Consider the following 57500-nt stretch of genomic DNA (forward strand, 5'->3'; position numbering starts at 1 on the left):
TGACAGAGTATCATATTATGTGTTCCCTAAAATAAAGTGTTTTACTGTTAAGGCTAATATATCTAAGTTACACCCACTCTTCACATCTGGGATAAAAAAAAAATCCAAGATCCCTTTTTGATTTCCTTGAGAGGCCATATTATCTCTTGGAAGCCTTTTCATGTTATGAAATGAAATATGAATATTATAATATGTTCTACCCTCCGTTTTGTTCTTCACATCCAGCAGATGTTTCATATATGTTTTACAGTAAATGAAAATGTAGCTGTGGGTGTGGTGAAACTTGAGTGCTTCTCAATTCAACATCTCCCTCCAGTGGTCAAACTTTAGAATAGCAGTTGGAGTGACACCCACCCCCCCTCCAAAAAAAAACAAAAAAACCCTCACAGAAAGATATGTCTGTGGAGGTTGCAGGAAAATCAGTTCCTGTCTCTGAGCTTTATTGACTACACAGGTAGTGTGGGGCTGCCTTGTGATCCAGTCTGCTTGCGGTTACAACAACAGGATGTACTTGGACAAGCTGAGAGGTAGACACTAACCTCGGACAGTCTGTTCATGCTGGTGGTCTAAATCCCAGAGCTGTGTGTACTCAATAATTGTGTGTGTGTGTGTGTGTGTGTGTGCACGCTTGCATAGGTGTTACGTGGAAGGGTTCTGCGTGAATTAATCCTGACCTCCCTGCTGATTAAAGAGTTCAAATGTCACCACATCAATCCAGTATAACCCAGGGTAACACTTTACTTGACAGTATCAACATAAGAGTGACATGACACTGTCATAAACACATGACACTGTCATGACACATGAATCCTAACCCTAATCCTAACCTTTAACCCTAACCCTAACTCTATCCCTAACACTAAACCTAACCCTAATCCTAACCCTAACTTGTTATGACAAAAACTGAATGTCACTTAATAACAGAAGCGTTATGTCATAAACATTTATGACTTGTTTATGACACGTTCATGACAGTGTCATGTCACTCTTACGTCGATACTGTCAAGTAAAGTGTAACCAAACAGATTACGGTAAACAGGAGTGGCAAAATACACAGATTTTCCATGTCTTAGTCGATACTCTCCTCTTAGTTCCTGTAACTCTCACGGGTCTTCCTGGTTGTGTAAAGAAAAGTTCTAGAAACTGAAAGATTTAATTCCTGGCTCCTCATCCGACTAAATAGTCTATACTCCTCCAAAACCAACAATTACATCCCGCTTGATTAATTTTTCAAAGCCCTGTTTTTTACTGTCTCCAACTCCAACAGAGACTCACAGACCTATGCTCTAGCTCATTTCCCTGGAGCAGTGAAAAACTCAAAGCACATGAATTACATTTTTGCCAGGGGAAAAATAAAAAGAATGTAACTGTAATCTTGCCTGAAGTCATTGAGATTTAATACGAGTCCAAACTGAAATATGAAGGCAAATGATCACTTGTTAGCTGGCGCTGAAGAGTTTTGGCGCTTATTTTTCCACCACTTTCTAAGGAGCTGTGTCTGGTCTTCAGGCTGTTTTTGCTACCGTCATCTCAAAGCATGTCTGGATCATTTGAAAGAGTTAGACATTTTGGACATAGGCCTACGGCAGCATTTTTCTACAACTGTCCCGTACTACACTGGTGCTGGTCCTAATCTGGTGCTAATCTGTAGATAGGGTCTTGCGGTTGTTTATCAGGAATATTTGTAACAGAAATCTCAGCCTCAAGACATTTGTAGGATGTGTTAGATTGAGACATTTTTGCAGCCTTTGCAGCCTTTGTGATTTTGATGAAGCTTTTAGAGTATTTTGCATAGTTGAGATATTCTGTGAGTGAGACATATTACATTGGGCAAGGCCAAGACAAATGTTATAAGATCTTGTTGCATTCCACTATGTTTATTTCATTCTCTCTCCCTCTCTCTCTCTCTCCCCTCTCTATTTATTTGTTGCCAATATTGTCGGTCAATGTAGAGCTGAAATTAACATTCATTCCATTCTCTCTAAAGCAATGCTCAGACACTATGTCCTTAGAGCCCTCATGGTCGTGATAGTCTTGTTTAATTATCAGGACACTGTAAAGAAAGTAACAGTTTTATACCTCAAGGGGAGAGAGAGAGAGAGAGAGAGAGAGAGAGATAGAGAGAGAGCTCTAGTCTAATGAGGCCCAGACAGGGTCAGGCCCTCTATTTAATGGACTGAGTGAGTTTGGGGAGTGGGGGAGGAGATGGGCAGCATTTCTAATTGAGAAGAATTCCTGCAAGCTGGCATTGTGCTGTTGGAAACCAGGGTTCCCACCGAATCATGAGCAGGAGCTCCACAGGCACACTCTGGCCTCGTCTAATTACAAACAGACGGACTTCATGATCTCACGCTTGGCCAACAACACATGCCTGGGATGTCTGCATGATGGACCATCCTCTCCGCTGTGGACGCCGGCATGTCCATCAAAACCAGATCATGGAAATTATTGTGGTGCCATCAAATCTGCAGACAGCACCCTCTTCATTTATTTGCATCCCTGATAAAATTGAGTAAAACGAGGTGTAAAAATCATCTTTTGGCTTATCTTATGACAACAATGAGGAAAAATCCAACCTTGAAAGGAAAATAATTTACTTTAAGGATAAAAAAAATCCCAATGGGTTAAAAAAAAACAATGGGGGTCGGGACTAACTGGTACAGCTCTCAGTATATTGCCCACTTATCACATAAGATTGGCCTTTCAGTATCACAAACGCTAAACACAACATTCCAGAGATGCAAACTTAGTGGACCTTGATTTCTTTATTGATGGGTGGAGATGATGCTCAAAATGTTCTTTCCCTCCCTGTATCCCAGGGTAGACATATATAACGATGGCGTGATAAGACTTCTTTTATTTCATGTCAATGCAATAAACATCACTTCATGAGCAGCTTATCTTATCACCTGGTTTACCAAATAACGATGCTATGTATGGTGAAGAGGAAATGAGGCGGACCCATGTGTGACAGACAGCCATGCCCAAAGGTTTGATGATAGCTAGTGTCGAATCTTCCGGGGGAGGCTTAACTGCTTTGACTATCCTTCATTTTTAGTGCTAACTGGGTACCCGGTACGACGATAATTGACAAAAAGGGGAGTTAATACATTGTGTCACTTTAAGACACGTGTCACTCATCACTGACATGGGCCTTTTTTCAGATGCAATGAAGATCTCAAGTGGCCAAACTCCACATTATAATCCTAGTGAAAACTGAGCAGGGTATTCATATTTCTGTCTTTTTATGTACTACACCAAAGGCAGGTTATAGCATTCAGTATTTAGATATTTTTTACAGACTTGTGTAACAGAAAGTCTAACATTAGGCAGGTTATCCTGCAATTTCTATTGCCCAGTTGAGCAGGTTCATGCAGTATGAAACATCATAATAACATTGTGAAATAGTAATGAAATTCAATCAGTAACAATTACAATCAAATAAGGGGTATAATAATGATATACTGAAGACACAGCATGACAAATAAATATTTACATTTAAATTCACTTGACATGTTAACAATGAATCAACCACCATCTTCTTCTGAAGCACTGTTTCATCTCTGAGAGGGTTATGAATATGAGAACGTTAGTTTAACTTGGAGAGTGTAAGCAGGTTTAATAAAGAAATAATTAGCAGATATGACAATGTTGTAATGTTGGGCCATGTCTGTCTTAATAACCTTTTTGCACAATGTGTCCATTTCACACTGTTTATGTTATGGTTATGGTTATTGTATTTATCTTCCCCTATCCCATGTAAGGTGACACAACATTTTAATCAGGATGAAAAAAAACTGTCCATATACTGTAAACAGAACTACTGTCAGTACAGTTTGTACTGTTGTTAGGGTACTTGTATTGTGTGTAATGACAGTAAAGTTGTGTCTAATCTGATCAGATCAAATCTAATCTAAATGGAGATTTCACCATAGATAATATAACTTTTTGTCTTTTTCCTCTACAATTTAATGTGTTTTTTACTTTACTTTAAGGTTTATTTATTTACTTTAAGGTTTTTTTACTTTAAGGTTTATTTTCTTCATTGTGCCTATATATTGTCAACACCCAACAATTTCATTTTTAACAAGGAACACTGTCTCCTCAAAGCTCATTAAGATTTTTCATAAACCTAAAAAGGGCTTTACAAACTCATTACAGTCATGAAAAGCTATAACTGCTTGATAGGACATACATAAAATAAAGTGTTTATAAGATGAGGACTAGATCTGAATGCAGCAAGACAAAACCACTGATTCTCTTCCATGGGCCAGTGGCTGAAAGGGTAGTATAGTCTCCCCTAGGAATGATAAGACACTAGGAGGAACCGACCGCCTCCCTTTTACGGGATGCCTAGTGTCGTCACCACTGTCTGTGTCCCCAGGAGCTGTTGATATCATTTGAACTTTGTCCCCTATACATCTCTGAGGGAAATATGCCCTCCACAGAACTGTACATCAGTTGTGAGAAAGTTTACACACCCATGCTAAAATTGACTAAAAAGAGGAATAAAAAATCATCTTTTGGAAATTGATCTTAATGCCTTAATTTAAAAAAATGAAGAAAACTCCAACCTTTAAGGACACCAATTTTTCTTTGTGAATGAATAATGTATTGTAAATAAATAAATGTTCTTCCTACAGGGGGCATAAGTGTATTTTCTGCATTTCACACTTTCACACTGTCAGGTGCGACTTATATATCAAAATATATATAATTTATTTAACATGTTTTTAAATGTTAGTCAGTATGAATTTGGATACACCAAGCGCTCTGACTGATGAACGGCCGGTGAGGCCTGATGTGTGGGAGCGCCTGTTGAATTCATACGGAGCTAATGAGGACAGGTGTCACTAATTGAGTAAACTTGCCTATTTAAAACTAGGAAGTAGCCATAGGGATGAAACACACTGACGAAGGCCATCAGGCCGAAACGTTGACATGAACCCTATATGAAACATTACCGCCTACCGGCGAGAGGGCGCTCTACGTTTGTGGAATGAGAGTCGGGAGCTTGGTGAATTTGCGACAGGTCAGAAATTTTTTCGTACTTAAGCCCAAAAGTTAGAGGGGGTCCGGGGGCTTCACTATGCCTAAAACACGCATGCATACGCGTACCGTAAATCCTCAAATTATGGCCCGGATTCTATTCATAGCTGGGCCTCAGATTCTGACAAATAAAGGCCGGCCCCCAAATAGCCTCCAGGGTAATAATTGCCTACATTGTTCCGATTTAGCTCAATGAAATAAAAGAGCTCTTCTTAATATTTTATATTGTTGGTTGGTTTAAAAATGTTGCCAATGAAAAGCTGTTGTCCAACACTGGGTATCCAACATTTAGCTCTCAATCTACCAGTCGCTTGCCGCCCCCTTCTGAGCTTGCCAGAGGCTGAAGCAGTACTAGCCTACATTCAAGCACAATTGTTGCCGCGAGGCATTCCAGTCTACGAATTTAATAAAAAAAAGTGAATCATGCATAATTAAAAAAATAACTCAAATTAGGCTACCGTAGGCCTACGCAATAAGCTTTACATTAAAGCACAGCGTACGTTCAATGAATGAATGAAAGCGGAAATCCCGACACTCTTTCAACCACATGAAAATGAATAGAAAATTAAATCCCAAATCTTCTGCTTTTGATAGCCTACCGGTATGCCGCTCCAAACGAAACGCATGTCTCACAATAAAACGCAGGTTTTAATAAAGGCCTGCCTTGAATACAAGCCTGCCCCAAATAAATGCCTGTGCTTTGTGCAGCCTACAGTATAAATAAAGGACCCCAGCCATAATTTGAGGATTTACAATAATCTGTCTCCTAAACATTCCTCACCCGTTATCCAGACATGAAAACATTTGAAAACAAAACTCAGCCATAGGTTATTTTGAGAATGATGACTTTCTCTTTAGCATTGTCCTAACCATTAAAACGAGGCAGATATGACAAGGCATTGCAACAATGTTTACAGAGATGCACTGTAAGGTGGGCTGCAAAGATTATGCAGACTGTTACGATTGACTGACACACGCACACACACACATTATCGAAATCATACGCTGGACACTTTAGGCTATAGCCTATTCTACATGGGGTTAATGATCAGGCTATAATAGGACTACACTTTAATAGTGGTTTCAGAGTTGGCATGTGTTTCTGATTTTTTTATAATTATGGAACTGTGTGTGTGTGTGTGTGCATGTGTGTGTGTGTGCATGTGTGTGTGTGTGTGCGTGTGCACACGTGCGTGTGTTTGTGTGTGTGTGTGTGTGTGTGTGTACCTGTGTGCGTGTGTGTGTGTGTGTGCACACATGCGTGTGTTTGTGTGTGTGTGTGTGTGTGTACCTGTGTGTGTCTCTGTGTGTGTGTGTGTGTGTGCACGTGCGTGTGTTTGTGTGTGTGTGTGTGTGCCTGGAAATGCAGTTACAATTCTGTTTGACAATAGTATTACCAGGTAGTCCATTAACAGCAGTAAAAGCTAATGGAGTAATTCAATCTCACAGCATGGGAGAGAAACAGTCTCTTTTATGCATTATGAAGTTCTTTTCTCTTATGGGCAACTCTTCCCTTTCCATTTTCTTGTTTTATTTTAATGTTCTCCTCCTCTCCTATATGCCTTTCAGGAGCAAAAGAAGTCCAGTAAGTGGACACATTTCAAATGTGTGAATGAAAACAACTGTATTGACACACAATTACAATTTCTATTACATTTGTGAGAATATTTCTGAAAGATGTTTCAGTATGGATTTTGTGTAGTCCGGTCATAGTTGAACTTTTTTGAGTGAAAATGTTATGCCTTTACATAACATTTTAATATTTAGATGTTGATTTTACGGTCACAAACCGTCTTTACTGTAATGCATCAAAAGGTCCTTCTACATATCCATCTACATATAAATTCAGTTAAATAACAATAATATAATGAAGATTACACACGGAAATAATGTTGATATAATATATTTTTTTAAGTGAAATCAAATGGGATTTGATGTGGAAAAAAAACTGCATCTGGATGTAATTTTTACAGGAAGGAACTCATTGTTGAACATAATGGCCATGTCAATTTTGCTGAAATCCAATGTTAAATATACTGGTGTGTAGCGTACACTGTAAAAAAAAAATACGGAAAAAAACTGGCAGCTGTAGTTACCATAATAATTCCATAAGATTGGCATGGCTTTATTTCAGTTATCCTAATAGCTGGTTTGATTTGCATTGAGAGATGATCTTATGGAAAGTACCCCATACCAATCTATGGTGAAGGGTATGTGATGATGTGGGGCTATTTTAATTCCAAAGGCCAAGGGAACTTTATCAGGATGCATAGTATCCTGGATCGATGAAATAACTGGCCTTTAAAAATAAAAATCTGCCTTCTCTTGGGAATTTACCATAGGTGTGTGTATACTTATGCCCCCTGTATTTTGAGGAAATACATACTTACTTATTTACGATACATTATTCATTCATAAAGAAAATTGGTGTCCTTAAAGGTTGGAATTTTCCTGATGTTTTAGAATTACGACGTTAAAGGGATATTCCACCATTTGGGGAATTACTCTCATTTTTCACCTACCCTTGAGTTAAACAATTGATGTTTACCTTTCTCAAGTTCATCCATCCAACTATACTCTCATTCAGGTGTAATAATCCAGTCACTAACCAATTTGTATGCTGCAGCTCGACCTTGCTGCTGGGGGGACTTTTTTCAGGTGCTGCATGATATCATTGTGCTGCTGCACCCAAGGTGTTCCTTGATTATTACGCTGGAATGATAGTATAGTTTCATGTCAAATCAGCCTAGAAAATCGCCACGTTTCATTTTCCGTTGATCTTATTACACTTTCTAACTTCAGAGGAGATCTTAGTCACTTTTAAACGTGATGCTAGCAGGCGAGATGCTAATGGTCTAATCGGATTCAATGATCTATGCTAGGCTGGAGCTAAAAGTGGTATCGCCAGACTCAGAGAACGGCTGGATGAACTGGAGAAAGGTAAAAATCAATTGTTTAACTCAAGGGGAGGTGGAAAATTAGTCTAAATCCCCAAATGGTGGAATATCCCTTTAAGATCAATTTCCAAAAGATGATTTTTTTAATCGTCTTTTTAGTCCACTTTAGCATGGATGTGTAAACTTATTCTCACAACTGTAGAATAAGGAGTTTGCAAACCAATAAACATTTAGTTGTGTTTGATTCATACAGCATACATTTTACAATATGGATTGCAGCTTGAGGTGCATGTCAAGTATACCTGAAATTTTTTTTTAATGTTTGAAAGAAAATCAAGGTTTTGTTCAATTTAAAAAACTATGACCCAATAAGTAGTTCTTGTGAGCCCTGAAAAAAATGGTGACTCAGAAGGACATGTGTTTGACACACACACACACACACTCCTGCCAGGCAGCTCACCTTAACAAGAGTCAATCATCTATGTAATGATTAATGAGATGGGCTGATAAGACGAATAACCAAAGTTGAACTTTGACCTCATCTAGTAAAATCGGCCATAGACTCACTTTAAAATGAACAGTGCTGAGCCTGGCTCTGTCATTACAGTAACTTACTGAAGCCGGGGAAATCTTTTCAATTTTACCCCAAACAGGATTTAAGCCTGAAATCAAAAATGATTAGTCGGAACTTCAAAAATGTCCTTGTTGTGTCCTTTGGATTTTTATCCCTCTTCACCGCGTATGGAGGACTGCAAAGTTTACAGGTAATAACAGTTATTTCACATTTGTGTGTAAAGGTGTTGAAACAACAAAGTACATTTGCATTTATTCATTTAGCTAACATAGAATACACAAATGTGAAATATGGCATGTGTAGTTACTGTGGGTCTATATATTAAATTCTATTATATGTTATAATATAGGCTACAGCTACAGTATATTAATTAATTCATTTTTGGTAAAAAGCTTTAGGCAGACAATATTATTTAATTTCATGATCTCAGTTATGGATATTTGCAAAGATGGCTCTGTCAAGTATTTCAAATGTAATATGGCATTCCTATGTGAGCATTACGGGAGTTACTTAAGAAGTTATCTTTGTTGTGATGAAAAAAGAATGAGATTTAATGTATAAATTTATCTACCAAGTTTTAGCTAACAAAAATGAAAGGGTTTTATGATAAATTACTATCTGTTTCCAGAGGTGGACACACAATTCCTTTACTAAGCATAGACAATATACTGACATTGTCAAAAATTACTCCAATAGGCTACAAGTGAAAGTTGCCAATGACCTGAAGTACTAAATTTAAAAAAATCTTAAGTATTCTTTTCAACTTATATTATTTTCAATGTAAATTTAGTTAATAATAGGGCGTACATCCGTTAGTTGGTCAATAGGACTTGAATAAACCTATTGTTCCTTACATCCAGCATCAACATTTTACCTATTTCCATAGCTGTTAAAATGGGTGCAAGAATGCACTTATAAATTGTTATTCATTCCCTTTAGAAGGGGGTCACTTGTGCTTCAGCCTGGTTGGTGCTCACGGAACAGGACGCAGAAGTCAAGAAGGGAGATCCAAGGTCTAACAGGAGCCAAGGAGCAGGACCGGAGCACACAATGCTTAAAGTGATTTTTATTCGTGCAGACTGACTAATGTTTTGACGCCCATGCGTCTTCTTCAGAGTCAAAACGAATTTGTTTGCACAGATAAAAATCACGTTAAGCATTGAGTGCTCTGGTCCTGCTCCTTGGCTCTTGTTAGACCTTGGATCTCCCTTCTTGTTATTCATTCCCTGTTCACAAATCTAAAACATTTTCACTGCCGAACACAAAATAGGATTACTCAATTATGAGTATTTACTGTTTAATGACGTAAAGATCTAGCTATGTAATGAATGCCAGGTGATTCCAACTGCATGATTATGGAAGATGCTCTGAGGAAGAATCTGCCTGTCACTATCATTAACATAGCCAAGTTCAAATTGAAATACTGAAAACATTTTGTCTATTGCATTGCTGTATTTAAAGAATCACTTCAAAGGTGCTTAAAAGTAACGAGTAGGCTACTTATATTTTAAATGTTGTAAAGGTCAAAAGTTTTGTATTTGTCTTTAATAAAAGTCACATGTTTCCAAAAACTATTAATACTCAAGTAAAGTACAAATACTTAAAAATCATACTAAAGAAAATGAACTTAATTACTTAGTTGCTGTCCACCCCTGTCTGTTTCTGAAAGATGACTTAAGAGAGGCCATCATTTTACCATCAAATAGAACAACTATGGACATTAAAACTATAACTTCTTGAGGCACAGATTCAAACATTTACAACATTTGTGCAATTATGTTTCTTCAATTGTGTAAGTATGCTGTGTTGCCTCATTTCAAGCGGAGAGAGGTACTACTATATAAATCAGAGAAGGTGATTAGGATCTGTTTCTTCTTGGCACTTATTGTTGTTTTGTGTGTCCCAACACAGAGCAGCCTGAATGCTGAGGAGGGCATGGGAGTGATTTCTCTGAGCGTGGTCTACGGCTCCATCATTGTGTCCTCCATGTTCCTGCCTCACATCCTCATCAAAAACCTGGGCTGTAAATGGACGATTGTGGCCTCCATGTGTTGCTATATCACCTACTCAATCGGGAACTTCTACCCTGGCTGGTAAATAAGACATCTTTAATTTGTACCAAATCAATAGAGTACTTTCAGTGACTGCATTATTACATACTGCATGTTTATGGCCGATGCTAATGGTTAATGGTTATGAGGATGACATATCATACTATAATGAGTCATTTAGACAAAGAGCACTAGGAAGCGTAGTGGATTAGGAGCTGGGCTAGTAGCCTGAAAAGTTGTAGGTTCAATACCTGTCTTCCACCGTTGTGCCCTTGAGCAATTAGTTAATAATAGGGTATCCCCAACCCCCAAAGTTGCAATGGCCCTTGTAATGTAATTGACAAGTTGCTTTAGATAAAAGTGTCAGCTAAATTAATAAATGCACAGTAAAGTACATCCATTTAAAAAATAAACAAGTTAGACTTCAAGAGGCAGCAGAACACTAGCAACTAGACCAGCTAACAGCTAACAGATCCTGGTGTATTGATATTCTTGCCAAACATTAAAGGTGCTCTAAGCGATGCCACATGTTTTTCAGGCTAAAACATTTTACTGCAAACCTCACCTAACCAAACGCTAGCTGTCTGTGTCCTGTAAAAAAAACACCATCTGTGTGGACAGCCCAGGTTCCAAAAACTACAACAAAAACAACCTGGGCAAACCTAGCCTATAAATACAAACTATTCCAGCAAATCACTAGCCTGGGTGCCATTCCGAACTTAGTCCCGCCACAACATTTGAGGTTGGGAAGTTCGGTCTGGCATTGCTCCATTGTGGAACAAGTATGTTGCCCTAGATCGGGCGGACCAATCAAATCGTGCTTTACGATGATGGACAGATGAGCAACAGCGCCTGGTCTATCACGTCATCTGAGCACGCTTAGATTAGGATTAGGCTTATGTTTGAAACAAAAACGCTGTGGCTAGAAGGATACATGGCTTTTAAAACCCCATATGGAAAATGCATATTATTTAATGAGATTTTATCCCTGAAAACGATTATTTCTGAAAACTTTGGCCAAAGTTGAGATGTGGGAAAACTCGTGGTTTCACTTTCATCAAGGGAAAACAGCGCTGTTGCATTGCAACATGTTCCCTCGTTCGTTTGAAATCTCTGATTGACCACCTGTTCGAGGGATTTGCGACAGCCTTTCCCAGCTGTTTACAGTAACATGTTTGTAGCATATCAGTGTTCAACAGAATTATTTTTAAAAACGGAGGGGATAGGCTATCAGTTTTTTCCTAATAGCCTACCCTTCTATGTATCTCTTAGATTTCGCTAATGAGTGTTGTAAAGGCTAGGAGTTATTGACGCCACTAACTTTTACAAAAGACCAGAAAACAATGTCAAGGCATTTGTGGAGAAGAAGGATGGTTTGTGTGTTTTTTCTTCCTACACCTCACGGTAAGCTATTTCGTTGCTCTGATTGGTTAGGTCTATCCAATTGAATTGAGTGCAGAGGCATTCCCCCCCTGTATCGGTTGAAACACGCCCCATAATTATGTCCCAATGGAGCAGTATCAGACTCATATTCTGACTAGAATTGAGTATGACTACGTCAGGCTAGCAAATCACAGAAGAGATGCACGTTTAGGAGAGTTTCAATTGCACGGCAGCAGCACAGGAGGGAGGGGGAGGAAGTAGCGAGCTAGCTCTCTGTTTTGTTTGAAAGTCAACAGAAGTGACGTTACCCAGCATCGCTTAGAGCGCCTTTAAGCTCGGCTTTCCACTTGTTCACAAATGTTCAACACACCATCACATACAACACAGTAAAAAATGATTTGCCCTTGGTGTTACTGTATCTTAACTTCTATTCTTTTGTCAAGTTGACTGTAATCACCACTGTTATTCTAACAACTTAGAAATCTGTGTCATTGCCTGTAAACTAGTGGCACAGTTGATACAAAATAGAATGTGGTGTTATTTCTACTATGTAAAAAAGGTTTTGACCAATAAGTCATAGTAAAGTCTTTTCTTAAGTTACTTCAACTTATAAAAATAAGGGTAACACTTTACTTGACAGTATCGACATAAGAGTGACATGACACTGTCATGTCACATCAAACTCTAACCCTTATCCTAACTTGTTATGACAAAAACCGAATGACACTTAATAACAGAAGCGTTATGTCATAAACGTTTATGACTTGTTTAGAAGATTCAATACTTTAATTGCCATACAACAGAAGTTGTTAGGAATTTGCTGCAGTGTGCTCTACAGTACAGCAGACAAGACGACACCAAACAGAGATAAGAAGCCAAAGACATAGACATAGACATCAGACATAGTACATTCATTCATGGCTCGTCTCAGAGGCAAGAGTGGCAGTTGACATTTTAGTGGAAGTTTACCCAAAGTTCAGGATTTAAGTTCACTTCCAAAAGTGCAAATGTCACAGGGTGATGATGACAATAAATAAAATAAATATACTGTATAGTATAGTACTGTGGCATATAGCATGAATACAATTTAAAACATATTGCTAAAAAAAAAGAGCAAAAACACACTATCCAAGACCCATGCTGGCTTGATCTGCTTCCATAAGGTATTGGTGCAAGGGTGGAGAGTTATTTAAAAATCTGATTATACTACTATGTGCTATTTAAAAAGTGGGAGGTCTTCACTCTTTCTCCTCACATGTGTAAACACTCTTTACTTTACTGAACACCATCCAATCATTGCCTTAGTATAGGTCTATGAATAGATGTAGTCTTTATATAGGTATGGACCCTTTCAATCTGCTCCTAGAGGATTTCCGGTTGAAATATTCAGAACCAATGCAGACACTTTGAAAATGACAGTAATCGGACTTTAGCTTACAGTAATGTTCTACAAAAAGTTGACTTTATGTAAAATTTGTCTTTTTACTTTATTTTTGGTTGTCCCCATGTTACAGTACCATTAGCTCAATACATGTTTCTGTGCCTCCAGAAATGCCTTAGGAACGCTTACTGTAGAATTGTTTGTTTCTGCAGTAGAAAGGGTCTATAGGCCTATGAATACATACTGTACACGACACCCCCCCCCCCCCCCCCCCACACACACACACACACAAACACAAACACACACACACACACACACACACACACACACACACACACACACTTGTCTTTGGAAAAAACAAAATCAGTGTTTTCAAAACTCCATGTACATCTGGTGGTCACTGTATTCTTCTTTGCTTTTTTTCTTGCTGTAAAATACTGTATTCGCAACAGCAAATTATTTGGGAAAAATCACTATTTTTGGTTTCAATATTGCTTGCATTTTTACTGTGTATTTCAACTTCTCTTTGTTGATACCATAACTTTCACTCTTGTATGGAAATACATATAGAAAGCCTAAGACAGAAGAGCTTTAGGTTTTGAGCAACAATGTGTACATGATGTATCCAAAATGTCATATTATGAAAAAAGTGTTTGTAATGTGAGGCGAATGTTTGCTTTAAAAATGTGTTTTTGACATTTTGAATGTTGTGTGTCATTTTGCTGCAGATTTGAGGCATTTTGCATTTTGTGTGAGCAATTGTGGGTTTTGTGTGTGGAGTTTTGAAAAATAGACACAGAGTTTTAAAAACGTGTGTAAACAATTGTAAAAAACTGTAATAGCCCTCAGCCTTCTACCTGATGGGAGGATCTTAAGGAGGTGGTTGGCAGGATGAGTTGCATCCAGCAGGATTTTCATGCCCTTGCGTTGCATGTGGGCCTTGTAGATTTCTGCTAAGGGGGTGAGTTTGCAACCTATGATCTTCTCGGCCGTGTGAACTATTCTGTCTAGCTGTAGCCAGTTCTGAACAGTGGCATTTCCATACCAGACAGTAATAGAGAAGGAGAGAATACTCTCAATAGTGGCACGATAGAATTGCAGCATCTCCTTGCAGGCCACCCCAAATTTTCTCAGCTGCCGGAGAAAAAAGAGCCTCTGGTGGGCTTTATGACACGTTCGTGACAGTGTCATGTCACTCTTATGTCAATACTGTCAAGTAAAGTGTAATCAAAATAAGTAATGTAGTTTCAACTAAGTTTCATGACCTTTTTCATGACCATCAACTTTGATTTTGAAGTCAACTCAATAATATGTGGGCTGAACTTAAAATTATTAACTTTAAGTTATGGTCCTAACTACAGCTTTTTTCAGAGTAATGTCAGGAGTATCATTAAAAAGAGGACCATTATTGAAATATATAGGACATTTTAGAGAGTAGACATACTTATTTTCTGGGTTTCATTGCAAAATTGACTACTTTCTCAATTAGCATTGACCTGCCCACTTGGAGGTGTCACGAAGTTGGACACTAAAGGCTTACTTGCATTATGTGTCTTGTACTTCCTTCTGGGATGGATTTGATCTTTACCTTATAAGGTGAAAGTTCTTTGGCCGTATAATTTGACTATGAATGGATATAAAAGCTGTAGCAACTGGACTAGTAGTTGTACAAAGGGAGTTCATATTCACAATGACAATACTGCACAAATATGTTTGTGTACATCTGTTCCTGCCTCCAGCACAAGCAATAAGCCCTATGCACAAGTTAATGTGTTGTGGATGGTCATCTACTTGATGGTTTGTGGCACCAACAAATAATTGCACGACAACTTGACAACAACAGTAAAGCCTTTAGTGTCACTGTCACTTAGTCATGTATTTTATTTCAATATTAAATTTCAGTAAGGAATTGATATGTGATCTCTTTAGGAATATGTTGACTAGGGCTGTGGCATTCTGGGGAAAAAGCTCCAAGTTAAATTCATCTTAAGTCATATTTACTAAAAATTATGTTGTGTTGACAAAGAAGACTTTGTTGTTGATTGAACTTGTCTGATTTAGAATATTAGTCAGATCAACATGCTATCTTTATTTAATGCAACTCGATTGCCTCATTATGATAACTTCTTATATGATGTTCAGTCAACTTACAATTTGAAGGCAACCAGGTTACTCATTTTTTCAAGTTAAAACAACAAGTAACGTTTTACAGTGAGCTCTTACTCACTCATTTGTGTACACAAGCAAAAGCTAACTGTAGGCTTTCACAGGGCTACTCTCATCCCCACCTCGGCCATCCTCGGTCTGGGAGGCTCTCCTTTGTGGTCGGCCAAATGCACATACCTGACCATCAGTGGCAACCTGCAAGCTGACAAAGAGAACAAGAAGAATGAGGACCTCATCAACATGTACTTTGGCATCTTCTTCTTCATATTCCAGTCCTCTGCTGTGTGGGGTAACCTCATGTCCTCCCTCATTTTTGGCCAAGATACTGAGAAAGGTAGGGGAAACTCAACCGCACAAATCAACCACAAAATTAGGAGTACCCAACATCCAAGGATTACATAAATCACACAAGTTGTATGATAATAACTGTTAATAACTGACTGTATTACTCGCATAACCATTAATATTGCATACATTATATTAGATTCATGTATACATAGAATAGGATATGATGCATTTTTGTTGTTGTGTACAATGGTATGCCTGTTTGTTTGTAGCTGATATTCCAGAGGAGCAGCTCAAGTACTGTGGTGCAGCACTTTGTGAGGAAAATTTTATCCAGGGAGCAAATGCAACACGACCTGCACAACACCTCGTCAACACACTGCTTGGATGCTACATTGGTAAAATAGGGTATTGTTTTTAAAAATGAAATTATATGGCCCCAGTAGACAATCCTGAAAGAAGTTTAACCTAATTTACTTCTTTCCTGCTTCATAGCTCTGGATATTTGCATGGCATGAAAGCATTTGTAACCATGAAGAGTGAATCATTAGTTGTTTTTTTTTAAACGAAGGCCCTTTGATATTAGTCCCAATCTGTGATTATTACGTTTTTCAAGTTGACATGAGCGTGTGGCTGTGTGTAAATGTTTGTTTCATTACAGGTGTAGGGGTGTTGGCTGTGATTCTGGTGGCTGTGCTCCTTGATAACATTGACAGGGACAGTGCAAGGGAATTCAGAGGCAACAGGACACCATTTTGCGGAACCTTCTTGGCCACATTCAAGCTTCTGAGGGACAAGAGACTGGTCATGCTTATACCCTTGACTATGTACAGTGGCTTTGAGCAAAGCTTCCTGTCTGGTGAATACACCAAGGTAAGGAGTCAATTCAATGTATAATAATGTCAAGCCTCAGTAATAATAACTTCAAGTCTTTCACTAGAAGTCCACCTGTCAGTGCGCAGTTGGCTATAGGTATAGGTTGCCAGCTAAAAGTTGGATCCATAGCAACCGAAGAGCCACTGTAATTGTATGAACCGTGAAATAGCATGTGCATTCACAGATCATTTATTAAGTAATCTGTTTTATCATCTGATGTTGTAGTATTTGTAGATAGAGATTGATGCTCATAACACCTAGGCCATGGGTCTGATGTACAAGGGTTACACTGATAAAATGTAAATGGTCTTTGCATTTTGTATTTTGTTTTGTAAGCTTAAACAGAAGTTTTTTGATTAACTCTATAACTCTGTATTGTTCATTGCATTCTTTCTTTTCTCCCTACAGAACTATGTAACCTGTGCACTGGGAATACATTTTGTTGGATATTCGATGATTTGCTTTGGTGCTGCAAATTCACTAAGTTCTTTTTTGTTTGGGAGGCTAGCAAGATATACAGGAAGAATTGCACTGTTTTGTTTGGGTAAGTCAACAGTTTAGCACTGATGTTTGCATATTTATATATGAGATGCTTGCTCAGTAGGGTATGTAGGGATATTCAGACTGCTGGACTTTTCAGTCAGTTGCTCTGTTGATCTCACAGCTGCTGCCATAAATCTGGGCTGCATAATCGCTCTCCTGCTCTGGAAGCCACATCCAGACCAGCTCCCTGTGTTCTTTGTATTTCCTGCTCTGTGGGGGGTGGCGGACGCCGTATGGCAAACCCAAACGAATGGTAAGTAAATCTGACCTTTCTGTCAGCTAATAGACCTCTGAAGTTTGCCTACAAACAGTACCCAAAGCTGCCATCTTTGCCCATATATGGAGATCCAGGTGTTAAAGGGAAACTTGGCAGGATTTCCCCCTCTGCTGGAGAAATTGTGCATTATGCTATTTCAAACTGTGGGAAAAGGTAACGATAAAGCACATGGATTTGTTTACAAGCTAGCGAACGGTTAGCATAAGTTTGGCAGAACTATGTGGATGTTACAAGGTAAGAAACACGATTTAAAACTAGTTTCTTGTTTCTCACTTCTCTTTCCGGGACGGTAGTCTCAATGTTGCAAGGTTTGTTTTCCGCCTGGGCACGCTAGGCGCAGCGGGGAAAGTCACCATTTTCACCAGAACAGGTCATTTAACCATCCAAATGATTTCTAAACGGGTTTATTACGTTGAAATAGTTGCCAAGTTCCCCATTAATGGAAGCTAATGGCAATTTAATTCTGAGTAGCAAATATCAAAGTTCGCTGTCTTAATGTACGGAAGATCACAGAACCCACTAGGAGGCAGGTGAAAAAAGTGTGTATGACAAAACATCTGCATGTCAGACTTCTTCGTCCCCACGAGAGTGTAACAGGTGTGATTTTTCAAGATACCGGATCTCCTTATATGGGCAAAGATGGCAACTTTTTTGTAGGCGAACTCCAGAGGTCTATGGTCAGTTCTGTTATAAATAGCAACTTTTTATCTATTTTTTTGGAGGACTACGTTAATCAGTGACAGCCCCAGTTGTCTCAGTATCTTCGGTGGAGGGTAGTAACAGCTAATTATTCAAATTGCAGCACTATACGGAGTTCTGTTCCCTGACCACAAGGAGGCAGCGTTTGCCAACTATCGCATGTGGGAGTCGCTGGGCTTTGTCATAGCTTTCGCATACAGTACCTTCATCTGCCTCTCAATCAAGCTCTACATTCTCCTGGCCATGCTCATACTCACCATGATCACCTACCTAATGGTGGAGTACCACCACCATAAGAATCCAATGTCATCGATAAGCGTCAACTTAGACATCAAGACCACCAAGTCTGAATCTGGAACCAGTGAGAAAGAGAAGGACGGTTACAAAGAAGCTTACATTGTGAAACAGACTGAAATGTAAACATGTTAAAAGAAAATCCTAAAGGTGATGGCATGAGATTATGTCTATTGCTTTTTACAAAATACAGCCAAAAACCTAAAGCACAATTAATGTGGCTGACCCTTCCATGGCCTTCTCAATCAGAAAGACACATGCATTGGTCGCTAACGTTAATTTTAAATATTCTGTTTATCTTAAAATGATGTCTTCTGCATTTGCATGTCTATTACATCTCGTGACATTTGATGTTTAAGATTTTTTGAAAATGTAAGGTTTCATTGCAAGATATTCTTTCTTATACTGCTCAAAAAAATTAAGGAAATACTTCAATCATACACTGGATCGGTACTCTGACACTGTTTGGTTCTGAGCACAAGTAAAACTTTTGAGGCGAGTGTTTTATTTTGCAAGAACTGTCAGATATTCTGTGAATGTAGTTTGAGAATGGAGAAAAGGGTGGAAGGTTTCAAAAAATGTGTTTTAACAATTGTGGAAATTGAGCAGTGTATATCAAGAGAATGTGCTCTTGTTTTGCTGCAGAGTGTGCTCATTTTATTAAATTGTGCGCTCAGTTTAATAAATTTTTGTAAAATGAGCATGGAATTCAGTAAAATGAGTGCACAATTTACTAAAATGGGTGCACTACTTACTAAAACAAGCACACAATGTAGTAAAACGAGCGCACCGTATACTAAATTGTGTGCACAATCTAGTAGAATGATGTAGTAAAACGAGCACACTGTATACTAAATTGTAGTAGAATGATGTAGTAAAACGAGCGCACCGTATACTAAATTGTGTGCACAATCTAGTAGAATGATGTAGTAAAACGGGCACACATTCTCTTGATCTTGAAAAATCTCCTTTGAATGTACTGTATGCCTTTATAAAATGGGGTGTACAGTATACTGTTTATACACACATATGCACTTTATTATCTTTTCATCCTCGCACTGCTTTTATGCCATTGTTTTTTAGAAATAGGTAAAAATTGCTTAGAGTTGTAGGCCCTTCTTGATGTAGGTGGTCTGTATACTGTAAAGTGATTCGTTTTGCTACTTGTACATGCCCTTACTGGTACATGTCACATGTACACAACTAATTACTGAAGTTTAAATAGAATCATTTTTTCGAACCATGTGTAAATAACAGATTAACGTCCATCTTGACTCATCTTCACTGACCCTGACTAGATCGGCACGTAACTTGGGCGTTGTAATTGATGACCTACTAAACCTCTCTGAGCATGTAGCTTCAATTGCAAAATCATGTTATTGTCAAAATCATTCCACACAACTTTTTGTTCAGGCTATGGTCATCTCCAAGCTGGACTATTCACCTTATTCACCCGGCGGCCAGAACGAGGCTAAAGGGTACACTTGCCATTACACCTCAGTCCAGCAGATGGTGGTGGTAATGCACTCCGTTTACAAACTGCCAAAAAAAGCTCACCGAAAAAGAAGGGTTCACTCATAGACATAATATACATAGACGCCGCATTGGCTGCTGGAAACAAGAAATGCGGCCGCCATCTTGGACCTGTCATACTCCTCATTGCGTTGCAGCAGAAAACACAAGATGACAGCACTGTTCAGCATGTTCCTGCTCAAATCGGCGGACCATACTCGGGGGATTTACTTTTCACAAGTAAGATTTAACATTACCGTACTATTGGTTGTATTTTGTATTTTCGAACAATGTGGCCTGTATCATAGCTACATGTATGACCTTTGCAGCAAAAAAAAACGCGTGAAAATCTGTTCGGTATTTAGTGAGATATGATTAATTAAGTGCGCTGACAGCTCATCCCACCGGCCAAACAGATTACACTGAGTGGAGTGGATGACCGGTCCAAGATGGCGGCTCCACGTCTCGTCAGCGCTAGTAGGGAGTAGCGGTCGATGCAGCGTCTATAGTATATTATGTCCATAGATATATACACTAGATGTCGCCTTCTGCTTCTCAGCATGCGTCAACACCGCCGCCATCTTTGTACAGGGATCTGAATCGCTAAACTAGTTCTCCTGTATTGTCAGCGTTACCTATTTAGCGACGTTTGGCCATCCCCAGCGATAGAAAACCTTTTTAGCGATTAGCGACAAATTTGGGAACTTCTCACAATGATGGCAGATCGGCTTCTTTGTTGTTGAAACGTAAGAAAATCACCTTTCTCATGGCTTTGTCATTTATGAATTCAGCTACATCTCGTTTGCCCATGGCACTGACCCATGATTATAAAAGTAACGACTGGCGTAGCCTATGTAGTAGCAGAGGTAAATGTTCTACAGATCTACAGCAACTTCTGGTGAGATTACAACTTACATGAGTAAACGAGACGAGGGGTATGTGGCCTCAACCAGAGCCTGTCTACGAAGAGCCTGTTTACTTTCATTGTATCGAACCTGGTTGCAGTTTACTCATTGTTCCTCTAGGGGCCGCCGCTAGCTAGTGCAGAATGAATGGGAGTCTATGGGGCTAGACGGGTAAAATGTATCTTTATTATCGTCTTAAGCTTAGTTTTCTGTAGACTCAACCATAAATACATGCCTGTCAGTTGGAACAACCCAAAAAATTAGATAATTGCTTGAGATTTTGACGATTTATGGTGATTTTATTTTCGCTAGATCTTTGCCCAGATTGACGCTAATGCATTATAGAGGAGTGGATCACTGAAGCAAGATGGCGTCTCGATTGACGCATTCATTCCAATGAACAGCAGTAGTCAAGGCGACATCTAGTGTATATATCTATGTATTATGTCTATGGGTTCACTGACCTGTTCTTCTTCTTCAGTGAGTTTTTTTTGGCAGTTTGCAAACGGAGTGCATTACCACCACCATCTGCTGGACTGAGGTGTAATGGCAAGTGTACCCTTTAGCCTCATTCTGGCCGTGAATAAGGCGAATTGTAATTAACTTTTAGCTGGCTAAAGTTTTTAGCTTTTAGTTTTTGGTCTTTCAAGAGGTCTAAAGGCATATCTGTTCAACATGCACTTAGTTCATTAAGCGTTGTTATGTGTTATGATTTGTATTGTATTGTTTATTTTCATTAGGCTGTTGATTAATTTGACATTGTTGTTAATTATTGATATTCTCCTTAATGTAGTCTTACCATGCTATTGTTATTATATTATTGATTGAAAGGACATTATTGTTTATTATTGCTATTTTCCTTCATTTTCATTGTTTATTTCATTAGGCTAATGCAAATGTTTTGCATTTGTATTTCGCTTTAGAAAAAGCATCTGTCAAATCCCATAATCATAATCATAACTAAAAGGTTATTTGTGATTATTAACATGCCAAAGTGAATACTTTATACTTTTCTAATGAAGAGAATAATGTTATAGGAAGGCTGCACAGGGCACATAACTGAAGCATTCCATTCCCGGAGCACAAAAATAGTTCTTAGAAGACTGGCCTAATTGTTTCATTGATTATAGTGGAAGCTAATTTTTGCAGCAGACACTACGATAGCAGAACCCTTTAGTTATGTGCTCAGTGTAGCCTCCTTCATGACATTGTGTGGCATAAGCACATTTTTGTGTATGATTTTAATGTCTGTGAGATAATAAATCAGATGTTGTGATATGGAAAATGGGTCACACTATCTACAGCTTTGTGTCTCAGTGCTGAATGGCCAGTCCTTATCTGATGATGTCACACATTTCATTAAGTGTGTTGCATAAATGGGCACTATTGCCTGTTGGGGTTTGACATTATGTTCTTAGAGATATTAAAGGCTAGAGTAGAGTGTGAGCCTTTTCTAGCTGATGTTGTTAGCATGCTAGTTGCTCCCCTTACAGATTGCCTTATGTATGTACTTTTTTGTGCAGGCTTAACATTGGAGGGAGGGTATCTTGTGTGTCCAAAATCGACACCCTGTGATAAACTTTTAAGTGACATTGCTGTTCTCCCATGGGTTTTAATCTAACAGTGCACTCGAAGGGCATCCTGAATTTGCTGTTCCCATTGCAGGACTTTACGCAGTTCTCTTTAAGGACCACAAGGAGGCAGCATTCAGCAATTTCCGCCTGTGGGAGGCACTGGCCTTCTCCTTGTCTTTCGGTTTGAGCAGCTTCATCAGTGTGAGGACCAAACTGTACCTGGTCCTTGGAGACCTCCTGCTCTCAGTTGCAGGCATTGTCGGTGTTGAAATTATAGAAAGAAAAAGGAAGACTAAAGTGGAGGTCAGCAGCCAGCCCACAGGAGAAGAAGTCTTGTAGATGAAAGGATGATGAAACACTGTGTGATGCTGTAAGTAAGCAAACTCTCTCTGAAGTGCTCATCCAAATACATCAACTGTCAAAGAGGTGATGTCAGATGCAATCATACAAATGATTTGTAGCAGAGGTACTGGCATTCTTGGAGGTTGTTATGAAAAATAGTATCTATAAAATCAATAAAATACTGTCTGAGTCACTGACTGCACACAGTATTGAAAAACAATGAATGATGAATTTTAATTTAATGAATTAAAACCTGATTTTATTTTTTAAAGCTTTTAAGAACATATTAGTTGTTTAACTTTTACCAAATAATAACAAAAAATACATTTTCCTTTCCACTAAAATTAGGTAGTCTTTATAGAAACGTTCCACATAAAAACTGGCTTATAGATAAAGAGTTTTCGGGGATCTGTACTGAGCATAAGCACAGACCAAATAGCAAGTAGAACTGATTCACTATAAACTCAACTAGTCTTTTTGCATAACCATAGTGGAATATGTTTGGAAAAATATGATCTATAAAATCAATAAAATACTGTCTGAGTCACTGACTGCACACACTATTAAAAAACAATGAATGATGATATTTTATGGAGTTTCAGTAGCCAATATATTGAGAGAAGAAGGTGCAAATTTCACAAACTTTTGTTGTGCATTATCTACGACACATCGTTGCGACATTGTCTGGATGCATTCTGCAAGTATTCAGTAAGTTTGTAGCACCACCTATGAATCTTATGGAGTTTCAATAGCCAATATATTGAGACAAGAAGGTGCAAATTTCACAAACTTTTGTTGTGCATTATCTATGACACATCGCTACGACATTGTCTGGATGCATTCCCAAATTTGGTTAAATTCTCTCCATAAAGGGCACTGCAATTCTGCAACACATTTCTCAAGAACGGTGTAGTTTTATTATTTATACAATCAGCTACTTGTGTATGAGCAAGAATTTGAGTTTCAGTAATCATTGAGTGACTAAGGGGAGAGCATGCGGTTTACAAGAAGTTGTAGGAGTAGGGGATGGTCAGGAGTTGGGAAGAGAGTTGCTTTATTTTTTTTCCTGGATAGTATGCCAAAACTATGTGGCTGTCATGTTATGTACCCCTATGACGTAGTTATTAGTTTGGTTAAGCTAAATGTTTGCAATTTTTATGCACAGTACTTTCTGTGTTGTCCTGTACCCTACGATCCACAGATGCCCAGGTGTTGTTCACTGTTACTTGTCAGTCTTCTGCATATTGTTATATTTCATATCTTTTATATCTGTCGGCAAGATAAGGTTCCCTTTGGGATAATAAAGTTTACTAAACTGAACTGAATGAAAATGAACACGCTCTTGTATTCCGAATACAGCTCTTCTATTTCTTGCACACCTAAGGAGTGAGGATGCACTTGTACTCAGTATGTGAATACCCTCTTGTATTCCTCAGTATGTGAATACCCGCTTGTATTCCTGGGTGCTTAAGCAACGAGCTCTATGAGAGGAGAAGATTTAAAGGCGTGCCTGGGAGGCAATAAGACACACGACACCAACAAACATTGTACAAGAACAACAGTGTTCTCAAAAGCTTCAAAGTTTATTACAGTAATCAACCAGTATTTTGCAGAATCGTTGGCCTTTGCATGTATCAATATCACGCTTGACATTTGGCTGTGTCAACATGAAGAAGAACATCGGATGAAGAGAACAATCAGGCAGTTGTACATATCAGAATCATTTTATAAGTAACACATAAATGAAAGTAACACATTTTGTTTAGTAAATCTTGATTAGTGAAAGAGTTCCCACCCAGACAGTGGCTTTTTCACAGGCACTGAGTAACACACAATGCACTACCCCACATGCACCATATAATAACACAAAGATCAAATCAAATTCAAAGATAAGGATTTCTGTAACCTTTGTGTGTAAGCAGAGCAGATCACCACAGAGGGGCCAGCCAGGGAGAGACAGAGTGTGTGAGACAGAGAGAGATGGAGAGACTGTGCATGTGTGTGTGTGTAAGCAGAGCAGATCACCACAGAGAGAAGAATAGAGGGTCAGACAGGGAAAGACAGAGTGTGTGTGTGTGAGAGAGAGAGCGAGATGGAGAGACTGTGCATGTGTGTGTGTGAGATGTGCATGTGTATGTGTGAGACAGACTGTGCATGTGTATGTGTGAGACAGAGAGAGAGAGAGAGATGGAGAGACCGTGCATGTGTGTGTGTGTGTGAGACGGAGAGAGAGAGAGAGACTGTGTGTGTGTGTGTCTGTGTGTGTGTGTGAGAGAGAGAGAGATAGAAACCGTGTGTGTGCGTGTGTGTGTGTCTGTGTGTGAGAGAGAGAGAGAGACTGTGTGTGTGTGTGTGTGTGAGACAGAGAGAGAGAGAGAGACTGTGTGTGTGTGTGAGAGAGAGAGAGAGATAGAGACCGTGTGTGTGCGTGTGAGAGAGAGAGAGAGAGAGAGACCGTGTGTGTGCGTGTGTGTGTGTGTGAGAGAGAGAGAGAGAGAGATAGAGACCGTGTGTGTGCGTGTGTGTGTGTGTGAGAGAGAGAGAGAGAGAGAGATAGAGACTGTGTGTGTGCGTGTGTGTGTGTGAGAGAGAGAGAGACTGGGAAAACAGGCTGTAAGAGCCATAAAGCAGAAGTGATACATAATACACAATATGCTCCATTTATGTTAATAATTTATATTTTGTGTAATGCATAGTTTAATTGATTGATTGATTGTTGATGTGTATAATTCATAATATGCACAAAATGAATGTTGATGTACAGTCTACAGTGTATTAGTTGACACTCCCTTAGATGTAGGCCTACAGAGCATGTGCAGAGTCAGTGGAGTGAGAGCTGCGCTAGACACGGGAGCATAAAGTTCTCTTACCGTGTGAGGATTGTAATTTGTGAAAATACCAAGTAAAGACTGAACAACTGAATTACATTTCATGCGCGTCAAGAGTTACTGTGTCTACAGCTCATATGTGGTACATTTGGTAACAAGACAGAGTGCCATAACACAGGCCTCAAACACAGAGAAACAGTGCATTTCCCACTTCACTGACCTGGAGTGAACAGCTATATATTGCCACATTTCTTGCCAAGCCCAATGTGTTGTATTTATTATATCAGAGACAATTCATTCGGAATGGGTCATGCAGGAAGCCATATTATATATATTTCATATTATAAAAATATTTCATATTTTTAAATTAGTCATGATTACACTGTCATTGTGTCACTGCAAATGAGATGTGCATATGAGGATGTAAGTCAGGATGTTTGCTATTTGATTAGTTAAAATAAATATTGAAAAACCAAACAACTCGAAAACCTTTTTTTGATCGCAGAGGAGTGTCATGCACTCATGTAGAGTGTTCATTTCTGATGAGCAGTTGACAACCAAACATGATGTGAGTTAACAGATGGCTACAAGGAGGCTATGGACAAGTTTGCCAATAGTTGCGTATCCTGTTACTCATGTCATTAAATACCAACAGTGAAGTAACTTAATTTCCCTGCCTAGATTACAGACACAGACTTGAGAGATGCAAATCAGCAGATCAGCTGTTATTACAGTATTTGTTGACATCAAGTCATGGATTTTATTGTACTTTCAATCATATACACTGTGAGATGAAACATTGTTTCACCATGGATCCAGTGGTGTACATTTAAAATATATAAAAAGGCATTTGAGACTGGCTACATTTGGTGCACACACATTAAAGATACACATGAAGTGCAGTTACTGCTTAAAGAGATGGTTCGGAGTAATTTCACTCAAGGGTCCTTTGCACTATGACCCCGAGCCAAACACCCTCCCAGAACCTGTTTTCCCTTGGTCGAACCCTGGTCAAGTAGCGCTGTCAGAAACTAATGACTTTCTGCAGGCGCTAATGGAACCAACTTAGTATCTCGTAAATTACCCCACTAATAATTCCCAGGATGGTACGAAACTTCTACAGTAGTACAACTATGTTCTTTACTCATAAAAGGAGGCATTGGAAAGTTTGTAAGTACACCAGGAGTTTATTTAAATAACACCCGCCACCACCAGTGTGCATTATAGCCTGAGGGCCCCAGCTCTCCACCCTAAGTGCAACCCTACCCCACCATCCAGCCTGCCTTCCCCCTGGTGTGTATCCAACTGACTAGCGCACCCCAGCACCACCGCTGCCCCCTGGTGTGTACCCAACTTACTAGCGCACCCCAGGTGTGTACCCAACTGACTAGCGCACCCCAGCACCACCGCTGCCCCCTGGTGTGTACCCAACTGACTAGCGCACCCCAGCACCACCTCTGCCCCCTGGTGTATATCCAACTGACTAGCGCACCCCAGCACCACCGCTGCCCCCTGGTGTGTACCCAACTGACTAGCGCACCCCAGGTGTGTACCCAACTGACTAGCGCACCCCAGGTGTGTACCCAACTGACTAGCGCACCCCAGCACCACCGCTGCCCCCTGGTGTGTACCCAACTGACTAGCGCACCCCAGCACCACCGCTGCCCCCTGGTGTGTACCCAACTGACTAGCGCACCCCAGCGCCACCGCTGCCCCCTGGTGTGTACCCAACTGACTAGCGCACCCCAGGTGTGTACCCAACTGACTAGCGCACCCCAGGTGTGTACCCAACTGACTAGCGCACCCCAGCGCCACCGCTGCCGCCTGCCTGCCACTGTCTCGAGTCAACCGCCTGCCGACTGTCGGTGTGAAGATTGTAGTGAGTCCCCACTTGAACTTTGGTGTTTTTGTGTACTTCTCAAAGCGTGTCCCATGTTTGCAGTGTAATCCCCCAGGCCTCGTTGACGGGGCTGTGACAGACTGAGCGGCCTGCTGAAGCGCCTGGGAGCGAGCTGGGAACCCCTTACTGTATCACCAGGAATAACCTGTGTAGTGTGTGTGTGTTAGTGAATCATTGCACCTCAACCAAAGTAACCTTCTGTTTCACCTTCCCAGTTCTGCGGGGGGGACTTGTTCCAGTCGGGTAGTGGCGCCCTCTGAGTGGGGGAGTGTGGGGGAATCTCCAAGCAAAGCCAGGCCCAGAGGCACACCTTGGCGAAGGACGACTGCCCTGCTTTTAGACTCTTAATTGTTCAACTTTAATAAATTCCTTGTTTTAAACTATTCCGTGGGCCTCTGAATCTTATTGGTGGGTCTGGTCTGCTCCTCAGGGTAGTAGGTTGTGGCGGTCGCTCAATAGCGCCCCCGCCTAGGTCACACTATCGCTACCTACGTTACACAGTAGAAGAAGCAGTCAGTAGCATTGGTATCAATGGCAGTAAAAACAGAGCCCGTCTAGAGCCTTACCTCAAATAGCAGCTGGTGTTATCGCTGCCGATGCCACGAGAAAGGAAGCCATGATGCGGAAGTGCCGAACTGACTCAAAGCAGCACCTCTGGCAGTATGAAAATATGTGACGTCATCACATTTTTTGAACGGATTTTTAGAACCGATAAGTGAACTTGTGAAGCCGAGTGTATTATCTTAGCCCCTCCTTTTGAATGCAACTTACATGAATGCAACAAATTACTTGACCAAAAATGACATCCTGAGAAAAGTGGATTCTGGAGGTGAAACCCCATAGACTCCCATTCATTCTGCACTCGCCTGCGAGCGCCCCTGTGTGGACAGAGACCTGTTACTGCAGCCAGTCCAGAAACGGAAGTAACCAGAGAGTGCCAATACTCCTCCTATTAGACATTCTCTGGTGGTGCGCTACCGTGCGCTACCTGGCCAAAATCCTGGCGCGCCAGAGAGATCTACGTCATTTTGACGTCACATTGTTGTGCTACAGGTCAGGAATAAGACTAATTAGTGATTTACATTTACATACATTACACCCACTACTAACGACTACATCACATCACAGTATACTGTATCTACTACAGCTAACTAGACTACATCACTGCCTGCATGGAGACATAGGCTATTTCACGTTAACAATGCATATGTTAGGAAAACTAGCTTTAGGTTAACAGAGATGCAGATCATCTCCCTAATTAATTTATTTGCGCAACAGCCCACTTTCTGCCTATTCACACCAGTGAGACGAGCTAAATAAATGTTTTTTAAAGCTGTCATTGCCATAGGCTGGTTGCTATGATATTTACCGCGTTAGACCTGCAAATAGTCGGATTTTAATTTTTTTAGACTAATTCTTTTTGTGGACAGTTACGGGAATCTTCATTCGTTGTTGCTTCTGGCCTACCCACGAGTAGTTCAGTGTGTCAGTTTCACTTGAAGATGCGCACAATCAATGGGACTTATATACTACAGCCTACCCCCTAATTTTAAGCCTCTATATTTGATGACACCAAATTAAAAAGTATATCTTGATCGGGGTAAGTTTTTTTTTTTTCGGTCTGCAGTTGATACCATTCAATCCGCAAATGAACAGATAGAAGCACGGCAGGGCTAGCCTGACAAGCCAGACCCACATCAAGATGAAGGGTCTGGGGACTCACCATTCGCAGTGCTCAGTCAGAGGGGCGGGATAATCAGTTGTCTTTCAAATTCCCTCTGCACGCAACAGGATAGCACTACAACTCAGGCCTTGAGTGGGTAATCGGGAGAATCGGGAGAATTCCCGGTGGGCCGCTTCACTTTTGGGCCGGTCGAGGGATTGGAGAAAAATATTGCCATTTGTCATGTTAATCTTCTCTTAAAGTTGGCTACACACGTTCGCATTCTATGCCTAACACTGCACCCCTAACACCATGTAGCCTGCATGGGTTGTTCTCCCCTCCCAAGAAGAGTTAATTGGTTGGGTCCATATAGCCCGTCTTTCCTAAAAAGTTTTCTCAGATACCAGCCGGGCCGGCCCTACCGTAGTGATAAGCCTCAGGGAGGATGGATGGTAGAAAGATGATATGAGGGACTGAAAAGGCCAGGTAAAAAAGACGAAAAGTATTGGAGGGAAATGCTGCCAAATGTGCCATGCTGCGTTGCCTTATTTATCCAATTTCTACCACCACTAAAAATGTGGGCCGGTCTTGGGCCTGAAACTCCTGCTACAACTCATGAGTCCTATGCGTTTTCCCACCAGCGGAGCTAGTTGGCTAGTTCAAACTTTTGCCACCTTAAAAAAAGCTTAAAAAAAGCTTGTTTGCCAACAGCAACATCCATCTTCTTTGCTTTCAAGTAGCAGGGAATTCATGCTGAACAACTCTGCCATCAATCATTATGTTAAGCCCGCCTACCGACTCTATACACGATGTGATTGGCCTTATCAAAGTTAACTTTTTCCAGCTCGCAAGTCAACGGAGAGTTGCTAGACTACCCTGGCAGCAAACTACATTTGCTGCCGCTAGGGTGCGACTACGGCAGGGCACGTCCCTAGTGAAAATGAATGATCTTTCGCGGCAGTCACAGACAGTAGATTGCGTTGGGGAAAACACTGTACTGTTCACCAATGTCATGATGATAAGCGTGCAGTGCAGCAGCAGCTTGTGATGTTTACTTAGGTGATGTCTGAAAACTAGTATTGCCAGGCAATAGGCCTACTACAATGAAACGTAGTATTGCCGTGGCAATACTGGTGAAATGGACTATTGGAATCATCGAAGGACTATGCCTTTAATCTTGACAATCGGGACAAAGGTTCACCACTGCAATAAATCACAGCAAGCACAGCGACTTTGCTCACAATAGTTACGGCGGACCAGAGAACCAGGCTGATAATCTGTTAAAATGGGGCGGCACATGAAAAATGTTGTGGTGGTTTCATTTGGATTTATGCTTTTATTCACTGCTACTGGAAGTCTGCTCTATCTGCAGGTAAGACTGTGTTTAACACATTGAGCCTTTTATTTCAATATCCTGTAGGGTCGGCCTGTGACAGGTAAAATAAGGAGACCGAAATAAGGAGACTGAAGGAATGACAGAATTATTGTTGCATCCCTAGAACATACATGAGGTGCCCATGTTTTGCGTTTGCTACAGAGCAGCCTGAATGCTGATGAAGGCATGGGTCTGGCCTCCAACAGCGTGACCTTTTCCTCCATCATCCTGTCCTCCATGTTCATCACCCCAACAGCCATCAGGTACCTGGGATGCAAATGGACCATCTTTGCTGGGATGGCATGCAATGTGGTGTACACCGTAGGAAATTTTTATCCAAGCTGGTAAGTTTTGAATTGTTAATAATTGATATGAAGCAAGTGCAACACATCTGCTGGGCTCATAAATGTTCATAAAATGTTGCAACAGGGTAAATTGGCATTATGAAGTATCAAGAATCAACGACTGAAGGCTAATAAACAGCTAAACTTAGTTAATAAACTTACAATAAATGGTGTTACACACATCACCATCCAAAGATCACTTATTATATGATCTACCTCCAAGGTAGTTAACGTTTTTTTGTTGTTGATGGCTGTTGGCAGTCAGTTTCTCAAAATGTTTAGTGTAAAATACTGTGCGTTGTCATATTTGAGCCATAGTCTCAGGTGCCCGGATGACAAATAAGCCAGAATAGCAAAGCAGTCCTCTCTTCCAGGGCAACCCTGATGCCCAGCTCAGTGATTGTGGGGTTGGGGGAGTCTCCGCTGTGGGCGGCCACAAGCACCTACTTAACCATCAGTGGAGGACTGCATGCAGTCCAAGAAAACAAGAAGAGTCAAGATGTGATCAACCAGTACTTTGGGATTTTGTATCTCCTCTACCAGTCCTCTGCAGTGTGGGGAAACCTCCTGTCCTCTCTGGTTTTTGGACAGGATCCCATAACAGGTGATATTTAATTAGTCATGTGGCGTACACTTTACAAGCATGATTTCTATTGACGGTGTATTGCAGTTTGTTCTGTGCTAAGCCACAGTTTCTGATTCACTTCGCCATTTTTCTCAAAACACATTCAAAATAACACTCACATTTGCACAACCATCTTTCAGGCAAAATTCAAACGTTGCTTCAGATAACATGTACAAGTAGTAAAGTAAACACACTACGAGCCCCACCCCGTAAACAGGGATTCTTTTAAGGCACTTCTACCAAAAGGTTTTATCGCAAATTTTCCCCTGAGATTTCATGGCAGTTCTACGCATTATTGTGAACATACTATTGTTAACTTTATGATGTCATGCTGCTGACATACAAATGACCCTTTACACGGCCACGCTCTGAAGTAAAAAAAGAATACAATATTAATATCAATATCAAAATACAGCAAAAATGTCACACTGAGAGCACTGTGATACTGTTTAAGATTATGGGTATGATTTAAGGTGTCTGTTGATCCGGTGAAATGAAAAAAAATAGTTAAATTCCTTAAATGTATGTCTCCACTGTTGTCTAATCACATCGACTATTTCTTGGCCTTAGCAATTTAATGCTGACAGGGTCATAGACAAGTGCTATTGTGACCGCTAGGGGGCGCTGTTTGCCCCTGCTATAATCTACCCCAAGGAGCAACCACACCCACCAATAAAACCCGAGCAGAGGCCAGCGTTTAGTAGGAAAGTATACAACTTTATTTTTAAAAGCAAACTCGCTGGTGCGGAACCCTTGTGAGGGCCAAAGCACTGTCTCGGTCCTGGGAGTCTCTGGCCACACTGCCCAACTCGGCGACCACACCGCCCCGGACTAGAAGAGAAGGCAAAGGGACAATCAGGCAGGGTCAACCACTTGGCAGCCGGTCTTTCAATATTCCAGGCCAGCTCACCTCTAGTTGCAGCGGGAGTTGTCGTCTTGCTGCCGCTTCACCAAGGGGGGCCTGGATCACAGCCTGCGGGTTAGAGGTCACTCACTGCAACCGTAGGATTCACCCTGTTGTGGGACGTCACTGCACACACACACACTGGCAAATGTGAAGGGGGAGGGGGGGGTCACTATGTGTTTGTCACAGCACACTGTGGTTCTCAATCGTGTCTTGGTTTACGGCAGGCTGTGGACTTCGGTCTCCCAGGTGGCGGCCCTGGGACTAACAGCACCCTGGGGTTCGGTGGTGATGAGGGAGGACAGGCCAGCACTCCAAGGGGACAGCGTTGGCTTAAATCCTGGTGGAGACAGTTCAATACAGCAAGCAGATACTCTTCACAAGTTGGTTAGCAGGTTAGGGCAAACCCCAATAGGGATGGACAGGCCAGCACTCCCAAGGGGACAGCGTCAGCTTAAGTCCGGTAGGGCGATTCAATGGGGTAGGCAGATATTAGCTATACAAGCTAGCTGGCTAGAGCACACACCAATGGGAAAGGACAGGCCAGCGCTTCCAGGGGGACAGCGATAGCTTAAATCCAGGTAAGGGCAATTCAATGGAGTAGGCAGATATTAGCTACACAAGCTAGCTGGCTAGAGCACGCAGCAATGGGAAAGGACAGGCCAGCGTTTCCAGGGGGACAGCGATAGCTTAAATCTAGGTAGGGGTAATTCAATGGGGTAGGCAGATATTAGCTACACAAGCTAGCTGGCTAGAGCACGCACCAATAGGGATGGAGAGGCCGGCGCTTCCAGGGGGACAGCGATAGCTTAAATCCAGGTAAGGCAATTCAATGGAGTAAGCAGGTATTAGCTATACAAGCTAGCTGGCTAGAGCACAACAATGGCTAGCTTCTCGTTTCCAATTAAGACGGCTAGTTCATCCAGTTAAAACAATCGATCATGCAAGGAAAGAATGGCTACTTAGCTTCCCAGCCGGGAGAGTCCGTGGCGTCTTCAGTCCCTCGTCTGTTTCACGTAACACGCCAGACCCCGTGTATGGTTTCTTTTCTTGCTTCGTTACAGTCCGGCGGCCAGTGTAAATGCCTTCAGTGCGGCTCAGTGAATATCCTCGGCGCTGCTCTGCCTTTGTTTCTCCCCGTGCTTGCCAGTGACTCGTCCTGCTCCTTTCTCTGCTTAGACTCAAAGTTAACATCATTAAAAGCGTGCACTCACCGCCCCATTCTCCAATCCACGGCTATCCTTTACTTGCCAACACCTGTACGCTATTGTTGCTTAATTACTTCAGGCTTTACTGCGAACTATGACAGACCGCCCCTTAACTCGTCCGGGTGGGAGGCAGTGGCTTAATTATTAGTTCCACTTACTGTCCGTCACTCTGTGACATCCTCCCCCACTTGTATGTACTCGTCCCGAGGACATAGTCAAGAGGCCCAGATGCCATACCTCTCCGGGGGCTTCCCTTGGTTGGCTCTCTGTGGCCGGCTAGGTCCTGGCTCAGTGTCTTGTTCCACCTCTGTCTGCTCCACTCGTCCAGGGGCCCAGGCCCATGCCATCAGTGGCCTCGGTGGAAGGGGCTCCGGCTGCTGCGCCTCTTGGGATGGTCTTGGTCAGTTTGGGCAGGGGTGTAGCTGGTTGCAGTGCAATGTGCGGTCCGGCCCTGATCTTCCCTCCGGTCGTTCTCGGTAAACTGGCATGTCTGGCCCAGAGCGTTGCACCACCACGTATGGTGTGGTTTCCCAGCGGCTGCTGAGCTTGCTTTTCCGACGGTTGTCCAGGACCAACACCCGCTCTCCAGGCAAGAGAGGTGCATCACGGGACGTCTGGTCGTACTGCCGCTTATATCGCTCGGCTGCTGCTCCTAGATGGTCAGAAACTTTATTATAGGCATACTCCAACCGTGCGTGATGTTCACTCACCCAGTCTGCAGTGCTCTGGACTCCTTCCGACTCGGTGGTGCAAAGGACCAGGTCAACAGGGAGGCGCACATGACGCCCGAACATCAGATAGGTGGGTGCGTACCCTGTGGAACTATGTACACTGTTATTGTATGCCTGCAGTACAGAGGGGAGATACTCAACCCACCTTTCTTGTTGTTCAGCTTCCAACGTCCCCAGGAGACCAAGCAGGGTCTGATTGAAGCGTTCACACCCCCCATTCCCCTGGGGGTGGTAGGGGGTGGTGTGGGTCTTTTTGCATCCATACATCTGGCACAATTCTTTGATCACGGCAGACTCGAAGTTGGGTCCTTGATCGGAATGCAGCACTTCTGGGCACCCAAATGACTGGAACACATGACGCCAGAGTACTCGCGCCGTGGTCAAAGCTGTCTGATCAGCTGTAGGGACTGCCCAGCTGTACTTAGTAAACAAGTCCGTAATGACTAGCACATTGTGATGTCGCTCTGTAGAGTTTCCCAGAGTCAGGAAGTCAGTAGCCAATATGTGAAGGGGGGCTTTTGGCACAATAGGCACTGTCTGGCCTCGTCTTCCGCAGGATACAGCGGGGGCAGCGTTGGATAAACGCCGCAACTGTAGCTTCCATTTGTGGCCAGTAAAAATGGCGTCGCAGGAGGGAGAGGGTCCTCTCTCGGCCTTGGTGACCCATCTGGTTATGATAGGCCTCCAATAGTGCCTGGGTTTGTGTCTGTGGCACCACAATTTGGGTTAAGACAGCATGGGTAAGAGGGTCCTGGACTGCCCGGCACAGCACACCATCTTTTAGACTCAACCTCTTCCACTGGCCCAACAACTGCCTCACCCTCTGGGATCGAGCGTTTCTCTCTGGGGCTGCTGGCATCGCCCCCTGGTCTAGGTACCGGGAGGTGGCCACCAGGTCTGGGTCATCCCTTTGCCTCTCCTGCCAGTGGCTCGGGTTCCAGCCCCAAGTGGCAGGGATCGAGCCGTCGGGTGCTCCTGGGGCCTCCACAACCCCAACAAGGAGGCCATCTTCTGGCGATGTCGGTGGTCCCTCACTAGAAGGTACTGCATCTGTAGTGGGAAGCCTGGAGAGTACGTCGGCAATAGTATGTTCTTTGCCCGGTCGATATTGGATTTGGTAGTCGAAGTTGGCTAGCTGTGCCGCCCATCGTTGTTCAACCGCCCCAAGCTTTGCGGTACGGAGGTGGACCAGGGGGTTGTTATCGGTTATGACTGTCACTTTTGCACCCCATAGGAAGTCTTTACATTTTTCAGCCAGCGCCCACTTCATTGCCAAGAACTCTAATTTGAAGGAGCTGTAGTTTGCATCATTCCGCTCAGCCGGATGGAGACTCCGGCTGGCATATGCTATCACTCGTTCTACCCCACCCTGTTGCTGCGCTAACACTGCTCCTAGCCCACAGTTGCTAGCGTCAGTATACACAATAAAAGGTTTGTTAAAATCTGCGTATGCCAAAATGGGTGCCTGTACGAGTTCCTGCTTCAGACGTTGAAAAGCGGCTGCACACTCTGCGTTCCACGCTATTGGGGGTGAACGCCGGCCTCTAGAACGCCCAGTGCCTACCAACAGCTCATTCAGTGGTTTGGCATTCAAAAAGTCTTTAATGAAGCGCTTGTAGTACCCCACGAACCCCAAGAAAGACCGCACTTGCCTGACCGTGGTGGGTGGCTGCCAGTCTCGGACAGCGGCGACTTTCTCGGGGTCCGGGGCTACCCCACGATGGCTGACTCTGTGGCCCAGGAACTGCACCTCCCTCCGGAAGAGCTGGCACTTTTCGGGGCGTAGTTTAAGGCCATACCTCTCCATGGCCCGGAAAATCTCTTCTAGATGGCTCAAATGGGTAGGGAAGTCTGTTGAGAAAGAGATGACATCATCAAGGTAAACCAGTGTAGACTCCGCCAGCTGACCTCCCAGACATCGCTGCATTAGCCTCTGGAAGGTAGCTGGCGCGTTGCACAAGCCAAAAGGCATTCGGTCCCACTCATAGAGACCGAAAGGGGTGGTAAACGCAGTCTTCTCTCTGTCACCGTCTTCCACTTGCACCTGCCAATAGCCGCTGGCTAAGTCTAAAGTGGAGTACCAAGCGGCCTGTGTTAAGCTTGTCAAAGAGTCCTCGATTCTTGGCAGTGGGAAAGCATCCTTCCTGGTAATGCTGTTCAGTCTCCTATAGTCCACACAGAATCTCCAGGCTCCTGATTTCTTCTGGACAAGCACAACAGGGGCGGCCCATGGGCTGCTGCTTTCACGGATAATGCCACCCTCTAGCATGCCCTGGAGTAGAGTGCGGATCTCCTTATAGAGGGGGGCACGGGCCGGTAACGTTCCCTAAGAGGGGCTGCGTCACCGGTCGGGATCTGGTGTTTCACTACATCTGTACACCCGTAGTCCTCCTCGTGAGCAGAAAAGACATGTTGCCACCGGCTCAAAAACACCCGCAGTTGTTGCTGTTGTTCTGCATCTAAGCCCTCCCCCTGCAGCGATTCACAGGACAGATATTCAGGTAAGTCTACCGCAGGTGCATCCCCTCTCTGGCCAGCCTCGACCACCCCAACCTCCACAACTCCTGGACTCACTTGGGTACAGCAGATGTCCTTTCCTTCGCTCACCTGTTGGGGGCACACGGGCGTAACTCGTGCAAGGCCTTGGTGCCGGTGAATGGCTACAGGGTAGGGTTGTACGTTCCGCAGTCGCACGGGAACGCGGCCCCGTCGTACTGTTGCAAGAGAGCGGGCCACTTGAAGGGTTGAGTTCTCACTGTGCGGTTCTATGACCACCCAGCCCTTTGGTCCATACGCACGGGCTGGCAACCTGGCCCAGATCAATGCTTCGCTACAGCCCGGGATGGTCACTGCATAACGACATGCAGCGCGGGCAGTATCAACCTTGCCCTGTTGTGTCAGTGCGATCTGGATCCGGCGACAGTCCGCCATCACGGGTTCCCACTCCTTCTCCTCCCGGGTCCTGGGATTGTTGGTTCTGGTGGAGCCTCCATCCTGAAACAGATTCTGCCAGCACTCCGTTAACACATTCATCCCAAGCAAAGCACGGTGGGCCCCTAAGCAGTAATCTTGCACAACAACAATGCCTCTATTTGGTACCTGCACACCTCGAACCTGTAGGTCCGTAACAAAGTAGCCAACATAAGGGATGTTGAGCCCATTTGCCCCCCGGAGTGTTAACCAGGGGATATCCTCGCCTTGCTCTAATGACTGGCCAAATAGTTCTTTGCATAGGCTCTCTGCAAACAAGGTGACCTGAGAGCCGGTGTCAACTAAGCATTGTACGGAGTGGCCATTCACTCCTATTTCGACTAGGGGGCACTGTCCGACTAAGGCGTTTCTTGGGTGGGGAGTAGAATTGGCAGGTGTTGTCCCAGTCACTTGCCCCACAGTGGCCGGGCGAGCTAAAAATCTGACTGGGAGGAACGGCGGCCTGTGCAATGACTGCTAATGTGTCCAGCAACCCCACAACGATGGCAGATGGGCTGGCCTTGGGAGTCCCACTGCAACCTCGAGTTGGTCCGCGTTGCCGACGGTCGCCCCCTCCCTGCTCCATCCGAAAATGACCTCTCTCTGTGTGGTGAGGATCCGAGGGGTCGGTTGTCCCGCAGCTCAGACAGAAGGCTCTTGGACAGCTCCCCCATCTGCTCCTTGACCTCCTTCATGATTTCCTCCCTCAGCTCCTTCTTCCAGTCTGCCGTTGGGATTGGGCTTGGGGCTGGCCCCATGGAACTCGCTACCATACAATCCGTTGGCTCCCCCACTTCCCGCATGTCTCTTTCCAGAGCCAGGGCTTCCGTCCGTACTGCATCAAAGGTTAGGGTGGGGTCCCGCCGGAGCTGTAGCTTCAGGGCATGTCCGATGGGTCCCTCCCGCAGGCCCAAGAGGAACTGGTCACGCACCAGGCCATCCGCTCCCTTCCGTCTTTCTGCTGCACTCTGTCCTTCGGCTGTCCCCAACCCTGCATCGCTTCGGTTTGTCAGGCGATTGAATAGTTCTCTAACCTGTAACACAAAAGATCGAAGTGACTGGTTGGGGCCTTGTCTATAGTTAAAGAACTTTGTTCTCAAGGTTGCCGTGGCCGTATTATCACCATATATCTTCTCCAGACAGTCAAAAATTCTCTTAGCTGTAGCACGATCGTCTTTGCTAGCTGCTAAGATTTCTCGCCTAGCTTCTCCCTCCAACGATCCCAAGATAAACTGTACTTGTTGCTGTTCGCTCAGCCCTTGCAGGCCAGCCAAATACCTTGTCTGGGCCGCCCAGGCTTCGAAGGACAGATCGGAATGCGTACCCCCGTAACGTGGTGCCCAAGGAGCCCCCATGAAAACGGGCATTGCTGCTTGGTGCCTTGTCCCTTCTCTCTCGCTGTTCATATTGGTAGAGTGGTTGCTCAACCTGGGACAGTAATCCTGCCGACTACGCCACTTGTGACCGCTAGGGGCCGCTGTTTGCCCCTGCTATAATCTACCCCAAGGAGCAACCACACCCACCAATAAAACCCGAGCAGAGGCCAGCGTTTAGTAGGAAAGTATACAACTTTATTTTTAAAAGCAAATTCGCTGGTGCGGAACCCTTGTGAGGGCCAAAGCACTGTCTCGGTCCTGGGAGTCTCTGGCCACACTGCCCAACTCGGCGACCACACCGCCCCGGACTAGAAGAGAAGGCAAAGGGACAATCAGGCAGGGTCAACCACTTGGCAGCCGGTCTTTCAATATTCCAGGCCAGCTCACCTCTAGTTGCAGCGGGAGTTGTCGTCTTGCTGCCGCTTCACCCAGGGGGTCCTGGATCACAGCCTGCGGGTTAGAGGTCACTCACTGCAACCGTAGGATTCACCCTGTTGTGGGACGTCACTGCACACACACACACTGGTCGAACTCGGCAAATGTGAAGGGGGAGGGGGGGGTCACTCTGTGTTTGTCACAGCACACTGTGGTTCTCAATCGTGTTTACGGCAGGCTGTGGACTTCGGTCTCCCAGGTGGCGGCCCTGGGACTAACAGCACCCTGGAGTTCGATGGTGATGAGGGAGGACAGTCCAGCACACCAAGGGGACAGCGTTGGCTTAAATCCTGGTGGAGACAGTTCAATACAGCAAGCAGATACTCTTCACAAGTTGGTTAGCAGGTTAGGGCAAACCCCAATAGGGATGGACAGGCCAGCACTCCCAAGGGGACAGCGTTAGCTTAAGTCCGGTAGGGCGATTCAATGGGGTAGGCAGATATTAGCTATACAAGCTAGCTGGCTAGAGCACGCACCAATGGGAAAGGACAGGCCAGCGCTTCCAGGGGGACAGCGATAGCTTAAATCCAGGTAGGGGCAATTCAATGGAGTAGGCAGATATTAGCTACACAAGCTAGCTGGCTAGAGCACGCACCAATGGGAAAGGACAGGCCAGCGTTTCCAGGGGGACAGCGATAGCTTAAATCTAGGTAGGGGTAATTCAATGGGGTAGGCAGATATTAGCTACACAAGCTAGCTGGCTAGAGCACGCACCAATAGGGATGGGCAGGCCGGCGCTTCCAGGGGGACAGCGATAGCTTAAATCCTGGTAAGGCAATTCAATGGAATAAGCAGGTATTAGCTATACAAGCTAGCTGGCTAGAGCACAACAATGGCTAGCTTCTCGTTTCCAATTAAGACGGCTAGTTCATCCAGTTAAAACAATTGATCATGCAAGGAAAGAATGGCTACTTAGCTTCCCAGCCGGGAGAGTCCGTGGCGTCTTCAGTCCCTCGTCTGTTTCACGTAACACGCCAGACCCCGTGTACGGTTTCTTTTCTTGCTTCGTTACAGTCCGGCGGCCAGTGTAAATGCCTTCAGTGCAGCTCAGTGAATATCCTCGGCGCGGCTCTGCCTTTGTTTCTCCCCGTGCTTGCCAGTGACTCGTCCTGCTCCTTTCTCTGCTGAGACTCAAAGTTAACATCATTAAAAGCGTGCACTCACCGCCCCATTCTCCAATCCACGGCTATCCTTTACTTGCCAACACCTGTACGCTATTGTTGCTTAATTACTTCAGGCTTTACTGCGAACAGACCGCCCCTTAACTCGTCCGGGTGGGAGGCAGTGGCTTAATTATTAGTTCCACTTACTGTCCGTCACTCTGTGACACTATTTCAAGAAAAAGTCCTTGTATATGGGTCTAGAGGCATTTCTTAGTAAAAGTTGGGAACAGGACTTTTTATCATAATTAACATGTGCTGAATCCAACTAGCCCTGTTCCCAAGCAGAATTTTGAGTTTTTGACCATCTAATTAGCATAAACAAAATGACTGCTAAAATGGCGATTTTGGGCACTTTCTTCAGACGGGCATCATTATACCATGTAAATAAATTAAGATTGTTCACATCTGTGCATCTCAGAAATCTCATGTGGGCAATAAATAAAAAGTAAAGGCTATGAAAAATATAAAAATGCAAAAAAAACTATTATTATGCTAATTAGCATTATTATCACCTTATTATACTCTTGACTATGTTTACGGTCCTCTTTGGCAAAGAGTGTGGCCTGACTTCATTGGTAAACATCTTCTTCGTGGTGGGTGGACACATGTTTGGAGTTTAAAATCATTGGAGTTCCTTTGAACTAATCACGAACAACCGTAGAAATATCAGTAGAATATCGCTATGTTTAAGTGTAATAAACTGTGTACATTTATAAATATAAATAGAATACTATGGGTGGGATGGGGCAAAATGTTCGCCTCCTTGTTGTCCCTGTGAAGGTTGCCATCGACATGGAGGGGGGGGGGGGGCATGGATGGAGGGGTGTGAGGAACCAGTGATGCGCTGAGCAGTTTTCACCATCCTCTGCCGTCCTTTCCAGTCGGAGGCAGAGCAGTTGCCATACCATACTGTGACACAATTGGTGAGGATGCTCTCAATGGTGCAGCGGTAGAGGTTTAGAAGTTCACCAGGATCTGAGGAGAGAGGTTGTGTTCTTTAGTCTCCTCAGGAAGAAGAGATGCTGGTGAGCCTTCTTGATCAAAGTAGAGGTGTTGAGGGTCCAAGAGAGGTCCACAGAGATGTGGACACCCAGAAACATGAACTGGTGACATGCTCCACCTCAGTCCTGTTGATGAGGATGGGGCTTTGTGTGCTAGCTTTAGACTTCCTGAAGTCCACAATGAGGTCTTTGGTCCTCTTGGTGTTGAGAGCCAGGTTGTTGTCGGTGCTCCGCGATGTTAGGTGCTGGACCTCCTCCCTGCAGGCTGTCTCATTATTGTTGCTGATGAGAGCAATCACCGTAGTGTTGTGTGCAAACTTGACAATGGTGTTAGAGCCATGTACAGATATGCAGTTGTAGGTGAAGAGGGAGTAAAGGAGGGCTCAGCACACGCCAGTGTTCAGGGTGAGGGTTGAGTGGGTGAGGTTATCTAATCTAACAGACTGCGGTCTGTTGGTTAAGAAGTCCAGAGGGAGGTATTGATGTCCAGTTCACTGAGTTTGGTGATCAGTTTGGAGGGGATAATGGTGTTGAATCCTGAACTGAAGTCAATGAACAGCATTCTCACATAGGTGTTGCTATTGTCAAGGAGGGACAGGGCAGAGTGAATTGCCATAAAGATGGCATCCTCTGTGCTCCTGTTCTGGCAAATTCTCTTGAAGCATTCTATACTGCAAACAAAATCTACCTCTGGGTACAAATAAAGTAACTTAAACTTGAACTTGCACTAGTTATAAAGTTATTCATCTAGCTATTAATTCACAGGACAAGCAATCATTTTACTAACACAAATGTTATGAAGAAATATGGGTGACACTTTATGGTAAAGGTACATGAATTCATGCATTAATTAATTCATGATTTATGCATTACTTCATTCCTTTATATGAATGATCAGGAATTGACATGAATTCATATACTCTCATTCATGATGACCTCATGTATGAACAACACATCAACTAAAGCATTAGGTGTGATGGGTATATCATTATGATTTATGATTTCTTAAGCATGATCATCATGATTACATGAATTTTAGGATAATTGCTCATGCATTTATCATGTCTGTGGCCCCTCAAATAAAGTAGTGAATAATGACATGTGTTTAGAGAACTCCAAAGTTATGTTCAAATCAGAATTTGAGCAGTGATGACCACATTTTTGGCAGAAAAATAAAGTCATGATCATGGTTAATACATCATAATTCATAATGATGTGCCCACCGTACCTAATACTTTAGTAATGTGTTCATGTATGAGGTCACAAATGACAAACTATGAACTCAGTAAATTCCTGATGATTAATTAGATATTAATGAATGAATCTATAAATCATGAATTAATTAATGTACCCTTACCGTAAAGTGTCACCGAAATGGTTAAAGGCCTGTGTAACTTTCTCCGAGACTACATACATTACCAACCCAATTCGCTTCAATTATGTAAATGTGATGTAAATCAGGTTTTATGGCCAAGTATACTTGGGTATACAAGGAATTTGGTCTCTGCATGTATCCCATCCGTGAATTAGTGAACACACAGGTCACACATTGAAGCACACATTAACCTGGAGCAGTGAGCTGCTTTGCTACAGTGATGCTCGGGGAGCAGTGAGGGGTTAGGTGCCTTGCTCAAGGGCACTTCAGCCGTGGATGTGGGCATGGGAAACTAGTGCTCAACCTTTCCAACCACCACCCACATTTTTCCTACTGGTCGGGGATCGAACCGGCAACCCTTTGGTTTCAAGCCCGAAGACCTAACCAGTAGGCCACAATTTTAAACTTAACATTTCATCACTACACATCTTTCTTGACCCTCAGAAAACATAAGTCTCATTCGTCAAATACCGTGTGCCTGCTCAGTTATAAAATTTTAACAATTACATTTTTCAAAGGTTTTTTCAGGTAATTAACATGGGCATAATACTAGATTTTTTTTTTTCACAGCCTGTATCCTTGATCTATTGGCCAAGGAAGATTTCTGTGAACAATATGAATTAATTTACATGGTATAATGACAACCGCCCAATTAAAGTGCCCAAAATCGCCATTTTGGCAACCATTTTGTTTATGCTAATTCGATGGTCATAAACTCAAAATTCAGCTTGGGAACAGGGCTAGTTGGATTCAGCACACCTTAATTATGTTAAAAAGTCCTGTTCCCAACTTTTACTAAAAAAAAGCCTCTAGGAAGCACATATCTCAAAAATATCACCTGTCTATCATAAGGTCAAGGTGAAAGTTGTTTTTCTTCCCTTAGTGAACAGCACAGGTGATGATTTACTGTTCTGTGGAATGGACAGCTGTGGTGCCCCCGATGTTTCTTCTGGAAACTCCACCACCAGGCCAAACGACAGACTGGTGTACACACTCTTGGGCTGTTATGTAGGTAGGCCAGCATGACATGACTGGACAAATGTACCCAAACATGCACAGTAACAGGTTTATAATGTGGAAGGTGGAAATTTGAGGTTTCACTAAATTGAATGGGCTAGTTTTTTCTAGTATTATTTCCACAGATTACTGACGTTTGTGGAGCATACAATAACTTCAGCTGTTGTTGTTCTATAGGCGTGGGTGTTTTGGCGATGTTGCTGGTTGCTGTATTCCTGGATAATATTGACAAAAAAATTACACCAGAGGCAAAGAGTCAGCAGACAGAAACATTTTGCAGCACACTCTTAGCCACATTCAGACAATTAAGAGACAAGCGGCAAGTTCTCCTCATACCAGTGACATCATACATTGGACTGGAACTCGGCTTCCTGAGCGCGGATTATACAAAGGTACAGTACAAATTAAAAACAACACTTGAGAGTCGCCCTGAGCCCATGGACTTCTCAAGAAGTATCATTCTGTCCAACGCCACTTATTCTAGAAAACCATTTAAAAACTAAGGGTACTCTGAGAGGGCAGACCTCCGCCAAGGTCGAATGCTGTAAGTAACATGCCACATTAGCAAAGTGAAACTAAATAATTGTGGGTTGGAGCCGCTCCAGAATTTAATAGGTTTGTTCCTGGTCTATGCTACAACTTTATGTCCAGTTTTGATATTTTTTTTGTGTAATCCTGCTCACAGACAAACCACATCGAAAACATAACCTCTTTGGTGGAGTTAAATATACACATAATGTCAAGTAAAGAGACTGATATTAAGCAGATGCTTTTGTCCAGAGCAAAACGGATTTGGGTTTGAGATTCCAACCCGGGACAACCAATTGTCAGGCAACGATACTACCACTGCTCCACCATGCCCACACACCTACGTTACAACAAGGAGACGAGGATTTCGTTTTTTATATTAAGGTTCAGATTTTAGGTGTTTATTGGTGCCGTTATGTGGATTTTTCAAAAGCTTCTTCTTTTGTGTCTGCAGGATTATGTAACATGTGCCTTAGGAATCCATTTAGTTGGTTATGTCATGATCTGCTTTGGGGTCACCGGGTCCTTGTTCTCCTATGTGTTTGGGAGGCTGTCGCAGTACAGTGGAAGAGCGACACTTTTCATCTTAGGTAAGGTACTTTTCAACCTTTTTAACATGTCAAGTTTCAAGTTTCAAGTTTTATTGTCACATATACTTTGCAGTATAGCAAAATTATTGTGCCACAGTTGCAGTAGCGCAAGGAGGGGTAAATAAGCAGAGGGAGGCAGTTGGGGGGGACCTTAATTAAAGGGATATATATATATATATATCAAGTAGCTAGGTGCTTTTTATGTGTTACAACACAGATCATGAGCGAAATTAACAATTAAAGGCTTCCCTAAAGAGTTTTTTTACCCTAAAATTTCCAAAATAATTTGTATAATTTATAAATCATTTATAAATCATTTATAAATCTTAATTTATAAATCATTTATAAATCTTAATAGGGTGAACGGCACTTCCGCCTCACTTTGAGGAGGTTGAATAGCTTATAATATATCACTAAGCAAGTTTGCTGTGGTGGGTTGGAACACTGGACCCCGAGAGCAAAAGTTATTTAGTGCTGCTTTAACACCATGGCTGAGTTATTCTGGTTTAGATGTTGATGTTTCAGAATAACAAATCTGAACAGCCCATTGTTGTTAAGGGAATAAGATAGGGATAAGTCGCTGTTATCTTGCTAGGAGAAGTCTGTAGAAGTCAATTACTGAATGCCACACAAGCTTCTGTTAATGGACACAAAAGGAGGAGAGTTCGGTAATCAACTTGTACAGACTTTCCTCTCTCAAGATGGTGGCGACTGGAAGAATAGTAAGGAAATGCACTGACTGCACAAACAGTTCTTTTTACTAACCGTTTTATACACTTTCAAAGGTAAAAATACTTCAGTTTGTCTGCAGAGACCATCTCTATAGTAGCATAGATGTGTAATGATTGAGCCTAGTTAATGGCTTAAAATAGTGTATAAATATATACTTTGACATAGTGAAGCTGTCCCCAAAAGCAATGCCATATGCTATTTAGTAAATGCATATTCCGGTCTTACACAAAACTGCACCGATTAACATCGTTTTGGTCCGCAACAAAAGTTTATACTCATTATTAGGGCTGTCAATCGATTAAAAATATTAATCTAATTAATTACATACTCTGTGATTAATTAATCTAAATGAATCGCATGCATCCATTTTTGCTATAAACATCTTAAAAACAAGTTTGGCAGATGAGTGAATCAATGAAGAGCCAAACCAAATTATAGACTTTAAAGTTCAACATCTCTTTCTTTTATTATAATTTTTCCTTTGGCTCAGGCATCAGCATAGTGCCTGGTGTCAGATTTTTAGCATGATAAATACAAATGACTGAAGTTACCACTCACTGTCAATGACATGTACAGAGTAGGCTACCCTAACACCAAGGTAATGTGTGGAATACCCCCTATGATTTATCCTTTTATTAGCCATTCAAACATGTTGTTGATTTTTATTTACATAATTATTACTGTAGGTTGTTGCCTTTTCTGTCCAGTAGGTAGCAGTTCAGGGTAGAGCTGTGTCTCCACAACCGATGCAACGCCAACAAAGTTCTTTACACTCACTGGCAGTCTGGAGATAACGTGAACGTTAGGCCTTGTTAGTCTGGAGATCATTGGAAGCATACCAGTCCGAATGTCGTGGGCGATCTTGTAGATCAGCAACTCGGTGGACTTAGCTGCTATAACAGCGACAGTTTGTTGGTCCATAATGCAGAGTTCTTCAACGTTAACGTTAACGTTAGTCAGCTCAATCCAGACTCCAGGCAGTTGGCATGGCAGCTCACAGGTCAGAAACAGCTCGGCGGCCTCGGCAGATCTTTCGCAGAGTAGCTCCAGCTGCTGTCCCGAGAAATCCCCTCGACCAGACAGTGAAGTGCAGCACCGGCTCACAGATGGATGGGAAGGATGTAAGAGGCCCAGGGCAAAAGCTAGCCATAGCAAGCTCCCAATGGACAGACGTTAACAACATCAGCCGACTTGAAAGCAGTAAAAAGGACTAAGAGAATAACACAAAAACTATCAAAAATAACATAAATAAAGAGAGAAAACATTTAACTAGACAAATCAATACAAAAAAAGAAACATGACATTACATAAAATTACGAACATTAGTACATAAAAACAAACAAAAACATGATGCCAGACAGAGCGGCGTGTCTCGCCAGCGTCCCCGTAACCTAGGATAACATGTGTGATGAGTAGCCTACTTCTTGAGTAGTTCAACAGAGAAGAATGGGTGAATTTGGACGCACTTCATATGCCTTGTAGTGAAGTGAAGCTGAAGAGCTGCGAAATGCTGCGCAGGAGACTGCGGCTCACTAGTAGTTATTATAGGTAACTTCAAATCAGCGCGATTTACACTTATAGGCTACTGCACATTACAAGATCTGTACGAGATTATCTGCAGCACTGAAGTGAGAAATGTTTTAACTCTTTGTATAGCGCATGTGAGCGCTTTTCCCCCCATTTCAACCTGAATATTGGTGGGGACATTTCAGTCGTAATTTGACATTGGTGTGGACACATCCTTCGGTCCCCACGCAAATCTACGCCCCTGTGTGCAATAAATGTAGTCAATTTATTAAGGGAGTGTGTCTGTTAGTTAGGGTAGGCTCAGCAAAACGTTAGCAAAGTTAACTTTGACAAGGCTGGCGGCTAGCATTATTATCATCAAGAGGTGTGCTAACTCATAGGCCTAGCTCCGGATTGTTTTCCATTGAGGTGCTACTCCAGACTTGAGAACTGCTATGGTAGGCAACGGAATTCCTTACTGCAGAAATAGTAGATTGATGCTCCTGTCAACAGTATTGGTCTGGGCGTTCTTTTTAAAACGTAGGTTAATGTTTCATTCAAAGCAGTGCTTTCTCGTCTGCCTCCTTCAGTCACGATAGCCAAACTGCACTGGGTCAGTGAAATGTCACTATCAAATGCGATTAATCAGCGTTAAAGTTAACACACTATTATTTCTGTAATTAATTAATTGAAATGAATGCGTTATTTTGACAGCCCTACTCATTTTCATCCAAAAATAAACCCTAGGTTGTTCTTAAACCAGAGTTATCCTTTATTTGCCAATGAAGCAGACCCAATCCTGACTAATTTGTGGGGTGAAGTTTTCCAAATCATTTTAGAAAATAAGCTTTTTGTGAGGACACATCTACACAGTTAGCTTAACAAGATAAGCAAGCTACGATGAGAGCTAGTTAGCTATTTAAGCAATAAGCCCCGAGAGGCCGTAGGTTACACCAGAGCCCGTCTACGGAGAGCCTCCCCACTCTATTAATCCCATACAAACCAAATTTGGCTGCAGTTCACCAGAGTTCCCCTAGATGGCGATCGCGGGCGAGTCCAAAATACATGGGGTCCTATGGAGCTACATGGCTAAATTTATTGTTTTCACCTATAACCCTCAGATTTTATTTCATGATCAATCAAAAGTGAAATAATCCAGGAGTCATGTCCTTTCGTTTTCGTTGCCCATAACATGCTAGCATTGATGCTATGCTATGCTATGATCATGCTAATGAATGACGTCATTGACACGTTTGAAAGGCTTTTTAGAACAATTAAGTGACTTTAAAAAATATAATACTCAAAAATTATATCCCGAGAAAAGTGGATTTTGAGGGGTACAGCTCCATAGACCTCCATTCATTCTGGACTCGCCCGCGAGCGCCCCTAGATGCAGTACCACACCGGAAGCGTTCCGAGAGTGAAAGTTCTCCCCTTATTAGACATTCTCTAATTCTCTAATTCTACATGGCAACTGGCTCCCATGTTAACTGGCTGCGTTGATGACGTTTCATGATTGATGACGAGTCTTGGACAGATGTGGCCGCTTGCAGATTTGTCACTTTCTGATATACTAGAGACGCACACAAATATGCATGACATGTTTAAAAGTCAAAATTGTATGTAGTGGGGGCGCTGTTGCGCAGCAGGCTACAGCGCCCGTACCATATACGGGTCCGAGTGCCCACAGGGACCCAGGTTCGAATCCGACCTGCGGTCATTTCCCGATCCCAACCCGTCTCTTTCTCCCACTCACTCTCCACTGTCCTGTCAAGTAAAGGCAAAAAAGCCCCAAAAAAAATCTATGTTGTATGAATCTAAAAATTGTATGTAGTACTACATGCACTGGACTATGAATATGCCACCCAAAAAACAAACACCTAAATAGCATTAACTCCACGTGGGTATCAAACCACGAATAAATTGATCTGTTTGCTTGGTAATCAGACGTCTACCCACTTGCGCCACAAACCAGCTGACAGCACTCACAGAAATTGACTTCAGTTGTATGATTAAAAGAAGTAAGCTAATGTCATTATAATTGTAACAAGTTAACATAGCTGTTCATGTTATCTGGCTACCATGTTATCATGCTACCATTGCCCAAGCCATTGAGTAGGCCTTCAAAGTATCATGGTTAAGTTTTACAAACGTTTTACTGAGGTTAGGCTGTGGCCGCCCCTACCTGAAGTGTCTGTAGAGGCACATGAACGCCAGCAAATAAATCAAATAAAAATGTGTCGCCTAATTGTGTATCCTTTTGTCCAGCCTATTTTTTTTTAAGAATTCAGTTCATGAAACACAGGCATTGAAACGCACACTGCAATGGGCAGGAGAAGTCTATAACGTGTCCATATTTTACACAGAATTTGCGCACAGGGAGAGTCAAAACTCTTAGGCTATTAACGTTAATGTTGCTGACATGTAAACATGGGTTTGATGTTTTTTGATAGCCTACTTTATTTCCAAATTCGCAAGTTGGTGCTTCACCTGTGGCGCAACAGGTTAATGCCTATAAATTGCTTTTTCACGCAGTCAACATGGGTTCAATCCTCCCCATCACACTTTTTTAAAATTATTTATTGATTTTTAGACCAGCAACGCTTCCTCAATTTAGGCTACAGATAGATACAGTAGGTGGCCACAGAGAGCCTGACCAGCAGTCAGTGAAATGTTTGAAAAGTAGTGAGGTGAGGTGGCGAAAGTAGTCTACATGGTATTTTGTGTGCTAGTTAGCGAAGAGGCCAAGTATTTCTCGGATTATTATTTACTGCAAATTATAAATATATCGTGACACTGGGGGAAGCTCTAGAGTGCCAAAAATACCTGAAACTGCATAGTATGCTTTTAAGCTTGACTGGCCAATAATTGAAGCTGCATGTCTGTCACAGCTGCAGTCACACAACTCTCCTGTATCCTGGTGCTTCTGCTCTGGAAGCCTCATCCAGACCAGCTGCCCATCTTCTTTGTTATCGGTGGCCTGTGGGGAATGGCAGATGCCGTGTGGCAAACACAAACCAATGGTAATTTTGTTTACTTTGCTCTAAGTGTTCATACCTTTGTTTAGATTGTTGTCACCCAATTCTGTATGAAAGTAAAACAAAAACAATACTGTAAAAACAGTCAAATACAAAACAAGTATTTTGTATGGAATACCTCTCTTATTGCTCTATTCAAATAAATCATAGGTCTAGAAAAAGCTCTGTATAAAGAAACAGAAAAACTGTTGAATAATGGAATCATTGAATTTACACCCTTCTTCTCATTTTCAGCCCTTTATGGAGTTCTCTTCCATAGCCAGAAGGAGGCAGCATTTGCCAACTATCGTCTTTGGGAGTCCGTGGGCTATGTGATCGCATTTGTCTGCAGTTCTTTCCTTTGCGTGGATGTTAAGCTGTACATGCTTTTGGCTGTCCTTCTGCTGTCTGTATCTCTGTGCTGTATTGTTGAGTATGAGGAGTCCAAAAACCCAACACCAGGAATTGAGGATGCCAAGTCTGTGGTGCCAGAAGAAAAAAACAATGTGCTAGAAATTCTTGAAACACCATGTGACTGTTCATTTTCTCCATGCCAACACACCTAGATGGGTTATATTTGAGGAATTATACAACCAAAAATAACTTTATTATGTTGTGTTGAGATGAGGTTTAAAACCGTTAACAATTTGTACAATATAGATGTCTGTTAATATATTTATTAGACTATATACACAATGAACTTGGCTCCATCCAATTTATAGTCTTACCATTACCAACTTTGACAGTAGTGTTACTTCCATACATTATCTTTCACCAGGACACAAATAGTGATACGAAGTTGATGCTGCTGTTATAAACATTGGACAATAACCTCCACCATCAACAAACATGCCTTTTAAAAAAAAGCATCCAATGCCGTATGGCATAATCCACCTTCCCTTGATCACAGAAATCAGTTTACCCACCTCATATTTTACCACTACATCCCTGAATGTAATGCAGTGTAATGTACTAAGAGACTGTAAACCCGAACGTCCAAGTAATGAAATATATGAAGTAGTGCATACTCAAAGTTTTAGACAAAGTTCTACTAACTTAATTATGTCAAGTTGGTGTAACTTGTTCTTCCTTTTTGAGTTATTTTAACTAATATTTTTTGATTAAATTCAACTGTTTTGTGTTTTATGTAAGTATAACTTAAAAACATTACTTAAGTACAACTTAAGAGGAATAAGTAATTACATATTCTTCCTTTTTGAGTAAACTTAACTGATATTTTTTGATTAAATGGAACTATTTTGAGTAAAAGTAAGTATAACTTAAAAAACATTACTTAGGTACAACTTAAGAGGAATAAGTAATTATATATTCTTCCTTTTTGAGTAATTTTAACTGATAGTTTTTGATTAAATGGAAATGGAAGCGTCAGCGTTAGTTCTGTCAGGAAGACTTAATTGGTTACTCATCATTCATTACTTCTGACCAATCACCTGTCTGCATCAGTCTTTATAATGACATGACTTTGCACCTGCCTGTTGCTTTCAGGTGCTGATTTCCGATGTTCCCTCCCTCCCTCCCTAACCACCATCAGTTTGGCCTTGTCCAGACGTCCGGGGGGTAGGCTCCGCCGCTTGCCGTCGCATTCCGGCAGGATCTGCAAGGGTCTGCACATTCAGTGACCTGGACCGAGGACGAGGCCTATGCCAAAGACTATCTTATTGTTGCTTATGCATTTTGCGTATCTTTTGATGGATTAAAACATGTGTTAACTTTCATTATACCTCCCTGAGTGTTTCTGATAGAACTATTTTGAGTTAAACTTAAAAACATTAGTTACGTACAACTTAAGAGGAATAAGTAATTTCATATTCTTCCTTTTTGAGTAATTTTAACTGATCATTTTTGATTAAGTGGAACTATTTTGAGTAAAAGTAAGTAACTTAAAAAACTATTTAAGTAGGCCTACAACTTAATAGAAATAAGTAATTTCATGTTCCACTTTTGTGAGTAGCCTAGTTTCAACTAAACCTTTTTGATTAAATGTAATGTCTATGTCTATGATGTGTAAAAGTAAGCAGAACTTACATAACTTAAGTAAACAATTTTACTTAAGTTAAGCCTTAAAAAGCTCTAGATATCAGATATAGTACATGCTCAAATACAGTAAAATCTTGAAGTGCTTCGCCAAATAAGTAAAATTGATCACAAAGAAATCACAATCATATTAAAACCATATAACAGTTTGATCTGAAATGCATTAGACTTTTTGTGGGAAAACTAATCTGGGTACCTAGAAGTTTACATGCACTAAAGGAAGAACATTTAAAAAAAAACTAGTATGTTTATTAAACATGGTTTTGGTGGGTTTTTCATTGATTTCACAACTCCTGGTTGTCCTCATCCTGCTTTGAACACAGTTGTATAACATTTTAAGCACCATCACTTTGGGAAAAGCCTATGCTGCACAAGTGACTGACCTATCGAAATAAGTTCTAATGCGCATCCGAGGGTTTGGGGATATTGTTGCACACTATACAGAAGGTTGCGGTGCTCAACCTGTTGTTGCTCTTCAGCTAAATAAGGTGTTCCAGAGAGAAGTTGTATGTTCCGTTGCAGACAAATGAATCCATAAATGCTGTGCCGTCAATTCCGATGAAACTCAAGTCGCTGGAGGCTATTTGTGGAGGTTTCTTTATTTGGTAGCCTAAGTAAAATCCGCATTTTCCAAGTTAATCGTGTGCTTGCCTGTGCCAAGGTTATGTAGGCCTATAGGTGTTGTGTTGTGGCTATGTTGTAAGAATGTGAAATTGATATAACGAGGCTTTTGCGCAAAAGGCGAAAAAGAGCAGAGATAAACAACAATTCGCTGTTAATGTGGGGCTTACAAGAGGGAAACGAAAGGGAAAAGGCGTTTAACACACTCACACAGAAATATGGGGTGGGAGAGAACAATTCCAACTTAGACTTCAAAGTAAAGATAAAACCACACTTACCAACAACACATTACAACCTTCTCAGCTTATAGAAGAACTTATGAAAATTAATAAATGAACCTCCTAGCTATATACAATGATTTCCAACCTAAACACAATAACACTCCCAACAACCAAGTGGGAAACCAACCTGGCCGTCTCTCCCAGTCCTGTGTACTGGGAACAAATCTGTAAGAACACATTTACCATGACCGATAACACAAACCTGGAGCTTATACAATATACAGAACTCACAACACCCAAAGTAAAATGTTCAAAATGGGCCTACACAACACGGATATCTGTTCACAATGCACTTTAGGTAGCACAGACGACGTATGGCACTGCCAACCAGTTCACTCTTTCTAGATAATAGTCACTGAGACACTGTCATTGGTGACTTCTCCGAAATCCATATCCCACAAAAATACAGGAGTCGTTGCTCATCTCTCTAGCTTGAATTTCCCCTTGGGGATCAATATCTATCTATCTAGTCTAGTTCTCCAAAACTGGAAATCAAAGAAATCTTGCCACATCAATCACTGGACAAATTTAAAGAAGCCCTATGCAACAATTTGAGCAAAAATGACCTTAATTATGCAGGTTGAGAGTCGTTCTGATGGTTCTACAACACTTTTTGGGTCGTTTGGTGGGTGCTTTGTCTCCCCCTAGTGCTTCTCCACGGAAAAAACGAATATGCAACTTTCTTGTCCCGGACCGAAGAAATCCGGTTGTGACTCGGCGGAAGGCCTCGAAAATGTAGTCAGATTGTAGTTTCTAAGAAGACTGCAAAACGGACTCCGACTTGGCTTTGTTGCTGTTGAAATTGTAAGTAGCCTACCCTTGGGTGAACTTCGTTTTTGTAATGTGGTTTGATAGTCTCTTGAACAATGTGTTTGCTCGACCGTTTTATTGTGAGCCCTGTATGTGTTTAGCTTGGTTTCTTGATGGCTAGCTCGCTAGCTAGTGGGGGTTTAGCGTAGCAGTCACTTGCTACCGAAGCTGCAGGGGGAGCTATGTCGTGAAAAATGCGAGCCCAAATCAGGCGAAAACCCAGAAACAGCGAAGGAATAACCAGACTTGCATAGGGCTTCTTTAGTCTCAAAACACATTGCAATGGAGAAACACAATGCACACAGAAGGAAGCAAATATCAGCCTTTGAAGAAGCAAATACCAGCCTTTGATTGATGATGGCCTCTAGCTTGACGTAGTCATACTCAATTCTAGTCAGAATATGAGTCTGATACTGCTCCATTGGTACGTAATTATGGGGCGTGTTTCAACCGATACAGGGGGGGAATGCCTCTGCACTCAATTGGATAGACCTAACCAACCAGAGCAACGAAATAGCTTACCGTGAGGTGTAGGAAGAGAAAACACAAACCATCCTTCTTGTCTACAAATGCCTTAACATTGTTTTGAGTAAGTATATATAAGTATATATACTCTTTTGATCCTGTGAGGGAAATTTGGTCTCTGCATTTAACCCAATCCGTGAATTAGTGAAACACACACAGCACACAGTGAACACACAGTGTTCAGGTGAAGCACACACTAATCCCGGCGCAGTGCGCTGCCTGCAACAATAGCAGCGCTCGGGGAGCAGTGAGGGGTTAGGTGCCTTGCTCAAGGACACTTCAGCCGTTGCCCACTGGTCAGGGTCTTTTCTGGTCTTTTGTCATTAGCGAAATCTAAGAGATACGTAGTAGGGTAGGCTATTACTGTAGGAAAAAACTGATAGCCTATATCCCCTCCGTTTTTAAAAATAATTCTGTTGAACACTGATATGCTACAAACATGTTAAACAGCTGGGAAAGGCTGTCGCAAATCCCTCGAACAGGTGGTCAATCAGAGATTTCAAACAAACGAGGGAACAACATGTCACAATGCAACAGCGCTGTTTTCCCTTGATGAAAGTGAAACCACGAGTTTTCCCACATCTCAACTTTGGCCAAAGTTTTCAGAAATAATCGTTTTAAGTGATAAAACCTCATTAAATAATATGCATTTTCCATATGGAGTCTTAAAAGTCATGTATTCTTCTAGCCACAGCGTTTTTGTTTCAAACATAAGCTTAATCTAAGCGTGCTCAGATGACATGATAGACCAGGCGCTGTTGCTCACCTGTCCATCATCGTAAAGCCCAATTTGATTGTCCGCCCGATCTAGGGCGAGCATACTTGCTCCACAATGGAGCAATGCCAGACCGAACTTCCCGACCTCAAATGTTGTGGGCGGGACTAAGTTTGGAATGGCACCCAGGCTAAGCATTCAGTAGTGCAACACACCAGTAGATATATCAGACTAGTGTGCTATACATGTATATATCAGGCTAGTGTGCTATACATGTATATATCAGCCTAGTGTGCTATACATGTATATATCAGGTCTATTATACTACTGTATACACTAGTGCACTATATATATCAGGTCTATTATACTAAACACTAGTGTACTATCGGAACTCCCCCTATTACCGTCGGTCCCCTATTTCTGCCGTCTTGCGTGTATGTGTCACTTAATATCCATTTCTATACAAACCAAGACGGCGGACTCTTAAAGAAACGCAACCACCCACACCATAGGTGTATCTAAATTAGCTAAAATGACATTTTACCGTGACTCGAAGAGCTGTAAACAGTGTTGTAAGGCTGCGTGTACACAACCGCTTGGGGCTCCAGTGGAATTTTAATTTCATGACGAGAATTCTCGGTCTAACCGTTCATGTGCCGTTGAAACGGCGTAAATAGGCGACCCATCAGGCCAGCACTATAACTCCGAGCATGGTAAACAAAATTGGATATTTCAGGCAGTAAATACTCTCGTTAAGAACCAAACCAGATTTTGTTTAAATCTACACACCTATGGCTACTGGAAAAATATAAGGTTCATTTAGCAAATGTTATTTTGAAGTGTTGAAAAACATTGTTGTTTTAGAAACACCAAAAGTGGTGATAATTGGGGGTGTTACGATATATATATATCAGGTCTATTATACTATACACTAGTGCACTATATATATCAGGTCTATTATACTATACACTAGTGTACTATATATATCAGGTCTATTATACTATACACTAGTGCACTATACATGCATATATATCAGGTCTATTATACTATACACTAGTGCACTATACATGTACAAATAACATTTCAATGTTTTCAGCCCAAGTAGTATTGACTACATTTTAGTAGGCATACTGTTGTCCTTTTTTGCTTCCATCCGTCTGTGTGTGTGTGTGTGCACATTGGAAGTTATAGGACAAAAACACTCACTTTCATGCACACTCATGCACACACACACACACACACATGTACTTGTACACACACACTCATATGCAAACACACACACACACACACACACACACACACACACACTTACACAAACACACGTCAGGGGATAGTTCCTTATCTCTGTTTATCTCTCTGCCCGCTCATTGCTGTTTTCCACTCAGAGGTGTGAATCTAAGTGTCAGAAAACAGGAAAACTTGAGGTTGCTAACCCACAGTATAACGTATAATATCAACCCTAATACCCAGAAACCGCCTTCTGCTTTGAACAGACAGACAGAAGTATTTGTGTAAATTATTTGTATGTGGATATCATATGATTATTAATAATAAACATTGAAATATATCTATTAATTCCAGGAACGTCGGTCTGTGTCTCTGTGTGTTCATATCACGCGCAGAGCGTGTTGTTTTTATCACCTATAAGTCTTGTTCACCAATGCGTTCAGAACACGGAGACATTGTAGCCTATGTGAGACCGCAGAGCGTATTGTTTTTATCACCTATAAGTCTTGTTTGTTGTGGAGTACTTGTCAAACAGCTGGACAAATGCCCCGAATGAAGGACACTCTAGGTCTGGACAGAGGGCTTGAAAGCCGGACTGTCTGGACGAAATGCCAATTGCCACTGGCACGCATAAATACATGCACATGTACGCACACACACACACACTCACACACACACACTCACAGGCACTTGCACACACACACACACACACACACACACACACACAAACACTCACATGCACTTGCACATACACACACACTAACATGCACTTGCACTTGCACATACACACACACACAAACACTCACATGCACTTGCACACACACACACACACTCACATGCACTTGCACAGACACACTCTCACATTCACTTGCACACACACACACACACACACACACACACACACACACACACACACACACACACACACAAACACACACACACACACACACATCAGGGAATAGTTCCTTATCTCTGTTTTATCTCTGCCCTCTCACAGAAGGGCTCAACTCAGAGGTGTGAATCTAAGTCAAGTGTCAGAAAACAGGAAAACCTGCAAACCCACAGCATGACCTACATCCCCCCACCCCTCTTTAGTTTGGAAATATTCCAAGTCAGCAGAAACCACCTTCCACGTTCACCAGACAGAGATATATACATGTATAATTTACA

The 57500-nt window shown here is 42.2% G+C and overlaps 2 protein-coding genes across 2 annotated transcripts; both read left to right on the forward strand.

The window, feature by feature from the left end:
- Nucleotides 1-8584: 8584 nt before the first annotated feature.
- Nucleotides 8585-22805, forward strand: LOC143109311 (protein unc-93 homolog A-like). The gene is made up of 9 exons (XM_076271964.1): nucleotides 8585-8710; nucleotides 10432-10613; nucleotides 15606-15835; nucleotides 16059-16184; nucleotides 16448-16659; nucleotides 17071-17206; nucleotides 17327-17458; nucleotides 18285-18542; nucleotides 22558-22805. The coding sequence occupies exons 1-9, from the start codon at nucleotides 8621-8623 to the stop codon at nucleotides 22803-22805; spliced, it is 1614 nt and encodes a 537-aa protein (XP_076128079.1). The 5' UTR covers nucleotides 8585-8620.
- Nucleotides 22806-30484: 7679 nt separating this feature from the next.
- On the forward strand, nucleotides 30485-50662 carry LOC143109312 (protein unc-93 homolog A-like). The gene is made up of 8 exons (XM_076271965.1): nucleotides 30485-30571; nucleotides 30737-30918; nucleotides 31293-31522; nucleotides 43590-43718; nucleotides 43901-44115; nucleotides 44706-44841; nucleotides 49971-50102; nucleotides 50352-50662. Exons 1-8 carry the CDS (start codon nucleotides 30485-30487, stop codon nucleotides 50660-50662), a joined length of 1422 nt encoding a protein of 473 aa, XP_076128080.1.
- Nucleotides 50663-57500: the final 6838 nt, after the last annotated feature.

This window comes from Alosa pseudoharengus, unplaced genomic scaffold (assembly GCF_046254945.1).
Source record: "Alosa pseudoharengus isolate Yale_2024_CS ecotype anadromous, Long Island Sound unplaced genomic scaffold, YU_APseudo_1.1 YU_APseudo_1.1_scf_7, whole genome shotgun sequence".
In the NCBI taxonomy this organism is placed as follows: domain Eukaryota; kingdom Metazoa; phylum Chordata; class Actinopteri; order Clupeiformes; family Clupeidae; genus Alosa; species Alosa pseudoharengus.

Excerpts from the sequence above, each read along its gene's own strand:
- LOC143109311 (XM_076271964.1), top strand. The coding sequence starts at position 8,621 with ATGATTAGTCGGAACTTCAAAAATGTCCTTGTTGTGTCCTTTGGATTT. Across the intron at positions 17,207-17,326 it reads AATTGCACTGTTTTGTTTGG|CTGCTGCCATAAATCTGGGC; the intron begins GTAAGTCAACAG and ends TTGATCTCACAG. Across the intron at positions 17,459-18,284 it reads ATGGCAAACCCAAACGAATG|CACTATACGGAGTTCTGTTC; the intron begins GTAAGTAAATCT and ends TTCAAATTGCAG.
- LOC143109312 (XM_076271965.1), top strand. The coding sequence starts at position 30,485 with ATGGGGCGGCACATGAAAAATGTTGTGGTGGTTTCATTTGGATTTATG. Across the intron at positions 31,523-43,589 it reads TGGACAGGATCCCATAACAG|TGAACAGCACAGGTGATGAT; the intron begins GTGATATTTAAT and ends TTCTTCCCTTAG. Across the intron at positions 44,842-49,970 it reads AGCGACACTTTTCATCTTAG|CTGCAGTCACACAACTCTCC; the intron begins GTAAGGTACTTT and ends TGTCTGTCACAG.